This window comes from Lactuca serriola, chromosome 4, assembly GCF_051521515.1.
Source record: "Lactuca serriola cultivar US96UC23 chromosome 4, Lser_US96UC23_V15, whole genome shotgun sequence".
In the NCBI taxonomy this organism is placed as follows: domain Eukaryota; kingdom Viridiplantae; phylum Streptophyta; class Magnoliopsida; order Asterales; family Asteraceae; genus Lactuca; species Lactuca serriola.
This window is the reverse complement of record NC_136411.1, coordinates 278,696,425-278,768,513: the sequence shown is the minus strand read 5'-3', so window position 1 is coordinate 278,768,513 and position 72,089 is coordinate 278,696,425. Positions and strand designations below refer to the sequence as shown.

At 40.6% G+C, this 72,089-nt stretch overlaps 1 protein-coding gene across 2 annotated transcripts; it reads left to right on the top strand.

Annotated features, from left to right (window-relative positions):
• The first annotated feature begins 49,333 nt into the window (after positions 1 to 49,333).
• Positions 49,334 to 60,349, top strand: LOC145097064 (CELLULOSE SYNTHASE INTERACTIVE 3). Of its 2 annotated transcripts, XM_079034556.1 has the most exons (8): positions 49,334 to 49,441; positions 49,635 to 49,712; positions 50,053 to 50,144; positions 50,467 to 53,476; positions 54,675 to 57,219; positions 58,205 to 58,659; positions 58,935 to 59,051; positions 59,900 to 60,349. In XM_079034556.1, exons 3-8 carry the CDS (start codon positions 50,092 to 50,094, stop codon positions 60,095 to 60,097), a joined length of 6,378 nt encoding a protein of 2,125 aa, XP_078890682.1. In that variant the 5' UTR covers positions 49,334 to 49,441; positions 49,635 to 49,712; positions 50,053 to 50,091; the 3' UTR covers positions 60,098 to 60,349. The 2 variants fall into 2 exon arrangements, with proteins under 2 accessions (XP_078890682.1, XP_078890681.1); XM_079034555.1 differs by lacking the exon at positions 49,334 to 49,441 and having other exon boundaries at positions 49,455 to 49,712.
• Positions 60,350 to 72,089: the final 11,740 nt, after the last annotated feature.

The following is a 72,089-nucleotide window of genomic DNA, read 5'->3' as shown; positions in this document are numbered from 1 at the left end:
CAAGTTGTGTGCTAGTGATAAACCATAGGGTTTTCCTTCTTGCTTAGATCTGGAAGTATTTCCAAGATCCTTAAGACTCCCGATGCCCTCTTGACATATAAGACTCACTTGCCAAATATTCAAGAGATAGCGCAGATTCTCTATCAAGACAAACACTTCACATAATTGGCCTTAAGTTGGTCTCTGTTTTATCCAAAACATCACAACTTACCAATTTCAAATGTACAAGAGTGGCACACAATTTACTCTTACATTTGACCAGTGTTATAAACCTTTCTTTAAGATATGTCACTCAAGTTACAATCTTGGAGTGTGACTCTAAGAATCGTTTTTTTTGGAACGAAGTTTGACTCATCTTCTTGATTTTAACCATTTCAACAATTCTTGATTCCTCTTCTTAGCCATATGAATGAACTAATATGTCTTTAGAGGACCAATTGTGACATGGTTTCTTAATCATTAAGATAAAAACATAACATGATATTTAAGTACTCTCCCATCTTTTTAGATTTAAGAAACGTTTATCCTTCTGCCCAATTTGATTCTTCTCATCCATCATGCCATACACTAAATTTGTTTTCCAATGCTTTAGAATTATACTTAACCTTGTAAGTATAACCATATTTACTAAACCTTAGTAAATCATGACGAATAGTCTTATCAACCTTTTATGGTGGACCTTGCTCAGTGCATATGAATGTGTACTCGATCCCTTAGTCCTTCACTTGACTCACATATACATGTGAACAAGTAACTAGTCTTAATTGTTTCAAAGCTAAAAGTTCTCATTCATCATACTATACAACTTGTATGATTCCAAGTTTCTATCCAACTGAAAACTTGGGTGATGAGAAGCTTTCCTTATTTGGTAAATTTAGACCCTACCACAAACGAAAAGAATCAAATTCACATTTCCATTATTGCTAGAAACATATAAAGATCAATTAAAGTCATTGCAAGGAGATATAAACTAAAATAAAAGCAAATTTTTTTATTTATTTATAAAGATGCGGAAAAACTTTTCCTTACAATGCAACTTGAAATGGAAAAAAAACTATGCTATTACATGTTTTCTAGAAATCTATCATAACCCCTAAGTAGTAGCTCAAAAATCTGATCTTCAACCACGCGATAGAAATTCATCTTCGCGATCAGATTCAGCATACTCTTCCTTTAAGTTTCCTTTCCTTTGCTTGATTCTTCCAAACATCAATATGTAACTTAGTCACATCATGTATTGATAATCAACCATTAGGAACTTAACAGAGTTAGATAGTGGACTTACCTGAAGCAGAGTCAAACTTTTGATTTTTTTTCTTCCAGATCCTTCAAGTAGCTAGGGCAGTTTCGCTTCTAATGCCCTTTTCCTTCACAATGAAAACATATAGACTCTTCAGGAATGGTACAACAGGCTATTCAAGACTTAAACTTTCTCTTTACCTTCCGGTCAACCGGGTTGACCAAGGCCGATCCCTTTCCATTGGGAAGAGAAAGTTTTTTTGGACTTCCAATGTTACCATTGTCCATGTCCATGGAAGTTTAAGAAGTAGATCTTCCACCCATATTTGCTTGACTATTGCACCAAATCATTTCTGATTCAGCAGCAATAAGCAAATAAGAAAGATCTATTAGGGTCATGTCGAGATCTGTCACATAGTAGTCTTTAATAAACTTACTATATGACTCAGGAAGTGACTGAAGGACCCAGTCAATAGCCAACTTCCTTGGGACAATGACACCCAACATTCTCAGCCTGTCAATTTGTGACTTCATTCCTAAGACATGAGTGCACACCGGTCTTCCATCTTCATGTTTAATTGCTAGTAGGGCTTGAGTGACCTTGAAATTTTCAAGTCTTTGAGCTTGTGGGTCAAGGAGAAAAATTGGAGGAGGAGGAGGAAGAGAAGTATGATTTCCATGAGCCAAACTCAGGAAGTCATCTTCATTAGGAAAGCTTGTTTCATAATATTTGGAAAGATCATTGTTGTCTGAACCAGACATCTACAAAGGGAGAAATTCAAGTTAGTGGATTAAATCCTTAATATAACACCCAATATGAAATATTAAGGCTAGGACCCAACACAATATTTTATAACTTTGAAGAGGGATGCCGTAATCCAAGCTATAGAATATTTGAAGGTAGGCGGATGACGATTTACCAATTTCCACCATAATAACAAAATATAAACTATTAGGTTTTAAATGGTCTTTAGAAATTCCTAGATTCATTTGATATTCAATGAACTTTTCAAAGGCATGTTTCAATATCGAGTGTGCCCTCCAAGTTTTGTGACTGGGATACCGAGAATCACAAAACGAGGTGTGAAGTAACCATGCAAATTACTTGGTACCCTTAATGTTTATCACTCAATCGTTGTGCTGGTTAAACACACACGCTCCACCGACCTATGATAAACCTTAAGTCACCCTTTACTTACCTTGTTAAGTCCAGTTTAGTATGCCGGTTAACCACACATGCTCCACTAACGACTTTGACAAAGTGCAAAGTGTAATTTCATGGGATAGCACCTTATTCACATTTTCCTAAAGTAACTAAGATTGGGAATTTAATAAAACATTTAGTTACTTTATAATAATCATTATACTTTTAATGAGAATTTTATAAGTCCTTGTCCTACCTGTTCGGCTAACGACCCTCCACCAGTCAAGGAAATGGTGGGTGAGAGTGGACACCCATTAAGCTGCCATTTTATAGGCAACAACCGTATACCCCCCTTATAGACCGGCTTCGTGAATGAGGCCTATTAATGGTAAGACGACTTGATCTTATACATATCTATATTATTAACTTATAATATTATAAAGTATAAGGGTTGAATTTTAACTTTTAAAATTCGAAGGGTTGGAACTAAAGTTTTTATGATGACTTTACATGTTCCAAAACTTGAGGGCAAGTTTTGTAACTTTACAAAACTCTTCAATTCATAACTTATGAGATTAATGGGTTTATTAAAATGAGTATCTCTTCATTTTATGTAACCTATGTGATTTTAATAAACTTTAAAATATAAAGACTTTTGGTAATCCATAACTTGAGGAAAAATTATAGATTCCATTAAAACACATAATGATCAAGAATTAAAACTAACAAGAAGTTACCAATAATTCCTATGATCATCTAATCTCATAAGAACATGAATATGAATATCAAAACTTCAAGAACACATAAAATCATGGAATTTAGATATTAGCCAATGTAAATGGATTAGAAAAACCATTACACCAACTAAAACAAGTTTTAAAACACCAAAACAGTTTAGGGTAATGTTTCTAGTCCATTTCCAGCAGCAACAGTCGAAAATCTGCTGTCAGAGCCTCCTACTCATCGAGTGCATGAACCTACTCGATGAGTAGGATGAATTTTTCCTTGGACTCGTCCAGTCCCCCCATGGACTCGGCGAGTCCACTGTCCAGACAGCAACCAATTTCAATTTTGAACACAATTTTGCACAAATAACAAACAAACAAGCCTAGGCTCTGATACCACTATTGGATTTTGAGCATTCTAACACTCCTAAGTGTACATGCAACCCTAATAAACCTTGGATCTATGTTTGTCTAAAATTCATGCAAAATATGATTTCCAAGGTTCATAATCCTATCTAGCATACATGGGGAACTTTTAACTTAAAAGATGGCTAGAATGACATACCTTGTTGATGATTTGATTCCTTGAAAACCTTGAGAACCTAGCACCCCAAGTGTGATGCCTCAAATGCTTCACACAACACCAAATGATTTTGGAGTAAACTTGAGAGAAATAAGAACACTTCTATTTTCGGCCTTGCCCTCTTGTATTGCTAGTCTAGCTGAAAATGGGGAGTATGATGCTCTTTATATAGTGTGTTACAATTAGGGTTACACCATGTAAACCCTAATGTAACATGGCTCTTCATTTCCATGAACCATGGGTTTAAACTCCATGGAGCATCCTATGGGTGTTAGCCCAACTTGATAATCCATGGAGCCTTTAGCCAACTATACAAGTTATGGATGATTTACAAAATCAACCCATATATTTAATTAGTTATCTTTTGATCACTTAATTAATCCTAGATTAATTCTTGATCAATACTAATTAAATAATATTATTAATATATTAGAACTTATAATATATTAATAGACCATAAGTGTTATTTATCTCATTTTAGTCTATATAAATGCATGATGCCATGCAACCCAAATGGACCATGCCAACCGGGTCAAGTACATACCAGAAATAGTTATGGACTTAGACACCTTATCCTACACAAACCTCTTTCACCATCTCCTTCAACCGATTTTGAACCTATTCTCGGTGGTGATAACTTTGATTTCGACTCAACCTACTATAGTCCTTATCGGCTTCCGAGTGAAGATGAAGATGATGCCCTTGTGACTCGGAAACATTTAAAGAGTCTTAATGACAAGCTTGACAGATTAATTGCTTCCTCAGCAACTTATTCTGATGTGGTTATGAAGGCTTTTCTAAATACAGCTCTTCAGCAGCATACCGCTTCGATTGACAAAGCTACAAAGGATGTGGATGCCTCCACATCATCCTATCAGAAAGCAACCGCTGATGTGGTGAATCTTATTCATGATTCAAAGATTTTCTTGGAATCATTCAAAGGCCAAGAAGATTCCAATGCTGCCAAAGTCAATGCTACTATCGATTCGCTCTCCAATTCACTTCAAGAGGAGAAAGTGAAGTTTGACTCTGTTCGATCTAAATTCAAAGTTGATCACACCTCTCTTCTCACTTCGGTCAATTCTCGCCTCGATAAGCTCCAGGCTGACCTGGATTTGGAAAACAAGATAATGGACAAACTATTCACAACACGACCACAATTAGAGTCCAGTCTGTTCAACTTGCTCAATCCCAGAAGGAAGTTGACTCACTCAGGACCAAGCAGGTAGTACTAAAAAGTTGTGTCGGTGATGTTCTCTCTATTCTGGGTAATCTTGTTAATGCCCATGACCCTGTTCTCACTCTTACCATTCGGAATCATTTGACTGCAAAACTCCTTCCTGCTATTCAAGTTCTAAGTCAGATTCAAGGTGTTACAGAGCCTATTGTTACTCCGCAACAAGGGGGAGATGGTGTTCATAATCCTTTAGTTCCACCCAAAGTCACTATCAAATCTCAATCCAATGAACCGAAGGTTCATGTAGCTTCGGGTTCTGGTGGACAGGATAAGCCAAAGGGTGTTTCAGATGAAAGTGATGATGAAGAAGAAACGCTTGCAGAAGCCTTGAAGAGAAAGAAAAAGGATAAAGAAATCGATGAAAATCTTCGAATAGCCAGAGAAGAAGAAGAGAGAGAACGTAAGCAAAAAGAAGAACATGATGCGCTGATATGCAAGCAAGCTCTCTTTCCTCCTTAGACTCGGGAAAGATTGATTAAAGAAGCGATTGAGTCCCGAAGCACTCACTGTTTGGAACCGGTTGGTTCATTTGATAGTATCAACACGAAGGACTCTTATTTTGACATGTCTATTACCTGTAGGGCATTCGTGTTCCATTGTTTTGATTCAACAGTTGAAGTTCCTTCTCCTCACCCACAGGTTGATCAAGATCTTGTTGATTACTATCTTGAATTCGCTCAACCTCACTACTTGACATGGAATGCACAGAAAATAACCTCTGTCAAACTATTGAAACCTTGGGCTGCTAGAAAGTTTATCAATGTTAAATTCAGGGTGACCCGGGGTTCTGACAACTCGGTTCATATGATTTCACTGGCTGATCTTCCGTACCTGAACCCACATGATTGGATTTTGCTATTCAACGTTTTTCTTACCAATCAACAGCACTATGTGCCAATTCTCGACCATATCAAAAGAATTTTGGATTCTTACATCCATGAAGTTGCTAAAATGGATCAATAGATTGCAAACGTTTTGAGGAAAAAGCCGACTGTGAAGCCCATTGGGAAGCCGAGTGATCTCAACAAAATGAAGATGGGCAAGATTGATCCAATACATCACACTGTTATGTTCACTAGAGGCGAAGGTGAAAAATACCTTTTCGTTCTTCTTGACAAACACATGTACTCCACAGCCTGCTTGGAGCACGTTCTTAACATAACCCACAGGTGTAAACAGAATAGTGAATCGGATAAGAAGAACTTCTCTAACATGCTTCGGTGGTATATCGCTTTTTGTCAAACTCTATTGGCTATTATACCGAAGGTATTCAATACGGTGAATAAGTCTACTCTTACTCAACCGAACTGATCTCTCGCCTCATTGACGCAAAGGGGGAGATTGTTGGGTTTAAGAATGTTGTGTCATTGGGCCTTATACTATTTTTTATTTTGAATACCTAATTTGGGCCTGTCCAACCGTGGTTTCTTATTAGGGTGAGCATTTATATATAGTGCATGCATGTATAGCTTTCTAAGTTACGCTTCTCATTAATAGCTTTTGCTGCATTGTAACCCTAACACACCTCTACAGTCGAAGTTCTTCATCGAGCTCTTTTGAGGTGTTGAATATTAATCATTCGAAATTGTTTGATCCATTCTCGTGTTCTTTACTTGATCAATATTGTTAATATGTTTGGAATCTATCGATCTATTAGCATGATATACTCAACAAGGGTCATCATAACTAGGACATAAAACACAGGAAACCACTCTCGAGGCACGCAAGGTGGTAGAGTACCCTATACGTCACGCTAATAATTAACTAACTAAAGTAATCTAGTGAGTTGGTGGTTACACTGCTCACACTATATATTAGGCTTATCGCCTTTATCATATCAACTAGTATCAGTAAACCAGGTCACATAACTTCACAAAGAGGGTAGGCATTATCAAAACTCCGTAAGTCTAATTTTGCATAGACCTCTGTTATGAATTGCTTCAAGAGTCAGAACATGATACACTCCTAACTAAGATAGCTTCGATTCAAATAACACTCGATTTGTAATCACTAGGGACGTACCCTCTTTTCCTCTTTTAAACCTTATGGCAGAGAGATGCCACCGAAGAAGTCGAACGAAAACAAAAACAACGCACCACCGCCACCACCTCATCAGTATGACCTGGTTGTCTTTCAGGCAGTAGTAACAGCTATAGTGATAGTTGTCATGACTCAAATCCGCGCAAGTGATATCGGTGGATTGGGTAATGGTACCAATAGCTCTAACCACGGACACACAAGGGAGTGCTCGTACAAAGACTTCATGACTTGTGGACCCAAATCCTTCGATGGAAGTGGGGGAGTCATTGCCCTAATGTGATGGTTTGAGAAGACAGAGTCGATTTTTGAATTATGTATGTGCCCAGAAGGGAGCAAAGTGAAGTTTGCTGCCTACACCTTCTCTGACAGAGCCCTTACATGGTGGAATAGCCATGTCAAGTCACTGACTCTGCCAGTGGAAAACACAGTGGGCTGGGAAAATCTAAAAGAGATGATGCTGGAAGAATATTGCCCGAGGGGAGAAATTCAAAAACTAGAGCAAGAGCTGTGGAATCTTACCATGGCAGGCTCGGACATAGTAGCCTACACCGATATATTCAACGATTTAGCTACACTATGCCCTGGGATGGTTATCCCAGAGAGCAAGAACGTAGAGAGATACATTTGGGGACTACCTTCTCTAATCCAAGGAAACGTGTTAGCAGCGAAAGCCCTTACATTTGATAGTGCCAAATGTCTGGCTCGAACATTGGTGGACTATGGAATCCACAAAGACATAATGGACCCCGTTCCCGAGTCAACCAAAGGAGGTGATGATAAACAAAAGTCCAAGAGTGGGAAGAAAAGACAATCAACTTAAGAGCCCTCTTATAGACAATAGAGGGGTGCGGCCTATGCCGCTACGACCCCAACCACACCAGCACCCGACAGTCGTTATGCTAGAACCCTCCCTAAATGTAATAAGTGCAACTTTCATCATACCGAAAGGTGTCAGAAGATGTATTGCAAGAACTGTCTCGGAAAGGGACACACCATCCGTTTCTATAGGGCACCGGCATGACCAATCTCTCGGGTTCCATTTGAGGAAGTGAGTCAGACCTGCTACGAATGTGGTTAAACGGGGCACTACAAGAAAGATTGTCCATTGGCTAGAAGCCCCGGTGACGAGGGAAGAGTGCTGATGATCACTACAGGAGAGTCTATGCCGAACCACCTGAGAACAGTGGTATGTTTCCCCGCTAGATCCTAACTATAGAAATTTCTTCCTCGTCCAAACAAAGCACATAGTATATATAAAAACTAAATACCCTTTTTGGTAAGCTATAATGACTTGGTGTAAACATTAGGGTCGTATATAATTAAGAACCTATAGACTTAGAGTGCGTGATTCCACCCTAATTCTTGTTCCTTGTTTGGTAAGCTATAATTTGGGGCGTTTTCACGTTTTTCTAACGGGTTTAGATACTCACGAGGTCATAATAAAAGTCTTGAATAAAATGACCTAATCCAAAATGTTAACGGAAAAATTGCAAGACAAATGATGTTACTAACGAGAACAGGATACCGTGACGGAAAAATTTTCGGATTGTCACATTATCCCCCCGTTAGAGGGAATTTCGTCCCGAAATTCAAACTTTAGACACAAATCATGGATTTGGAAAGAAATACGGATACTTCTGTTTCATCGAATCTTCACGCTCCCAAGTGAACTCGGGTCCTCGCATGACGTTACAGCGAACCTTCACTTATCGGGATACGGCTTTGTTTCGTACGTTTAATCTCTCGATCTATGATCGCGATTGGTTCTTCCTTGAGGTTCAGACTTTCGTTGATTTCGATCTCACCAAGAGTGATTACTAGGGTTTCATCGGATAGGCACTTCTTAAGAATAGAGACGTGGAAGACAGGATGGATGTTGTTAAGTTCTGAAGGTAGTCGGAGTTTGTTGGCTACGGGATCGATCCCAACGAGGATTTCGAAAGGTCCTATGTACCTCGAGTTAAGTTTTACGCGCTTTCCAAAGCGTATCATGCCTTCCTTGCTTACCACGTGACCAAGGAAAGTGGTTAGACCGAAGGGCATCACTACGAACTCGTAGTGACCATATTGAGTCCTGAATGCTGTCTTGGAAACATCATTCTCGTGAACTCGAAGCTGAATGGGTAACTCCTGCATTTCTGCCGGAGCCTATCGATACGGAGATTTGGCTACAGGGTTTGCTCCGGGAATTGGGTCGATGTAGAACTCTACTTGGCGTTCGGGAGGAATTCCCGGGAGCACTTCGGAAAAGACATCAGGAAAATTGCAGACTTCGGGGATGCTCTCAAAGTCTTCAACTTCCTGTTTCTTGTTGGTCACATAGGCTAGGAATTTATGGCACTCCTTTCGGGGAAGCCTTTTGAGCTTTGATGCACAAAGTGATGCGAAGGCTGAAACTAAGTTTATCGTCGTAGATTATGAGGTTTTGACCAGGAGAAGGGTTGAGATGGATAGATTTCTCGTAACAAAGGATATCAGCACAATCGATGTTCAACCAATCCATGCCAATGGTAACATCAAAGCTCTTTATTGAAAAACCGACATAAGATCGATGGGAAAAGAATGATCGCCGAGGGTAAAGGTACATCCTATGAATATATCGCTAATGTTCTCTTTCTCACCGTTAGTTATATCGACATTAAATGCTTCGGTTACTAATTGAGGACTACGATTAAAAGTTGTTTGAATGAATGGCTAACAGATTTTCTTTCAGCACTATAATTGAAAAGGATTGCAAGTATAAGGGCTGTCGAGGAGGAATATACCTGTAGCAATAGTGGGATCGGCGGCTGCCTCATCTTGTCCCATAGCTAGGACTCTTCCAGTATTGCCAGTTGTTGCTGTCTTGGGGCAGTTTCGCTTGAAATGCCCGACTTCGTCGCAACCGTAGCAAGCCTGACTGATACCCGCTCCTAAAGCTTGATTGGTTGATTGGGTTGGTGTTCTGCAGCTTCGCGCAAGGTGACCCTCCTGGCCACAGTTTTTGCAAAACTTCTCACGACATGGTCCAGGGATACGATGGTGGTAACTGCACCTGTTTCACCACAAGAGAATACCAGCATATCCAGTGGTAGGTGCTTGAACTGAGGAACCGACGATAGAAACATCAGTAGGGGTAGTAGCAGCGTGGACTGCCACTATTTGCTATTTCTTCGAGGACTCCTGCGAAGGCTGACTCTTCTTCTTCTTCCAAAATTTTCTTTTCTCGCCACTTCTCTCTGTCGGCTCAGGAGTGGTGGCTGCTTCCTCTAGGTCATCACTATGGTCAATCAGTGTTTGCGCTAGGCATTTGGTGTTGTCGTAGGTGTCTGGCTTCACAGCCAAGACATTTCCCTTGGTTGGCTGGGTCAACTCCCAGATGAACCTCTCAATGTTTTTACTCTCCGAGGTAACCATTCCCGGACAGAGTAGCGCCAAGTCATCGAATTTGGAAGTGTAAGCGGTGATATCGGAACCCTTCATCTATAGGTTCCAAAGTTCATGCTCCAGCTTCTACATTTTGCCCCGAGGGCAGTACTCCGCAAGCAGGAGTTCCTTCATGATCTCCCAACCCATAGCATTTGCTACAGGTAGGGTTAAGGATTTGACTCGGCCGTTCCACCAAGTCAGAGCTTTATCGGTGAACGTGCAGGCGGCGAATTTCACCTTGTCGGATTCTGAACAGGCATAGATTTCGAAAATAGATTCGATTTTCTCTAACATCGAGTTAGGGTTATGACACCTCCAGTGTCGTCAAAAGATGTGGGTTTCACGTTCATAAAGTCCTTATAGGAACACTCCTTCTGGTGTCCCTGGCTACCTTCCTGGTTTTGGGGCTGAGTACCACCTCCTTTCCCGCCTGAACCACTGGGGTTCATTTGCGACATGATAGCTGCCATAGCTACAGCAACAGCTGCTTGGAACATGGCGGGATCAAATTGAGGAGGAGGTGGTGGCGGAGGAGGATTGTTTTTCTTTGAGTTGGGTCTTTTCCTTGGAGGCATCTTGATCTAAAATAGTCGGGAAAGAGAGGATCATAAGTCCTCTGAATTGAACCAAGAGATATGGAATAAGAGATATCTCATTATGACAGATATAGGGTTCAATAAGTGATAAGCAGGAAAGAGTTATCAAAGCAGATACACTATCGCTAAAGAAAGAATGAGTAGCAATACTCAGAATGAATTTCTACAACGTATTCAGTTTTTGGCTAAAATACTCCCATAGTATTTTTATGTTTTCGTTGTGTCGATGACTCATTGTTTGGGTATTGGGTAAGTTTTAGGCATGTTGCACACCACAGTCACTCCCAAGCACATGTTGGCCGTGTCTCGAATGAATATAGTTGATCAGGCTATATTGACCCTAGACACGACTACATAATTGCCCAGGTTTAACCGCAGCGTACAACACCCATTTACTTATGTTTTGTTCTACTCGTAATTACGGAATCCGGCGGTTGGGTATCCTTGTATACTTTTGAAAAATACTTATATTTTAAAGTATACTTTTAGTTCAGAGCACTTCGGCCCCTTAGTGTTTATAGTCTTTTACCATGTAAGGTTTGGTATACTAGTTCACTATAAACAAGGGCTCTGATACCAATCTATCACACCCCGAAACCGATGGCGGAAACGTTTCGGGGCGGAGGACGTCATGTAGTATCGCAACCAATGTACATAGTAAGCGTAGTAAACACAACCATTATATTACATAGAAATATTTACATTGTCTGAACACAAAGTGTTACAAGTGTTATACATATATATCATATGAACAAAAGTTAAGACGAGTCTTCTATACGCTCCGTCTTCTCAAAAAGATCGCGGGGTACCTGTCTAATGTGGACCTGAGAATACAAGCAGTTTGAAAATCAGCATAAAGCTGGTGAGTTCATAAGCAGTTTATTTTTGTAAAAGAGCAAGTTTCTTTTGGTTTTTCTGAAAAAGTCGTTATCCAAGAAAATCCCATATTTTCTTATAAGCAAAGTTTAGGTAACCGTTTGTTACACAGTGTGGTTAAGATCAGTTATGTTATCCCATGAAAAACCCTTATTTTCCTAAAAGTCGTGGTTAGTTCATGGTTCGGAATGAAATGTACTAGTATCTATCATACTTGTAGTATTAGATAAGTATTCTGAAAGCCTAGTTATACTATACACTAATGTCGAATATCTACTATACTTATCCGAAATTTCGAATCTTTGGAGACACTCAGAGACGTACACTAGTTGTATATTCGAAGTTCTGGTGACATCCAAAGGCATGTTTTAGACGTATTTCCGAAGCTTTGTCGATATCCAGAGGCGTATATTTTCGAAGCTGTTTCGATATCCAAAGGCGTACTTTCGAATTATTTCCCAAACTTTGGTGACACTCAAGGCGTACACTAGCTGTATTTTCGAAGTTTTGGTGCCATCCAAAGGCGTGCACTAACTGTACTTTCAAAGTTATGGTACTATCCGGAGGCGTATTTTATTAGTAATAATCCTAATTTATGATTAGCATGAATCCTTCGTAAATTATAAAATGTAACATAGATTATAACATTTTATAAAGAAATCTACAATTAGTCTGAAAGCTAACTCTGCAAGTCAAACTGTTGGTTAATATGGTTTTCGATATTAAAAGCATACAGAATATGAACATTTGAACTGAAATAATAAGTTTGAGTACAAGATTTCCTTGTACTTTTGCTTGTATTCCCCCCTGAAAACATTTGAAAAACACGGAAAAAGGAGTAGGGGTATGAACTCACCAATCGAGGAATGTGTCGGTTTGGATGCTAAACTTCAGTTCGGCCCTTGAGTACACGCGAGGTTCCTATGTAATATGAAGAGATACATAAATGCATCTAATTAGACTTTGAACTACTAATTAAGTAAGAATATACACTCTGGGGCGCGTAAACACTTCATATCAAGTGTTTAGAATGATCTGGGTTGCATCTAAGGGTGTGTATGGCCTAGATAAGGAGTTTACTCTTCAAGAGTAAGCCCTTAGGGGAGTTTACGGTCCAATGACCATATCCCCATGAGTTTACGGCTTTAAACTCATGGGTGGTGTGTTCTTGGATACTAAATGGTCTTACAATGCACAAGGGAAGGTTCTAGGGTTGATTCCATGGCTTAGGAAGTGATCGGGACTTGAATTGACCTTGGAAAGGAGTTTACGGTTTATGAAGATGTTCTTGGTGAGTTTACTACCTTAAACACATGATTTTACGGCAGTAAACTCATTTTTGTCCATGAATCATGTGTTTTGGTGGTTGTAGGTTAAGCATACAAAGTTCTAGGTCTAATTCTAAGCTATACAAGGTGTTAAGGGCACTTTAACACCCTTTGGAGGTGTTTATGGTCTAAGAAGGGGTGTTTACGGTCCAAGAATTTTCTTGGGCCATAAACTCAAGTGTGACTCATTTGTGTATGTTTTAGTGCATCTCATGAAGGAATATAAGGTTCTATGCACTCATGGAAGCTTATGGAAACTTTTGGAGGTGTTTAAGGGGCAATCTAACACCTTAAAAGGTGTTTATGGTCTATGAATGAGGGTTTACGGTCCAAGCATGTTCTTGGGCCGTAAAATCATGTTTACTCCTCAAATGGTAAGATTTTGGTGTTCAAATCTCATACATGCAAGTCCTTAAGCCTTATCTAAGCACTAGAAGTGATTTGGAAGGGTTTTGGGGCTCCAAAACCCCATTTATAGGTGTTCACGGTTTGGGGAGGTTCCTAGACCGTAAATACAAGTTCTTGGTCCTATTTCATGATTCAAACACGAATTTGAAAGCCAAACATGTTATACTATGAGCTAGGATGGATTTCTTACCAATTTGGAGCTTGAAATGGATGATTTTGGATCAAAACTTGGATTTGATGAGAGAGAGTAGAGAGAGAAAGTTTTGAGGTGATGGTAAAAAGCTAAATTGAAGTTCACTCATCCTTTATATAAGGTTTGAGTTTGTGGCCCGGTGGAAATCTACCCGATACTGACGTTAAACGAGGCTTTTGGTCGTACCCGATTTAATTGTTTGTAACCCGACGGAATAAAACTAAAATTTTTTCCAAATAATAATTTGGGGCGTTTTCACGTTTTTCTAACGGGTTTGGATACTCACGAGGTCATAATAAAAGTCTTAAATAAAATGACCTAATCCAAAATGTTAACGGAAAAATTGCAAGACAAACGGTTTTACTGATGAGAACGGGATACCGTGACGGGAAAATTTTCGGATTGTCACGTGTACACAAGGCGATGATAGATGAAACAGGTATGAGTCCTACCATGAACTTCAGGGCAAAAGCTGCTCAGGACTACGAATGGACATCCTACCAGTTAGATGAGCATAGACAAGCAAGTCAAACCCACACTCTCCACATATTAGAACAACAGATCCAACAGTAATGATCTGCTGAAGCACCCACCAAGGATCTGAATTCACTGAAGAATGCAAGGATTAATTAGAAACAAAGTACCCACCTCTTTTCCTTATCCTTAACCAACCACTCGGAATCCGAATTTCGGGACGAAATTCCCTTTATCGGGGGGGGGGGGGGGGGGGTTGATGTGACAACCCGAACCTTTTTTTGTTAACGTTAGCCCGATTCCGTTGAATAAAATTTTGAATTTATATTTAGTTTCGTCAAATTCTCATGGTTTGGAAAATCATTTAAGTTATATAATTTACTTTCATATAAGAGTCGGAAGCAAAATCACGCGAAAAAACGAGTTTCCTTCGAAAATTAACGAAAAATCGGTCTGACCGGTGTTCACGACCGTGAACCCAATCACAGACGTAAACCCATTCACGGCTGGTGGCCCCCACCACCGACCATGAACCCCCTATATATAAGTGACCCCTGCCCTCATTTATACTTTTCTGGCCGCGAACACCCTTTCTCTCTCTAAAAATCATCACCCGAAAACACAAGATTTCTCTTCATCTATCACTCTATCTGCCTTGGAACTCGTTTTAGATCATCAAAACATCTGTTTTTCATCAAATCAAGTGTTGCTATTCTTGAGTTCACGCCCGTGAACCCTTCAAATCTTCATATTTCACCAAGAACAGGCCGTGAACCCTTCAAACCTTCACAGACCGTGAACCCTTCAAGGGCAGTAAACCATTCACGGCAAAACATATCACAACCGAGAACAGTTCACGGCTATAATCCCCTTCACTGCCATAAACCCTCCCAAGTCGGAATCTTGGCTGCAAACCTACTTTTTCCACTTCGATCGAGTCTCGGTAACATTCCTAACCCAAAAACAAGTGTTTTCTAACACTTTAATTAATGGTCTTGCTAATTTAAAGGCAAATATGTGTTTAATTATTATTAGGATTCCGTTAGCTTTGCATACAACAAACTCGAGGGTCATCATATCCAGTCTCGTGGTCCGGCACACACACGCAACCAACAGTGAGTTCATACCCCTACGCTTTTACTGTTTTAAATGTTTTCAGGGGAAAATACAAGTAAAACACAAGAAATCGAAGTTTAAAAATATAATTTAGTTTATTATATTTTCCTTATATACACACATTTGAATGCAGTACTTATTAAATTTGAACTATGAACAAAGGTATTGTTTTTACAAGAATATGTGATAATAGTAAAAAAAAAAGGGTTATCATAGCATTATTCGTGAGCTCGTTGGGAGAACTACATTGTGGGACACAAGTTCTGAGAAGTCTACTCCTTAGGAACCAAAGTCTCCTAGAGGGAGAGCGTGAGTTTATGTATAGATCCATATGGGATTGACAATCCCACACCCTGACTATTAGCTACAGTCAACCGAGGGTGACAAACGTCATTTCAGTTTACGACGTCCGAAGTACATCGTAGTGTCTTATCGTCTATTAGCATGGTTATAAGAACTCACAGGGTAAAAAACGACTCATTCACGTAATACTATACTTAACAAACAGTCATCAGGGTTAATAACTAGGGGATTGCTTAGTATATACATCAGGGTGATATGAAATTAACATCCGACATGTAGTGGGATGTGTAACTTCCGCCTCATTCCCTATTACTTGTTTGGTTGTGGGCTTACAGCAGAATCACCCAATCGATTGTCTGTTCGATCTAGATTTCTATAACTCGTATGTACTAAGTGAGCACATGAGGGTATTATCAACGTTTTCAGTATACAGAACAATACATTCCAACTAGTTTTATTTTATGTAATAAAACTACTATATTTTACTTGTTTTTCATCCAAAACAATGCTTTAACAACATAAGTATGATAGATATTTGTACTTTTAAATTTTGGAACATTTAAGACAACAACTCACACTTAGGGAAAATATAGGATTTTCCAAGATAAACATCAGTTTTTACAAACAATTAGTTATCATTTAACTAACGAATATTCATTAATAAATCTATAATCCCTTAGTTTATGCATCTGAGTTACATATGGAGAATATCCGATAGACCGTGGAATGTGTGGTTTCTGCCTCATTCCATGTTCCCTGTTTGTTCGTGCGTTTAGGGCAGATCCACTTACAACAAAATTGGTATTATCGTACTTTTACTAAGAAAATATTGGATTTTCTTGAGGAACACTTACAACAAATTTCAAGGGACCAATACTGTCAATTCTGTAAGTATCTAGTGAATACTTCAGGGTTATGTACATGAGGATCCAACAACCAGTGGAAGGTGTGGCCTCCGCCTCATTTCCTGTTCCTTGTTTGGTTGTGGGCTTGAGGCAGAACCACACAATCGATTGTTTGTTCGATTTGGATTGTATATAATTTGTATGCACTAGGAACTCGCAGAAGGAAACTGGTACAAATCTTTTACTTAACATTTATTACATCAAAAATTATAAGGTTTTCTGGAGAAAAACAACGTAGTTTTCAAGAGCAAAGAACCTGTTTTCTAAAACAAAACGTTTATGAACTCACCAGCTTAAATGCTGATACTCTTTCAAAACCTACTTGTATTCTCAGGACACTAGTAGACAGGTACATGCACAGGGTTCAAGAAGATGGAGCATAGTAGCTTCGAGTCTTTATTTGTTATTTACTTTTAGAGTCAGTTATATGTGTTTCAAAAAAAAATGTAAACTTTATTCTATTAATACAATGGTTGTTGTTGCTTTGATTACTATTATTCAATTGTTGTGATACTATACATGACGTCCTTCGCCCCCGAACGTTTCCGTCGTTCCGGTTTGGGGGTGTGACAATAGCCGAGTAAACCACGCCCATGGGGCTTGTTTGAGCCCATAAAGAGACTTATGCAGAAGACAAACATGGTCTGGTTTGGTTGGATCAACAAAGCCAGGAGGTTGTTTCATGTAAACTGTTTCTTGTAAGTCACCATGTAGAAACACATTTTTCACGTCTAATTGGCGTAGATCCCGTTTTCTGGTCACGGCAAGAGACATAATGACCCGAATGGTAGTTGATTTTATGGCAGGGATGAATGTCTCATGATACTCAACTTCCGGTTGTTGATGAAAACCCTTGGTAACAAGGCGTGCTTTGTAACGAGTGACATTTCCCTGAGGATCCATCTTTAGCCTGATACCCACTTACAATCAACGAGGTTAGTATTTTTAATAAGGAACTAAAGACCATGTTCCATTATTTTGAAGTGCCTAAAACTCCTCATTCATGACAAGATGCCACTCTGGAGAATTGTTAGCAACGGTAAATGAGGTGGGTTCGCTTAATGAAGGAGAAACACAGGTAGAGGTATAAGCAGATGGATCAAATGGAAGTTTATGTTTGGGATGTTCATGAAAATTAGGGAGCCGAAACCTAGGAGGAGGAGGACGAGGATAAGGAGGTGCAGGTGGTGATTGTGATGTATGGGCAGTAGGTAAAAAAGTGGGAGAAAGTGGTGGATCAGTGGGGATGAGATCAGGAACCACTATTAGAGATGGTGTAGGAAAGACAAAAGTATAAGGATTATGTGAGGGGGTGGTCGTTGGTGATGGAGGAGAGTAAAATGGGAAACCATTTTCGTTGAAATGAACATGTCGAGCAATGTATATGCGTTCGGTTTGGGGGTCAAAAAACGATAGCCATGATGTATAGGGCTATGACCAAGGAACACACACGGAGTAGAACGAAAATCAAGCTTGTGGCGGTTATATGGACAAAGATAGGGAAAACATTGACAACCGAAAACAAGAAGAAATGAATAATCAAGTTTTCAATTGTAAACTTATTTAAAAGGGATTGATTTGATGAAATCTTGGATGGTAATGGATTTATAAAGTAAATAGTAGTTTTAAAGGCAAACTACCAAAAACGTTGTGGGAGATGGGATTGGGCAAGAAGGGGAAGACTAGTTTCAACAACATGGTGATGATGACGCTCCACGATCCCATTTTGTTCACTAGTATGAGGACAGAAGCATTGATGAATGATGCCAAGATTTGTGAAGAAAGAAGTGAGAGAACGAAATTCACCTCCCCAATCAGTTTGTACATTTTTCAGTTTGGTGTTTAATTGGCGTTCAACCATTTTAGTGAAATTTGTAAATGTAACGCCCCGATTCTCAGGTATTGATTTAATATGTGAATTCTTAGTTTCAAGGGTTACTCGACGAGTTGATTGCCCTACTCGCTGAGTAGCAGCGGGTTGGTCCACGCATTTTAATGACCTACTCGCCGAGTCCAAGAAGGGACTCAACGAGTAGGAGCTGGCAGATGAAACCCTAAATCTCGGGGTTTTGCACCCTATTTAAAGAATCATTGTCCTCCCCCAGCCTCCCCTCTACTGCCCTTTGTCACTCTCAACCCTAAATCGTGTGTGTATGTGTTCTTTTGGTGTGTTCAAGCTTGGAGGAGGAACTTTGAAGAAGGAAACACTTGGGGAAGCAAGGAAATCAAGGCTAGGAACTTGTGGGGAGCTAAGAGGTTCATCAGTTGTCACTCCCTGGAAGGTATTAAGTTGTTCCTTTAGCTCATCTCTCTTTTGACCTCTTTTGGATGGGTTTTATTAAAGGCTCCCCATGTTTAAGCTAAGATCTGAAGCTGTAACTTCAGATCTGGACTCCCTTTGACCTCTAGATCCATAAAGTCATCAGCCTTGCCTGGTAGGAGCCTTCCCCCAAGTGTGAGACTTCATTGCAAGCTTAGTTTTTCCATTTAAGGGTCTTAAAGCCTAGCATGCACGTAAAGTTTGCGGATTTACGTGATAAACATGCCCTAGAAGCTTGGATCTGAAATTTGGAACCTTGCCATGGCTTAAAAAGCATCTGCATGGATGAAGGTCTGCAAGGTCTCGGCGAGTTGGATGAACAACTCGGCGAGCCCGTTAAAGATAGCCATGAACTCGACGAGTTGGATGAACAACTCGGCGAGTCGTTCAAAGACTCGGCGAGTCGGCTAGGGTTTCTCCCAATTCTGGATGCATGAACTCGGTGAGTTAAAAGGAAACTCGACGAGCCAATCAACAAGCCAATCAAGGATTTCACGACTTCTCGAGTTCAGGAAGGACTCGACGAGTCGGTGAACTGCACTCGACGAGTCGGATCAACATGGACTGTTGACTTTGACTATGAGCGTTGACTTTAACCAAGAGTTGACCAGATGACTTCTTGTAACAGCCCGGATTCCCAGGTATTATTTATTCTTATAATTTTGGTGATTTGTGAGGAGACTCGGCGATTTGGAGCTCAAACTCGCCAAGTATGATCGCGGCTTGGGCACTGGTTCGCGTCCGGACTCGACGAGTCCAAAAGGTGGAGTCGGCGAGTCCACGCTGTTTAATGAAACCCTAATTTCCAGGGTATGAGACCTATTTAAAGGGGCTTATGGCCGTCATTTGCGGCCACCAACCCCAGAGAGAACCCTAAAGAGTCTTTGAGCATTTTGTGAGAGAGAAAAGGAAGATCCTTGACTATTTGTGGGTGTTTTTGCATATAGAAGATGATCAAGGCAAGAGGAGACCAAAGAAGGTGCTAGTCCAGTGATTCCTGAGCTCAGAGACTTCATTTGAGGTAACCATTCGTTCCTTTCTCAGTCCTTGGTGCAAATCTTAGAGTTAGGGTTTCTTTGTGGAATGATCCATGGAGTAATTGGCCTCTTCTTGTGTTGGTGCTTTAGATCTGGACCCAAAGAGGTCCAGAGACTCTTTTCCCTCAAGCTTCATGAGTGTTAATGGAGGCCATGAGCTTAGAATAGCATTCTAGAGACCATATCATCAAATAAGGCCTTTGAACCTTTGCATGAGCACCAAGATAGTAACTTTACGTGATGTATGTGCTTGGAAGGACTGGATCTATGAGTTATTGGAACGGATCTGACCTCAGGAGTGAGTTTGAGTTTATGCATGGCATAGACTCGCCGAGTCTGAAGAACAGACTCGGCGAGTAGCATGAAGATTGTCCATAACCACTCAGCGAGTGGTCTTGCCGAGTTAAGGGGTTGACTCAATCAGTCAGGGAGAGTCAGAGAGGGTTGACAGGTGGACTGAGTCAAGCTGGAACTCGCCGAGTTGTTCTTGAGACTCGGCGAGTTGAGTCGTGGTGGCCCCGCAACTCATGCCAGGTGGAACTCGTCGAGTTAGGAAAATACTCGACGTGTCGAGAGAGGATCCCAGGGAATCAGTGGATGCGTATAGACTTGCCGAGTCGCTATAGTGCACTCGCCGAGTCCGGTTAAATTTGATCGTTGACCATTGACCAGTGTTGACTTGATAGGGGTAGTCAACCTTAGTTGTGAAAGTGTTAATTAGAGATGTATTGTGTTATAGGAGGATTATAGCTCGGGGGATCGAGCGCGAGTGATTTCCGAGATTTGCGAGTTATCGAGATACGCGAGATGAGTCTTCTCACTATACTTTACCTTGAGTAGGTAATCAGAGTTATGTGACAGAGTATTTGTATGCTATATGTATGTTATGTGTTGTACTGCATTATTTCTATGTGATTTATGTCGTGCATGTTTATAGAGTTGGAACCGGAAGGTTCACATAAATTAGAACCAGAGGGTTCACAGAGTAGGGTCTACGGACCCACAGAGTTATAGCCTCGAGTGGCTAATATGTGTTATGTGTGGTATTTTGGGGAACTCACTAAGCTTTGCGTTTACAGTGTTGGTGTTATTTGTTTCAGGTACTAATGATGACCGTGGGAAGGCGCCGGCTTGATCAGTACACACACACGGGATTTTTATGTTATCAGATCTTGGGATTTTTATATAACATGGATTGAGTTTCAAACATTAAAGTTTTTATGAATGTTAAATGATTTGTGTTTTTATGAAATGCGAAAAATTGTTTTGAAATTTACGGTGTTACAAGTTGGTATCAGAGCCTTGGTTTGAGGGATTCGAGTACACCTTCGGGCGTATTTGAACTCAAACTGAGGATTTGAGAAGTATTTTCAAAAAGAGTAAAAGATTTTTGGAAAAACGCAGAGCAGAGTTGTGTGTACGATCAGTCCGCGCCCGAACGGTGATTTCCCAAAATACCCTCTTGTTATGTGATATTGATATTGATATGATGTATTCTCATGCTAGAGTAGGCTAGGTACTCCTATTAGGACTAGAGTGGCCTGATTTGTGATGCCTTAGCCTAGGGAGAGGTGAGCTGCTATGAGATGCTTGAGAGTGAGTAGGTAGCAGCGATGGGCTTATGAGAGATCTGTTAGAGAGTGGATTATGCATGATAGAGTACTTGGAATTTGGGATCCGAAGAGGAGGATTTGGGGTGTATTCTGATACGGTGCGGACAGTAGTATTGGGCCCGTACTACTGGAAGCACCGGAGCGGTGTACAGCCCAAGTAAGAATCTTTGGAATGCCAAGGATCAAGGAGGAATGAGTTGTCGAGTGTGAGTATGCTCGAATGGATTCTAATTTATTGTATGTTGTATTTCAGAGGTAGATCATGGTGAGGACACGTCTTATGCCTGAGAGCAGTGGGGCCAGTGATGAGGAGATCCGCCACATCATCCATGAGGAGGTGGCTACGGCCATCAGGGCAGAGATACCAGAGATGTTCGGGTCTATTAAGACCACGTTGATTGAGACTTTCGACGAGCGTTATGTTGCTCTTTCTGAGGCTGCTGTTGCAGCGGCCACCGCAGCTATGCTGCCGCGAGACCGCAGGGTGGTGGTGCGTTGCTGTTCCGAGAGTTCAGCAACATAAAACCGCCGGAGTTTGATGGAACCAAGGACCCGGTGGCGGCTATGAGATGGATTTCTGACATAGAGGGTTGTTTCTTCACTTGCTCATCTCCTAAGCATTTGAGAGTTCGGTTCGCGCTGAACCAGCTTCGCTTGGGAGCGAAGGACTGGTGGAAATTTGTGACGACGCACTTTACGCCTGCTGAGCTTGCGGCAGTGACCTGGGAGAGGTTTACTGCCATGTTCCGAGATGAGTACGTTCCCCAGGTGGAGAGGGAGCGTTTGGCCCAGGAGTTTCTGACCCTCAAGCAGGGTACTAAGTCTGTTACGGTGATTACCAGGATGTTCCACGAGAGGGTGATGTTCTGCCCTAAGCACGTGTCCACTGAACAAGCACGTATGAGCCGATATTTGAGTATTTTGAGGCGAGACATTCGGGAGTTCGTGGCGAACTCCTCGTACCGGAAATTTGCCGAGCTTCAGGTAAATGCCCGGAAGAGGGAGATTGAGCTAGAGACTCAGGCCAGGGAGGAGGCGGAGTCTCAGGGGAGGGATCGACGACCGGCACAGTTCCAGCCGGTAGCCAAGCCCGCTGATCCCAAATCGGGGAGCCAGAAGGGTCGCACTTGTGGAAAGTGCGGCAAGGGTCATGATGGAGTATGTAGAGTTGGATCTTGCTACAAATGTGGCAAGGAGGGGCATATGGCCAAGGACTGCCCCAAGGGGTTTGCAGTGTGTTTCCACTGCAACCAAACTGGACACCGGAAGGCGGAGTGTCCGCAGTTGTGGGGATCAGCTCAAGGAGCACCTCAGGGATCTGCCCCTGCCGCCATCAGAGCTACCGAGAGTCGACCAGTGAAGGCCGAGGCGCCAAGGGCACGAGGGAGAGCCTTTCAGTTGACCGCGGAGGATTTTCGCGCAGCGCCCGATGTCGTGGCTGGTATGTATTCTTTCGTGTATTTATTTTGATGTTGAGATATTATGCTTATATTATGTTATGCGTAGGTACTTTCCTTGTGAATTCTGTACCTGCCTTGGTGTTATTTGACTCAGGTGCGAGTCGGTCTTTTGTATCTTTGGCTTTTAGTCAGCATATCAGTGTTAGTCGTGAGGCATTGAGTCGGCCTCTGAGAGTTTCCATAGCTGACGAGATGGTGATATATGCCACGGAGGTTCTCCGGGGGTGCGTGTTCGAGATTTTTGATGTTGAGTTCCCGATTGATTTGGTTCCTATTGCGATGGGTGATGTCTGTGTTATTCTGGGCATGGACTGGTTGAGCAGATTCGGTGCTGTTATTAACTGCGAGCGACAGCTGGTGATCATACGAGACCCTAGTGGGGGAGTTCTTACGGTGTACGGCGAGGGTACCCGTTCTGGGTCAGCGTTTTGTTCGGCCTCTAGGGCGAGGCAATGTCTACAGCAGGGTTGTAAGGGCTTTGTGGCATATGTGATGGATTCGAGGGTTGATTCAGAGAGGCTGAGGTCAGTTTAGGAGGTTCCGATAGTGCATGAGTTTCTAGATGTATTCCCAGAGGAGTTGTCAGGTGTGCCTCCCGTGAGGCAAGTGGAGTTCAGTATCGATTTGGTTCCAGGAGCCGCGCCTATCGCCAAGGTGCCTTATCGCCTTGCACCTCCAGAGATGCAAGAGTTATCCTCGTAGCTTCAGGAGCTGTTGGGAAAGGGGTTTATTCGGCCGAGCAGCTCGCCATAGGGAGCGCCTATCCTTTTTGTCAAGAAGAAGGATGGTTCACACCGGATGTGCATTGATTACCGGGAGTTGAACAAGCTGACGGTCAAGAATCGGTACCCGTTGCCAAGGATCGATGATTTGTTCGATCAGTTATAGGGAGCATCTTGGTTCTCCAAGATTGATTTGAGGTCTGGATATCATCAGGTGAGGGTGCGAGATGTGGACGTCCAGAAGACAGCATTCAGGACGCGTTATGGGCATTACGAGTTTGTGGTGATGCCTTTCGGGCTCACCAATGCCCCCGCAGTGTTGATGGATCCATGAACCGAGTGTGCAGGCCGATGTTGGATCGGTCAGTGATTGTATTCATCGACGACATTTTGGTATATTCGAGATCTAGAGAGCAGCATGAGGAGCATTTGAGGGAGATCCTCGGAGTTCTGAGATCGGAGAGGCTTTATGCCAAATTCTTCAAGTGTGATTTCTGGTTGCGAGAGGTCCAGTTCCTGGCTTATCTCGTTAACCAGAAAGGGATATTGGTCGACCCGGCCAAAGTTGAGGCGGTGATGAGTTGGGAGGTGCCGAGGTCACCCTCCGAGATCAGGAGTTTCCTAGGGTTGGCAGGTTATTATCGGAGATTTATCAAGGATTTCTCTAAAATCGCAGTGCCACTCACCAGGTTGACCCGGAAGGGTGTCGCTTTTCATGGGGCCCCGAGCAGCAGGCCTCCTTTGAGACGCTTCGCCAAAGGTTATGCGAAGCCCCGGTGTTAGCCCTCCCAGAGGGGATGGAGGACTTTGTGGTATACTGTGATGCATCGATCTTGGGGTTGGGAGCAGTGCTGATGCAGAGAGGGCATGTGATAGCATACGCATCGAGGCAGCTGAAACCTCATGAGATGAGGTATCCCACCCATGATCTAGAGTTGGGGGCAGTGGTGTTCGCCCTCAAGATTTGGTGTCACTACCTGTATGGGGTTCGGTGTACGATATACACGGACCATAAGAGTTTGAAGTATTTGATGGATCAGCCCAACCTAAATATGCGACAGAGAAGGTGGTTGGATGTGGTCAAGGATTATGATTGTGAGATCCTGTACCACCCAGGCAAGGCTAATGTTGTAGCCGATGCACTGAGCCGCAGGGCGGAGAGCACCACGCTGCGGGATGTATGTTTGAGATTGACCGTTATAGCTCCAGTGTTGGACGCCATTCGTGGGGCATAGGTCGAGGTTGTGCAACCTGAGATGCAGAAGAAAGAGCGAGTTGTTGGTTTGATTTCAGAGTTTTTTACCGATGGTCGGGAGCTTATGACATTCCCGGGGCGTATCTGGGTGCCGTTTGTGGGAGGAACGCGTACCATTTTGATGGAAGAGGCTCATCGGTCAAAATTTTTGATCCATCCTGGGGCCACTAAGATGTATTTGGACCTGAGGAAAGAGTATTGGTGGCCATGTATGAAGAGGGATGTTGTGTGGTTTGTTGAGAGGTGCTTGACCTGCCGTAGGGTTAAGGCCGAGCACCAGAGACCGCATGGTAAGTTGCAGCCGTTGGAGGTTCCCGAATGGAAGTGGGAACAGATCACCATGGATTTTATCACTAAATTGCCAAGGACTGCCAGGGGAGTTGATGCAATTTGGGTGATTGTGGACAGGTTGAAGAAGAGCACTCACTTCCTTGCTATTAGTGAGAGCTCCTCCGCAGAGAAGCTAGCAGAGATGTACGTAAGGGAAGTGGTATCTCGGCATTGGGTGCCAATCTCGATTGTCTCAGAACGGGATGTACGTTTCACTTCCAAATTCTGGAAGAAGTTTCATGAGCAGTTGGGTACTAGGCTGCATTTTAGTACCGCATATCACCCCCAGACAGACGGACAGAGTGAGCGGACGATTCAGACGCTCGAGGACATGCTCCGGGCATGTGTGCTGGATTTCGGGGGGAGTTGGGATACGTACTTGCCCTTGGCGGAGTTTTCCTACAACAACGGCCATCATTCGAGCATTGGTATGCCGCCCTTTGAGTTTTTGTATGGGAGGAGGTGTCGGACCCCCATTTGCTGGGGAGAGGTCGGACAGCGTGTGATGGGCAGTACAAAGATCGTGCTTCAGACGACAGAGCAGATCCAGCAGGTCAGGCAGAGGTTGTTGACCGCTCAGAGTCGTCAAAAGAGTTATGTGGACTGACGCCGGTCCGAGCTTGAGTTTCAGGTCGGCGACTTTATGCTCCTGAAGGTCTCTCCTTGGAAAGGAGTGATTCGATTCAGGAAGAGGGGCAAGTTGGGGCCCCGATATATTGGTCCATTCTGGGTGGTCGCGAGGGTAGGCAGGGTAGCCTATCGTTTGGATTTGCCAGCAGAGTTGGGGCAGATTCACGACACTTTCCATGTGTCGCAACTACGGAAGTGTATACCCGATGAGTCGGCAGTGGTTCCATTAGAGGACATTCAGGTGGATGCGAGCCTGAATTATGCTGAGAGACCAGTGGCGATCAGAGATCGAAAAATCAAGGTTCTGAGGAACAAGGAAGTACCCTTGGTTTTGGTTCAGTGGCAGCATCGGAAGGGGTCCGAGATGACTTGGGAGCCGGAGCGTGAGATGCGTGAGCAGCATCCGAAGTTATTTTGCAGAGCGAGACTTCGAGGGCGAAGTCTAGTTTTAGTGGGGGAGAATTGTAACAGCCCGGATTCCCAGGTATTATTTATTCTTATAATTTTGGTGATTTGTGAGGAGACTCGGCGAGTTGGAGCTCAAACTCGCCGAGTATGATCGCGGCTTGGGCACGGGTTCGCGTCCGGACTCGACGAGTCCACGCTGTTTAATGAAACCCTAATTTCTAGGGTATGAGACCTATTTAAAGGGGCTTATGGCCGTCATTTGCGGCCACCAACCCCAGAGAGAACCCTAAAGAGTCTTTGAGCGTTTTGTGAGAGAGAAGAGGAAGATCCTTGACTATTTGTGGGTGTTTTTGCATATAGAAGATGATCAAGGCAAGAGGAGACCAAAGAAGGTGCTAGTCCAGTGATTCCTGAGCTCAGAGACTTCATTTGAGGTAACCATTCGTTCCTTTCTCAGTCCTTGGTGCAAATCTTAGAGTTAGGGTTTCTTTGTGGAATGATCCATGGAGTAATTGGCCTCTTCTTGTGTTGGTGCTTTAGATCTGGACCCAAAGAGGTCCAGAGACTCTTTTCCCTCAAGCTTTATGAGTGTTAATGGAGGCCATGAGCTTAGAATAGCATTCTAGAGACCATATCATCAAATAAGGCCTTTGAACCTTTGCATGAGCACCAAGATAGTAACTTTACGTGATGTATGTGCTTGGAAGGACTGGATCTATGAGTTATTGGAACGGATCTGACCTCAGGAGTGAGTTTGAGTTTATGCATGGCATAGACTCGCCGAGTCTGAAGAACAGACTCGGCGAGTAGCATGAAGATTGTCCATAACCACTCAGCGAGTGGTCTTGCCGAGTTAAGGGGTTGACTCAATGAGTCAGGGAGAGTCAGAGAGGGTTGACAGGTGGACTGAGTCAAGCTGGAACTCGCCGAGTTGTTCTTGAGACTCGGCGAGTTGAGTCGTGGTGGCCCCGCAACTCATGCCAGGTGGAACTCGTCGAGTTAGGAAAATACTCGACGTGTCGAGAGAGGATCCCAGGGAATCAGTGGATGCGTACAGACTCACCGAGTCGCTATAGTGCACTCGCCGAGTCCGGTCAAAGTTGACTGTTGACCATTGACCAGTGTTGACTTGATAGGGGTAGTCAACCTTAGTTGTGAAAGTGTTAATTAGAGATGTATTGTGTTATAGGAGGATTATAGCTCGGGGGATCGAGCGCGAGTGATTTCCGGGATTTGCGAGTTATCGAGATACGCGAGGTGATTCTTCTCACTATACTTTACCTTGAGTAGGTAATCAGAGTTATGTGACAGAGTATTTGTATGCTATATGTATGTTATGTGTTGTACTACATTATTTCTATGTGATTTATAACGTGCATGTTTATAGAGTTGGAACCGGAAGGTTCACAGAGATTAGAACCAGAGGGTTCACAAAGTAGGGTCTACGGACCCACAGAGTTATAGCCTCGAGTGGCTAATATGTGTTATGTGTGGTATTTTGGGGAACTCACTAAGCTTTTTGCTTACAGTGTTGGTGTTATTTGTTTCAGGTACTAATGATGACCGTGGGAAGGCGCCGGCTTGATCAGTACACACACACGGGATTTTTACGTTATCAGATCTTGGGATTTTTATATAGCATGGATTGAGTTTCAAACATTAAAGTTTTTATGAATGTCAAATGATTTGTGTTTTTATGAAATGCGAAAAATTGTTTTGAAATTTACGGTGTTACACTTCTGAGGGTGTTCTGATAATTTGGAAACTTATGAAAAAGGATTGTATGGTAATCATAGGTAGTGAAGTTCGTGTTGGTGATCCAGGAGCTGAAGATTTCTAGTTTTCTGACGTCTGTTGCGAGGTGAGTTATCCTCACTATACTAAGGTGTCTAAGGCACCACGGCCGGCCCATTGGATTTGATATCTTAGTAGTTACTGATATGTTGAGTTGAGTTAGTAATGTATGCCAGTTGATATGCTAATCGGGTAGGTCGGTAGGACTGCCTGTGATACTGATTGATTTCCTGTATGTGCATTTATTTGTTACATGTCGACATTTTATGTGGGGTGGGTTGAGGTTGTATTACTCTGTGCGGTAGCTAACAAACCCGAGAGTATTCCAGATATGAGCTGAGGGCCCGAAAGGCATTCCAGACTCATACTGAGGACTCGGGAGCATTCCAGATATGAGTTGAGGGCCCAGTAGGCATTCCAGACTCGCACTAAGGGCTCAATGGCATTCCATATACGAGCTGAGGACCCGGTAGGCATTCCAGACTCGTACTGAGGGCCCAGGGGTAGCCCGGCTTGTAAAGTTGTGGGCCCAGTGCATGTTGTTCTGTTTTGATTGATATGATGTGTTAATGTTGATATTGCCATGGGGACTGTATGCGTATTGGTATTTTTGGGGTAACTCACTAAGCTTTCGGGCTTATAGTTTCAGTTACATCAGGGGATCGAGGCAAGGCCAAGGCGTGATCGTACAACTCCTCCTATTGTGTTTATGTTTCTGGGAAAAACTCTGATAATCAATATTTTGAAAACAAAGTTGTAATGTTTGATGAACTTGATATGTTTTAAAAAGTTTAAATTGGTTTGAAATTTTGGGAGTTACAGTAAATGTAGAATAAACATCAAATTTATGCACAAGAGGATAAAATCACATATATCGAGAATGATGATCAACACACAAGATAAAGAATCTTTAACCATCAAAAGAAATTGTGGGGGAAGGGCCTCAAACATCACAATATATCAAATCCAAAACTTTATTGCTACAAAAAAGAAGAGTTATGTAATGAAAGTGTGGAGGGCTTGCCTAATTGACAATAAGTACATAGATAAATAATTGAGTTTTGTAGAAACTGGTAAAGAACAACTATAAATAACATAATTAAAAACATGTTGATGTTGATGACCGAGACGTTGATGCCAAATATCAAATGAAGCTTTGGTTGTTGTGAAGGCAATCTTAGGAATTAACTTGAGTAAAGGGAGACGAAGTGAGTATAGACCATTATCACTTGGACCCGAAAGAAGGGTAGTGTGTGCAGACTCGTCCTTCGCAACAAAGAAATAAGAGTGAAAGTCAAAGTAAACATTATTATCATGAAAAAACTATTTCATAGATAATAAATTCTTTTGAATCCGAGGAACATGAAGAATGTTTGTAAGATTAAAAGTTTTATTAGGTGAGAAGAGTTTTGATGAGCCAATATGAAAGATAGGAAGAGGATTAGCATCACCAACATGGAGTGAATCATTACCATGGTATGCGTTGGAGTTGTCAAGATTTGATAAATCAGGGGTGACATGACTATTAGCACCAGTGTCAGGAAACCATGTAGTTGCTGATGTGGATCCAACATCGGAACAGGCTGTAAAATTTGCTTGAGGGTTGGACCTATGAAAATTAGTAGACTGATTTTGACACTGAGATGGTAGATGGCCTATACCACATCGGTTACAATGGCTATGCACGGTAATCTGAGTTGAAGCCCACTGAAATTGTCGAATGGGAGAGTTATTGTCACGACCATGATTAGAATATTGGCCTCGTGAGTTGCCACAAAAGTTTCCACGATGGTTGTTTCGGTTACTTGATGGTTGGGATGCATAATTAGCCTGTGATTGTGTGTTGTTAGAGCCAATAGGATTTAGTTGATATCCTAACCTATGCAATTATCGCGGTCAAAATTTCACTAGCGGTCACATGCCGCTATTTGAGATCGCGGTTATCGCGGTGTTATAGTGGTGTTTTACTATTACTTATAATTTATAATTTATAATTTTATATTATATTTACATAGGATTTATATATTTTAGTATTAATACTATAAGTCTATATATAATTAGTATCATCAAATCTAAAAAGTCATATAAAAACATTTCATAATATTCTATTATAGTAATATGGAAACTAGGTAGTGTCAAAATGTCAAATAGAGTTTAATTGCATTGCACGGATTCAATATCGTATTAGTAGGTTGTGGTTGATTTAACGAGTTAATTCCCAAGTCGTAGCGTCATAGGTGTGGGTCGATTTACAAAAAGCATTAATGGAGTCCGACCATAGCAGCTCAAGTCTTCGTGAGTATAGAAAGAGATGAGAAAGAGAGTTATCGGTAGATGTAGTTGCTATGCATGCTTTTATTTATGTTAGTTGTTCGAGCTTTTTAAAATGAAAGTATAGTGAGATCATTAAAAGTAGTTTGTCATTGACAAAGTAACCAAATGGCCCAAAATATGAACGAAAACAGAATAGCATCCGTAGCACCGCAATAGCGGTTATTGAAATAGCGGTGAATAGCGTCGCTAATAGCGGTACCGCGAAACGAAAACGCTAAATTGAAAATAGCGGTTCTTGACCTCCGCAAAAAGCTATAGCACCGCTATAGCGCGCAATTGATAACTTAGATCCTAACTGAGAGGCTAACAAACTTAAGTTGTTAAGTTGAGACTAAATGGTTGTGATATCATGCAAGGAATTAGATGAAGTTCCTCCAGTAGCAGCAACAAACACTTGTAGTGAGGCAATAATAGGTACTGTGGCTGATTTGTTGATTATGTAATTGTGGTCATATAAAAGACCATGCAAGTCGTTGAAGGTGATCGGTGGATGGCAGGCCAGAAGATTTGATTTTAAATCGTTCTATTCATCTCGTAAACCTGAGATTGTAAGCATAACTAGATCCTTGTCCTTCATGGGTTCACCAATATTATCGAGGGCAAATGCATATTCCATTGCTCGGCTAAGATACTCCAGTAGAGTTTCATCGCTTATCATCTCTATATGAAGTAACTGTGTTTTTAAGGTGTATTCACGGGAAGCAGAGTTTTGTGCATATGTACGTTCTAATGAAAGCCACAAATCTCTAGAGGTTGTACCTTGAACATATTGGAAAGATGCTTCAAATATGGTAGATAGAATTACCATTCTTACATGTGCATCATTGGAAACCCAACGAGGATAACTAGGGTTATCAGTTATTGCATCTGTTGTGGTAATTTTCTGTTTTGGACATTTAATGGTCCCATCCACATAACCGATCAAGTGATTAGTGATTGGGAATAGTTCGAGCATTGCCTTCCAGAAACCATAGTGTTGTGACATGTTCGCAGATGGTTTGGGTGCTGAACGATTGATCCAACTTGAGTACTTGCCTGAGAACACAATCACAAAATAATCGTTAAAGGACGATCGGGTCTTCTCCTGGGACGTCACCCCGACAATCAAGTTAGTTTTTTTTTCTGTGTGAGAGACAGAGAGAGAGAGAGAGAGAGAGAGAGAGAGAATCTGGGGGTAATTTTCATAAGAGAGAAGATGGATCCCTTCCTTGAGGCAGAAGAGATCCTTTTGTACCTGTTACTAACAGATTTTGGGGACCGTGCCTCGTGAGCATGAAACGTGGCCTCCTCTTACTGGGAAAGCTATTCACGCTAACTAACTATCAAGTGACATCTGTTTTGGGCGTCACCCAGGCTATTTGTTGCCTTCTCATTGGCTGTGAATGAATGAGAAGATCGCATGGAATGTTCATACCATGTGATGAGAAATGAGTTCCTACCCTGGCCTTGGCTCGCTTAGACCAAGATCGGGTCTTAGCTAAGGTAGTAACGTTACTATTACATTTAACGTGTTCGTTAGGTAACGTTAACAAGTCCCTTAAACCGGTAGGCCTCTGCATTCGTGACGTGGTAGAGTTTTTCTGGTCTACTCCTAGATACGTGACGGGCGGCTATTGATCACTTATGCTGTTGGCAGGGCGAAATTGCCGCTGATCGGCAGTTTCATCATGAAGACGGTTCGTTGCCCCTTTCTTTGTATTTAAATCTCTGCCTTCCCTGGCACACCTTCCCCACCTGTTACCTTACTTTCTTTATGCTCCTTTTCGAAAGAAACCTTTTTGTTTTTTCCTCCAAATCCTTCCATGGCTACTTATCGCACTTTGGGAAGGAATCTCACTGCCAAAAAGCGGGAATCTTTTCAATTCCGATTTGGGTTTGTTGCTGAACATGGGGTGCATATCCTTTTTCCTGATGCTACTTTGTATAATCCTCCTGAGGGTAAAGTCGGGATCCCAATCGCCCTGTTCGAGGCAGTTTTGCGCTTGCCTACCACTGATTTCTTCAACTTGATCATCTGGGAGTACGAGTTTTTAGTAAGAGAGTTAACTCCTATCGCTATCAACAAGATAGTGGGATTTGAACTCCTTTGTCGTGCCCTAGGCCACATGTTGACCTTCCTGCTTTCAAGCACTTCTTTAATGCCTCCGCCCAGTCGGGGACTCGAACCCTTTCCCGCCGACGGGGGGTCTTTATTCTTATCCAAGATAAGAAATCAAAGAAGAACTGGCAAGAGAAATTCTTATGCGTAAACAATGATCTCGTGGTACTCAGTTATCCAAGGACTAAAGTGTATGTCGATCGTGCCCCCGTGTTGTTTGGTGCTGACAAGGAACTGGTTGATGCCCTGGAGAAGATCAGCATCACGGGTGAAGATTGGCTTGACTGTTTCTTGGCCGCTGGCGGGATGAGTGCTGCTTGGAGGGCTTGTGGGAAGATGGATGAATTCTTTGTTGAGAAAGAGGGCATTTCTTTTGCTTTTCCTCTCTTCCCCCCTCTTTTCTTTTATATGAAAAGATGGGCAAGTTATGTTCGAAGCGGTGCTTTGGCTAAACCGACATTATTTCTTGTTTTTATCAGGTGTGGAGGAGACTGTTTCTTTAGAGAAAGCTCTTTGGGGTCTATTTGACGGCGAGCTTCAGGTTCACGATGTTGACCTGGTGGAGGCTCTTCCACCTCCTTTTTCTGGCCAAGGACTTACGGGGACTGTCGGTTCTGATAGTGTTACCGGTGCTAGAGAGGATCCGGACCTACAGGACGTTGTCGTCACTGGTGCTTCTCAGAAGGATCCTACACCGTCCGGGTCCCTGAGAAGTCTTCGTCGGGTTAAGAGGCATTTTGTTATCTTGGAAGCCTCTTCCGACGGTCGAACTGAGGCAACTAGCATTGGGCCCCCTCTATGTAAGAAGCGTAATTTGAGTCTTTTACTGGGGGGTTCTAAAGATTCCAACCGTGCCCCGATGAAGGTCCTCCGAAACTGGTGGAGGGGGCACAAATCGAAGCGACATAAACGCCCATCATACGGGAGAGGAAAACACCGAGAAAACCATCCATGTTCCCATAATTGAAGGAGCTGGGACAAAGACTGGGTCTTAGCCTCTTTATGGTCTTGCCTCCACCTCTTCTGGTAAGACCGTATCCACCCCCTGCTGATAGGCTCTCATACGGATGCTTATAAGCCAGGTTGGGGACTAACTGCCCAGGATCTTGTCTCCGATCATGGCATCGCTCTTGATTGGTGTTAGCACACATTTCCTCCAGCTACAACTGAGGCCCTAAGTGTCATGTCTGACGAGCATATGGCTGATGGCTTGCATTACGTTGCTGCCCAAGTGTCGTCTTATTTAGTCGCTGCCACCGAATGCATCTCCGAGATGGAGGCCCTCCAATCCGATTTGGACAGGAGGGGCATTGAATGTGAAGAGTTGAAGGACCAAGTGGAGAAGTTGGAGGCCGATAAGAGCGATTTGGGGGCTAGGCAGGAGGCGGTGTTTCTTGAGAGGATTAGCTTAGCAGATCAAGTGGCAAAACTGGGGGAAGAGCTGGAGGGCCTGAAGGATCGTGTGGGGGTCCTATCATTGGAGAATACCAGTCTGAGCAAGCGGGTGGCAGAGCTGGATGTTGATCTGGTGACCGAGAACACCGCAAAGGGAGCTCTACATAAGGATATTTCTTGGATCCTTAGTGACGGGCTCAGTTGGGTTGGGGATAGGTTAATTGAAAGTCAACAATTCCTCCAAGGCTTGGTTCTTGTGAAAGAATCTTGTGTCGCCGCAGGTGTGAAGTAGGGTAAGAAGATAGTCTGGGAGCAGGTGTCCGCCAGGGAGGTCGACCTGAAGTCGGGGGAGAATGTGGCGGCCAGGACTCAAGAGATGGAAGACGCCTTAGTGACTTTCACGGAGAAGGACTTTGCTGGCCATCTTCGCTTGGGCGCCCTGGACGTGGCTGGGCTTCGAAATCTCTGTCAGGAGTCTCAGAACGAGGAATCTTCCCCCGATGATGATAACACTTATGTTGGTAAGTAGCTTTTGTGTTTGGCTTGTTTTGATGTAACTTTATTGAACAATTTTCTCTATTTTTTGCTTTATTTTTGTACTTGCTGCCCCCAGGGGCAGCCTGAAAGTCAAGGAGTCTGACAACGTTGACAATATTTTTTTGGTATTTGTGGGTATGAATGCTTGCTATTACCGCACATTTTCGTTTATTTGTTTCATGTATGGCTTGTGTTGGCCATCACATGGTATTTATGCAGGGTCTTCTTACACCCCTGGTGAGAGTTCTCTTGCTAGTGAACTCTTTTTGCTTCATTAAAGCTGGTCTTTGAGATATTTGTTCTAATCTGCTGCTTAAAGACCATGAGTGTAGCCAAGATTATCATATTGAGGCTCACCCAGTTTTGTTTACTTTTGTTTGCTTCATGTATGGTTTATGTTGGCTATCACATGGTATTTACTCAGGGCTTGCTTACACCCCTGGTCAGAGTTCTCTTGCTAGTGAACTCTTTTTGCTTTACTGAAGTTGGTCTTTGAGAGATATGTTCTAATATGTTGCTTAAAGACCCTGGGTGTAGCCAAGATCGTCATCTTGAGGCTCACCCAATTTTGTTTTTTATATTCGTGGAAGGTTATGACCCTTCTACACTCATGTCACATGTTTTTTAATTGATGAACATGTTTTTGGAGGAAGGTTATGAGCCTTTCTAATATAAACTCCATGGTTGCCTCCTTGTAAAGATTTCTCTAGTGTGACATTGGATGATCAGTCCTTGTTGTCACATGGTAAACGTACACAGCCTCTTTAGATTTGGATATAAGGAGCATCTGAATTGCCCTTTCTTATTTACTCTAGTTCTGCTTAGAGCAAAATATGACTGAGAATAGTAAAGTAATTTATGTTGATTACATTGACATACTAAAATGAGCACACAATATGTTAGCTAGCACTAGTGTTGCCTTTAACACCTGTTTTAAGAGTAGAAGTGGTGCAGGCTCTGCGCATTCCACGTTCTTGGAATGGCACGCCCGTCTTGAGCTTTAGGACATAGGCACCATTCTTATGTGACACTGAGTTTCCTCAATGGTTCAGTGTGGCTAGACTCATTTTTTCTTAGTACCCGTTCTCCGACTTTGATGTTCTTGGTCCAGACTTGGTGGTTATAATAGCTCTCAGTCCATGACTTATATAGTGCTTGGCGCATCTGTGCTGCCTCGCGTTTCTCTTCGAGCATATCCAAGTCTTGGTGTTGCCCTTCCTCGTTGGCTAACTCCTCGAAACTCTCTGTTCAGAATGAGCCAACAATTATTTATAATAGGAGGACCGTTTCCATCCCATAGGTTAGACTGAAGGGTGTTTCTCCCATGCTTGACCTTGTTGTGGTGTGATAGGACCATAACACTGTCGAGAGCTCATTTACCCAGGAGGACTTTGATCTGAGTAGCCATTTCTTTAAACCATTGACTATGGTTTTGTTGGATATCTCCATCTGTCCGTTGTCCTGAGGATGCGCTACTAAAGTGAATCGACGGTGGATTTTCTTGTCCTCACAACATTCCTTGAAGGGGCTTCCTTCAAACTGAGTTTCGTTGTCACTTATGAGGATCCTAGGAGTTCTGAAGCTAGCCAAGATGTTCCTTGTCATGAACTTTATCATCTGCTTGCCAGTGACAGTGGCCAGTGATTCCGCCTCTATCCACTTGGTGAAATAGTCCACGGCTACTAGTAAAAACTTTACGCCTCCTGGTGCCAGTGAGAATGGTCCCACTATATCAATCCCCCATTGGTGGAAGGGCAAGGGGTTGGTGATGCTTGTCAATGACATGGCTGGTTGATTTTGGAAAGGTGTGAATGCTTGGAATTCCTTTCATTCCTTGGTTAAGGCTATGACATCATTGTACACGTCCAACCAGTATACTCCTAGGCGGGGTATCTTGCCTGTGAGTGCGCGAGTGCCTTCATGTGTTGTTGTATCCCCGGAATGGCTTTCTTCGAGAAACGTCTGCCCCTTTGTCTTAAAGATGCACCCGAGCAACAGGCTTAAATATCCTCCTCGGTACAACTAATTGTCCCTTATGGCAAAATGCGGTGCTTTGATTTTGACTTTTTCTCGCCTCTCGTGGATCGTCCGGAATCATGCCATGGTGCAGGTAATCGACGAATGGTTTTGTCCATTCTGGAGGGGTTGATATGGTATTGACCTTCTGGTTATCAATACTCCTTTCTAGGAGTACTCTGACCAGCACTTTCTTTGTGAGATGATCATATGAGGTAGAGGACAACTTGCTAAGGGCGTCTGCCCTTGCATTTTTTCCCCGAGATATTTGCTTTATTAAAAAACTTTTGAACATGCTGGCTAAACTATGGACCGTGTCTAGGTATTTCTGCATCCTAGGGTCCTTTTCCTCGTATACTCCGTTGATTTGGTTTGTGACAAACAACGAGTTATTGATAGCTGCTAGTTGTTTTGCGCCAACCTCCTTGGCCAGCCTTAGTCCTGCCAGGAGTGTCTCGTACTCTGCTTCATTGTTAGATACTTGGAAGTTGAACCGCAGTGCGTAGGTGATCTCTTCGCCTTTTGGGCTTTGGAGGATCAGGCCTACACCTAAGCCTTCTTTGTTTATTGCGCCATCCGTGTACAACTTCCAAAGTTCTTTACCGGCCTCAGGATCTAGTGGGTCGACAGAGATTGTCATCAGCACTCCCTTGATGGTATATGGGATTTCAACCAGGAAGTCAGCAAGGGCTTGGGATTTAATGCTGGTTCTGGGGTGGTATTGGATGTCGTGCTCGTCCAACTCTATGGCCCACTTGGCTAGGCGTCCAGACTTTTCTGGCCTTAGCAGCACTTGTTTTATTGGGTAACTGGTCAGAACCTCCACTTTGTGGGCTTGAAAATATCTCCGTAAACGTCTAACTGCATAGACCAGGGCGAGGACCAATTTTTCCAAGGCCGAGTAATTTCCTTCTGGTCCTTGCAGGGCCCTACTGACAAAGTGAATGGGGATTTGCTTGCCTTCTGTAACTCCCAAAATCCAGAAGGCCAATTAAGGAAAGATAAACCACAAGTCAAGAGGCTACTCGTCGAGTCCAAGGGGAATGACTCGACGAGTAGAAGCGAGTTTTGGGACGCGGGTTAAGTGACCTACTCGACGAGTTGGTCTGGGTTTGGGAAACCCTAAATTCGAGCTTTTATTCCCTATTTAAGCATCTTATTCTCCTCCCATCAGCCTCATTTCCATCCAACCCTGCCTAAACCCTAATCCATAAAACCCTAGTGCCTTCCATGAGCTTGTGAGTCGTTTATGAGTGTTCTTGAGTGCTTAGAAGCTTGAAGAAGAAGGAGAAGCCTTGGGAATACAAGAAGAGACTAGTAGATCTAAAAACCTCTTGCATTCCTCATCATTTCCTGGTAAGAAAGTTCCAACCTTGATCATTATGCACTTAGATCTTCTTTAGGGCTTGCATATTATCATTTGGGGCCATTTCTAAGTCACTTTTGGATTTGAGTGTATATTAGAGTGATGACTTCATATTTGGGAACATTTGAGCTCAGGAAGCTCAAAGTTGCCACTTTATTGAGCTATGGCCCTATCCCATGCATTAGGACTCCTTTATGGCTTGGTTTTGGTGTTCTAGCTTCATAACACCCATGCATGCACGTAAAGTTTGTAACTTTACGTGTTGTATCGACCCTAGGAGGTCAGATCTATATTTTGGATGCATTAAGACCAACTGAAATCGACTGAATAGTTTTGGACGTGAAGGGACTCAGTGAGTTGCTCATACGACTCGGTGAGTCGGGTTGCAGTTTCCCCCAAACCTCTTCTGTTAATGGAGAATGTGTTGAGTTAGAAGAACACTCAACCAACTAGCTCATTGTGGACCTGAAGATCATAGAATTCGGCGAGTTCAAGAACAAAAGTCGGCAAGTTCAAGACTAAGCCCAAACTGCATGAAGAAGAACTCGACGAGTTTATGGAGAACTAGGCGAGTCCAGGATTAGATGTGCTATCTTGCATGATGCAGGATTCGACGAGTTGAAGGATAAACTTAGCGAGTCGGTTATAGAAGCTCCCGACTTTGTTTGAAGGAGAACTCGACAAGCTCTTGAAAGACTAGGTGGGTAGGGTCGAAGTTATTAGAATTATAAGGATTACAGAACTCGGCAAGTTGTTGGGTCAACTCGACGAGTTGAGTCCACCAGATGTTGACTTTGACCCATAGTTGACTTTGACCAAGATTTACTTAGTTTGACTTTTGAGGGCATTGTAGTCTAAGTGTTATTTCGGTGCTGATAGCTCGGGGAGCCGAAGGAGCAGCAGTCGTGGAATTGCCGGTTAGCAATCAGAGGAGTATCAGCAGGACTTCAACAGTCCGAGGTGAGTCTCCTCACTATTTGTATGGGTCTAAGGCACCAATTTCGGCCCATTTAGTTTATGTATGATAGGAAGACCCGGGGGTTAGCCCTAGGCATTATGCATGAAAGACCAGGAGCGCGACTCCTGGCACACAATATGTTATTATGTATGGTAGGAAGACTCGGGGGGTTAGCCCTATATAATATGCATGAAAGACTAGGAGGTGGTTCCTGGCACACAGTATGTTATTATGTATGGAAGGAAACCCCGGGCTTTAGCCCTAGGCAATATGTATGAAAGACCAGGAGGTGGCTCCTGGCACACTATATGCTGATTAGCTAAGTAGAGTAGTATGTATGCTAATTGTCTTTATGATGCTTGCATGGAAGACCAGGAGGTGGCTCTTGACACTTGTTTGTGAGACCTCCCCCGGCTTGGCAAGAAAGACCATGTGGCGGCTCGTGGCATAATGGCAAGACTATGTTTGGCACATAGCATCTTTACTGATTATGATATATGTATGGCTCATGATTACGTATGACAATATGTACGGTATGTGGTATTTGGGGAACTCACTAAGCTTCTTGCTTATTGTTTTTAGTTTTGGTTTCAAGTACTTCGTTTTCAAAGGAAAGGAGTCGGCTCGATTGCAGCGCATCACACTATGTTTTCCGCATACGAGATCTTTGGGATTGCACTCTAATATTGTTTTATGATAACCTGTTTTGATTATTGACACTTTAGTTTTGACATGAGATGTTTTTATGGTTTTTATACTTATGGTTTTATAATAACTTATCTAAAAATGAAATTTTTGGCCTTGAATTCTGGGATGTTACACCTTCCCTTTCTACTGCTAACACATAGGAGATAGCCTCCTCAGATGCTGCTAAGTACATCTGTAGTGTCCCCCCCGGGGAGCGGGGAGGCGAGAGTCGGGAGTTGTTGCAGTGCGTCTTTTAATTTTTGCAAGGCCACGTCCACTTCCGCTGTCCATTTAAATTGCTTTTTGTCTAAGCATCCTTTTAGTGTTTGGTATAGAGGAAGCGCCTTTTCTGCGGATTTGGCAATGAATCTTCCAAGCGTTGTAAACCTACCATTGATCTCCTGTACTCCTTTAAGGTTTTGGGGAGTTTTCAACTCGAGGAACTCTTGTATTTTGGTGGGATCGGGTAGAATCCCTTCCTTGGACACCTCTGATAACCAAGGAATTGTTTCTCCTTGATTCCTAAAGTACACTTAGCCGGATTTAACTTCATCCGCACTTTGACTAGCATTTTGAAGGTTTCTTCCACATCTTGGAGTAACATCTCTTCATTATGGGTTTTGATTACCATATCATCAACGTAGACTTCGATATTCCGACTAATTTGGTCGACGAATACCATGTCCATCAGTCTCTAGTAAGTAACACCATCGTTTTTGAGCCCAAATGGCATTTTCTGATAGCAGAAGGTGCCCTTTTCGGTATGGAAGGTTGCTTGTGCTTCCTATTCTCGCTTCATTTGCACCTGGTGATAGCCTTTATATGCGTCGAGAAAGCATTTGAATCGGAAACCTTCAAACGATTGGACTTTCTGATCGATCTTTGGGAGAGGATAACAATCCTTTGGGCAGGCGTTGTTGAGATCTGAATAATCTATGCACATTCTCCATGCCCCCATTGGCTTTCCTAACCATGATCGAGTTTGCTATCCATGTTGGGAACATTACTTCCCTGAGTATGCTAGCACTCACCAGGTCGGCCACTTCTGCGTTAATAGCCTTATTACGGTATGCTTCATGTCCTCGCTTCTTTTGTTTCATAGGGTTACTCCCAGGTGCGATATTGAGGTTGTGTTCTATGACCTGTCGATCGACGCCTGTCAGATCCGTTGGCTTCCAGGCGAAGACGGTGGAGTATTGCCTCAGGAGTGCCACCAGTCGTGCCTTAGTTTCATCTATTAAGTGAGCACCAATTCGCATGAGCTGCTCTGGATACTCCATGTTTATCTGGTGTTGCTCGGTGGAACATCCCTAGACTTCTTTGGTGTGCGTACGAGTTGTGGGACGGCTATGATTTGGTGGCAGTGTTGTGCTCTGCTACTTGTGGCGAGGATCGTCGCCGATCCCTGGCGTGTGCTGAATTTAATGATGCCATGTATCTTCAATGGCACGAGATGCAGTAATGCGATTGTTGATCGCCCAAGCAAAATGTTGTGTTCTACTAGGTATCGGATCATAGAGAATTCGACTATCCTTGTGTGAAAACTCGAAATTTCTATCATGTACAACTATTCACTTCAATAGAAGTTAGAATTGTTTCTGCTAACTTTTAAGTTGTTTAAAGTCGGTTTGGGTGTTCTAAAGCCTAGTATTTCAAGAGGTAAACATAGGAAGTATGCTTTAGAGTTAGTTGTGCAACATTTAAGTCCCAAAACTCCAAGAGTTTGGAGTTACGGCCTAAACATGGAGTTTACGGTCGTAAACTCTCAGGAGTATAAATATGACACTTAGTCATTTTATTCACTTTTTACCATTTTCAAACCAAGAAGCCATTCTCTCTCAAGTATCATCCGATTTTCCTTCTTGATATTCAACTTAGTAAGTGTTTTCTTCCTTGATTAGCTGATATACTTCATCATCTAGTGATCTTACATGATTTCATGCATGAAATCATCCTCTTTTCTTAGATCTTCAAGCATTCTTCATTTCACCAAGAACACCAAGAACACACACTAGTGTTCTTGAGCCTTAAGCACCCTTACAAGCTTCTATACTGTAAGTACTCTTGTCTTAGCTTGTTCTATGCTTAAATCAACTAGATTACACTTAGAAATCATCAAGAAAACAAGATCAAAAGGGAGTTTACGGCCAAGGAACCTCCTTGGGCCGTAAACTCTATTTAAGGGTCCAAATGAGCCCTAATCCCTTCCAAATCCTTGGAATCAAGTCTAGAATCCTTCTAACATGAACTAAGGACCTTAAACATTGAAATGGTACATAATACCATGAGTTTAGAGCCGTAAACTCATGAAGATATGGTCCTTGGGCCGTAAACACTAGTTAGTGGTGCAATGGTGCCACCATTCCTTCCTAAGGCTTAGACTTGAACTTATAACACTTCATATTGACTTGTAAGACCTTGAAAAACAAAATGGTATTAGTTACCATGAGTTTACAGCTGTAAACTCATGGGTAAATGACCCCTTGGCCGTAAACTCATGTGGTTCTTACCATATGAGCCATAAATTCCCAAGTGAGGCTCTACACCCCTTATATGCAACCCTATGTGGCATAACACTTCAGTACAAGTGTTTCCTAGTCCCTAAGGTTGTTTCATTACTTAATTAGTTGTTATAAACACTAATTATAAGCATATATGTGTCATTATATGTTAAATAGGATCCGTGTGTGCTCAAGTCCTCACTTGACACTTAGCATCCTTTACCGATCTTACGTTCGCATCACTCACTTCAGGCCAGTTCATACCCCTTAATCTATCCTTTTAAATGATTTTAAATGCTTTTATGGGGGGGGGAATACAAGTAGAAAACATGAAGTTATAGAATCAATCACATGTGATTTATAACTATGTTTTCAAACAACGGATTTCATATACTTCAAACTGTGTTTCAAACAATGGATTTCAGTTACTTTAAACTTGGTTATCAAACAAAATACTTTTGAATCATTTTATAAACTGACATAAATTCATTATTATTTATTGTTCAAAACCTTTAAATGTATTACAAAACCTCTTTCGAACTTATATATTGTTAAAAACCATATCTATACACTTATGTATCAAGTATATATGTATTGATATGAGAGCTTTATTTCTTCTTCAGTTCCAACACCCTTGAGTAACAAAGGTGTATAAACATACTTGGACATTCAAACTACATTCTAGTAAACTATAATAGGTATAGTTTAGGAGATACCAATTATTATTCCTAGTACAAGGGAACATACATGAGTCAGTTCATTCATGAGTCTATACAAACATACTATACAAAGAGAATTACTACATACTATACGGAGAGAAATACTATATACTATACAAGGAGAATTACTACATACTATATGTGATTGACCATCCTACACCTGGTTGCTAGCTACAGCGGGACCTGTTCATCGACGGATGTTCTCGGTGTACTGTTCGGCGATTTACCGCGTCGTGTTTATCCTAGACAAATGGATACGATTTCAATAACTATATAATTTTCCCCATTATCTTTATTTTGTGACACATTCACATAAATGATGAGGTAGACTATATTTTGATAATAATAGTTGTACATGGGAAAAATCTTCATTCATACAGAGAAGCAAACCTTCAAAATAGTCGGGTCTTGGTACAAGACTACATTTTATACTAGTAGGAAATATGAGATTTCCTAGGGTTTTCAAACGTATACAAAACATTTACATTGAGCATTTACTAGTCTTTACGTCAAACTTATGCAAATAAATGACACTAAAGTACTTATGAATTCACCAGCTTAAATGTTGATCTACGCTTTCAAAATAACTTGTATTCTTAGGTCATCAGTAGACAGGTACCGGTGACAGGTTTTGAGAAGACGGAGCACAGACAAGACTCGTCTTTTATTTTGATCATTCATTTTTGGTGTCTATTACATTACAAAGAACACACATGTATTAAAACTCTACTATTAATGCAATGGACGATGTTGTTGCTTGTTTACTACTTTGCATTGTTATGATGCTTTACATGACGTCCTCCGCCGCAGAACGTTTCCGCCGTTCTTGGTTTTGGGGTGTGACAGATTGGTATCAGAGCATTGTTTATAGTGAATTGAGTATATCAACCCATAAAAGATATACAGACTATAAATACAATGGGATTAAAATACTCTGACCAAGAGTTTATACTTTTAAATAATAAAATATTTAACTAAGTATACATGTTTGCATTCATACTAAAATCAGTGTCACCAGGACAGAAAAAAAGTATTACGATTGTTGAATATCACAAATAGGCTTGGGGATGTATGGTTAGTTTTGGGAATGGCATAGCCTGATCAATTATGATGGTCCGAGAATTGATTAGCATATGCCCATGAATGGTTGTGGTATGATAACAAGTCTAAAAACTTACCAACACTACTACAATGATAACATTTGAATAGAACATAAACCTAAAAGACTATAGGAGTATTTTGTGTTACAATAATTACTTATTTAAGAACTAAACAGGTCTTTATTAACATGTCAATAGTTGCTGAGTGGATACACTACGACTATATGTGGCTATGGTGGCATAGACTTAGAATCTGTGATCCTTGCCTTACTTCATGTTCCTTGTTTGGTTGTGGACTTAGGGTTAGGATCACTTATTCGAAGGTTTATCCTGTTTTGGTTACATATGACTGGTATGCACTACGCAAATGTTGGAGTAACTAATAAGGATCATCTTATAATTATCTTAGTTAGTACGTCTATTAATTATTTCTTATACCCCCTTTTCTTGCGTAGATATCATGGCTGGATTCCATATCCTCGGAGACCCGTACTTCCCAAACCAAGGCAATGCTGGAGGGCTTGACTATGAGCCGGAAGATGACCATTCAATCCCTTTGGATGGTCACCTCGCAGAAGGATTTTTTGATGGTTCTGAATCAGAGCCTAAAGTCAACAACCTACCCCAAGAGGATCAAGCCCCAAATCTCAACCCCCGACTCGCGTTTCAAGGTCCCACACCCTTGTGGGCAGCAAACTTGAATCGTTGGAGTGATGAACAGGGTCAACCCTTACCTTACAATGGGGACCGAAGCTTTTACAACATAAGCGAAGGTGGCTCGGCTGACCGAGTCTTGCCCATTATTGTCCGCAGGATTGCTCGGAATGTCGAGCAAGGTCGGGCAACCATCAACCGAATCATGGAAATTGACGCTAATTTTGGTGTTAACACAGTCCGCATTCGCCAACTCGAAGAAGCCATGGAAAGGACTAGGAGAACCAATGAGGCTCTGCAGCAACAGCTAGCTGCATTCCGCGCTGAGGTTATAGAACTTCGAGTGCGTCAAAGAGCTCATGAGCGACACCTTCAAGACTTAGGACGTCAAATGGCAGATCTGAGGGTTCGCCAGAGGAATACCCGTCGCCAGTAGAAGATGTCTAGCTCATCTTTCCTTTTGATTTAAGGAATAGCCTTTCTTACCTATGCTCTAAGTAGCACTTGTCTGTAAATTATTCCTGTCTTTCAAGTACTTTATTAGACTTCTAAATTGTCAACATTTTCCCCTATGGTATGATGTAAGACCTATAGTTAGGTCATTTTCCCGAACTCATTTACATCTTATATACCAGTAATTTCGGCAGTTATCTAATCTATTCAAAAATTCATACTCTCATTTGTTATCGAACTATGGTGACTTAGTTCAAAAGACACTTTCATTTTCTATACTGTTGGATTCTTATCATTTTTCTTATCTTTTAAACTTGAAGCTAAAATATGCCTCCTCACAGAAATCCAAGACGTAACAATAATAACGAAACACTGATACCACCATCGCCGCCACCACCTCCTCAGTTCGACGTTGCTATATTCTAAGCAGCTTTCACGGCGGCCGTAGCGGCTGCCATGTCACACATCAATACTCCTGTCCCTAGTGGATCGAGAATTGGTGCACCTCTTTCCAACCATGGCGAGAGTCATGGGCACTCTCGAGAGTGCACCTACAAAGATTTTACAAATGCCAAACCCAGGAATTTCAATGGAACTGGAGGGGTTATGATTTTAAGGCAGTGGATAGAAAAGACAGAAGCAGTCTTTGAAATCTGCGCCTGCCCAGAGAACAACAAGGTCAAGTTTGCTACTTGTACCTTTTCTGACAGGGCTTTAACTTGGTGGAATGGCCACGTTAAGTCACTGACTCTAATAGTGGCAAATTCGATAAGCTGGGAGAACTTAAAAGCCATGCTGATGAGAGAGTATTGTCCATGAGGGGAAATTCAAAAACTCGAGCAGGAACTCTGGGGTCTTAAGATGAGAGAGTACTGTCCACGATGGGAAATTCAAAAACTCGAGCAGGAACTCCTCGCAAAAATCCAAGACGTAACAATAATAACAAAACACCGAGTTAGCTAAAGGACGAGTTCCTGACAGCACTCTCACAGGTCTGGAGATCATTCGGGAAACAACAGAGAAGATCGTTCAGATTCGTGAACGATTGAAAGCCTTTAGAGACCGAAAAAAAAAGCTACACTGACAAGAGAAGGAAACCTTTGGAATTTCAGGTGGGAGACCGCATTCTTTTGAAAGTCTCACCAAAGTCTCACCCTGGAAGGGCTTGATACGCTTCGAAAAGCATGGGAAGCTCAATCCAAGATATGTAGGGCCTTTCGGGATTCTCGCTAGAATCGACCCTGTAGCTTACAAACTCAACCTACCTCGTGAACTTAGTAACGTACATTCTACTTTCCATGTCTCGAACTTGAAAAAGTGTATGTCCGACGAGACTCTTGTTATCCCACTCGACGAGATCGAGATCAACGAGAGCCTCAACTTCGTAGAAGACTACATTTTATACTAGTGGGAAATATGGGATTTCCTAGGGTTTTCAAACGTATACAAAACATTTACATTGAACATTTACTAGTATTTACATCAAACTTATGCAAATAAATGACACTAAAGTACTTATGAATTCACCAGCTTAAATGCTGATCTACGCTTTCAAAATAAGTTGTATTCTCAGGTCATCAGTAGACAGGTACCGGTGACAGGTTTTGAGAAGACAATACAAGACTCGCTTTTATTTTGATCATTCATTTTTGGTGTCTATTACATTACAAAGAACACACATGTATTAAAACTCTACTATTAATGCAATGGATGATGTTGTTGCTTGTTTACTACTTTGCATTGTTATGATACTTTACATGACGTCCTCCGCCCCAGAACGTTTCCGCCGTTCTTGGTTTTGGGGTGTGACACCTTGTGATTCGGTTCCTTTCGTCGTGGCTGACCAATGTTAAGGGCAGCCGAACGGTACCTAGTGGCCACAAGCTATGCCCGGTGAATCCTACTAATGGTCTACCGGTTGGGGGTTGGAGCCCTTCCTTCCACATATCAGGTAGCTGCCGGAAACAATGTTCATAGAGTATATCAGAGCAACTACCATTGTCAATGTATATTCGGTGGACCTTTGTGTTACAAATGAACCCTGATATAAGGAGTGGGTATCGTGGATCCCAATTTGATGGTCTGGGATTGTTGCTCGAGAAACTGATGTTGAGTAGGTTTCTCGAAAGTACCTCAATCTCGCTTTCTACGTGGTGAGGCGTGTTCCTCTTACGGGAGTTAGAGATAGTGAAGACCTCAGTGACGTCAAATGGATTCATCTGCAACATATTGGGGTTTGATATCGCCATCTGATTTTGTGAGATATCCGATGACAATTGTCGAAAAATGCTTTGGAGGCCTGGTTCTGTTGTTCTTATCATGATTGATGGGATCTGTGTTATCAGCACCTGGGATGGTTCGTGTGTTTCGAACAGATCTTCTACTGTCATTCCAGATAATGTTGGGCTTAGATCCCCCTTATATAGAGAACCGGCGTCATCTATTGGTTGTATCACTCTGAGGATACGTCCGGATGGCGCCAAATGTTGTGACATGTTCGTAGATGGTTTGGGTGTTGAACGATTGATCCAACTTGAGTACTTGCATGAGAACACAATCACAAAAGAATCGTTAAAGGACGACCGGGTGTTCTCCTGGGACGTCACTCTGACGATTAAGTTAGTTTTTTCAGAGAGAGATAGATAGATAGAGAGAGAAAGAGAGACAGAGAAAATCTAGGGGTAATTTTCATAAGAGAGAAGATGGATCCCTTCCTTGAGGTAGAAGAGATCCTTTTGTACCTGTTACTAACGGATCGTGGGGACCGTGCCTCGTGAGCGTGAAATGTGGCCTCCTCTTACTGGGAGAGCTATTCACGCTAACTATCAGGTGACGTCTGTTATGGGTGTCACCTGGGCTATTTGTTGCCTTCTCATTGGCTGTGAATGAATAAGAAGATCACATGGAATGTTCTTACCATGTGATGAGAAATGAGTTGCTACCCTGGCCTTGGCTCGCTTAGACCAAGACCGGGTCTTAGCTAAGGTAGTAAGGTTTCTGTTACATTTAACGTGTTCGTTAGGTAACGCTAACACATAGTTAGTAGGAGAAAGAGTGAATGAAAATTTGTGGGTATTGTGGGTGGTTTTCTCTGCAACAGTAAAGGCAACGATAGTAGCCATGTTTAGGTCGGAAAAGAAATTGAGGTGGTGGAGAAGTTGTCGCCGATTTAGGGTTAGAGGCGGCAGAGGGAACTTGGCTCTGATACCAAGTCAAACCTCGTATCTTATTCAATTAAACTAATATTACATCAGATCATTTATATATAATAGAATATTACATTTAGGTACCCTATATTATTATAAATATAAACACAGTCTAACAGACAATGCATTGAATAGGTCAGGAAACAACAACTCATTCTACCTAAAGAAACTCAATGCAATAATTATTTGAAGGATACATCTAATTTTCATATAAATTTGAAAACAATATTAATAATGTTATGTTATTTCTAAAAGTTTATTCGTTAGGAAAAAATATTTTATTCATTATGAGAACTTAAAATGATTTTTGATAATGTTTTTTGGTTAGAGGATTATAATATGATTATTATAAATATAAATATGTGAGGAGATGTTCTGTAGCTACATCTCCTAATGCATAGTGTACAAGTACTTTAGTGCGTTAATTATAACTTTAACCCTCTAACTTTGTATGATTCATTATTTGTAATCCATTTATATTGTAAAATTATATTTTTGGTCCCTTTACTTTTTAAAATATCATTTTCATCCCTCCACCTTCAACTTTATAAATTGTCACTTTTTTCCACAACCCATCAATTTGGTAAAATGATATTTCTCATCCCTTTACTTTTTAAAATATCATTTTCACCCCTCTACCTTCAACTTTGTAAATTTTCTCTTTTACCCCTTCGTTTACTAAATTTTCGTGTTCATATACTCTCCACTTTCAACTTTATAAAATATCACTTTTATGCCTTTGTTTTCTAAGCTTTTGTTTTTATTTCACTTTCACCCTCCTTCACCTTTTAACTTTATAAAATATCACTTTTACCATTTTGTTTTCTAAACTTTGTAAAATGTATTTTCCACCCCTCTATATTTTAAATGTTACTTTGACCCCTCAATTTTGAACTTTATAAAATGTCATTGTTTAATCAATTATCACTCATAATACGCAACAAAAACACGTAAAAATCCGCGACAAAGCAGATGCTCAATTACTAGTTTACAACTAAAAATTAAACCTTTTTTTATATATTTTTTCTATTTATTCCTTTATCCATATTAAAGATTAGCATAACATAGATAGAAGAATATATTAAAAGAAAATAAGTAGGATATTTAATTTCTCTTCACAACTAAAGTGGTAAATAAAGGAAATGATGGTTTTGAACTGCGTAGTAAAGAGTTGCAAACCCAGTGGAAAAGGAAACTCCTTTCTCCCTCAATCGACAGACGACGGGGACCCGCCTTCACTGTTGATAGTTGCACCTACGATTAAATCTTGCAGGTAATTTGCAATGCCATCGTTTCGATTAATGTTGTGCCGACGTTCTTCCTGTTAAAACCCCCACATTTCCTACAGTGAATTTCTGATCTCATCTTTAAACACTCATTATTGGGCATTGAAGTCGTTCATAATGTACTCAGCTCTTCCCATTCATGCTCAATTTTACCTAATACGTTACTCAAAATCTGATCAGGATACACCGTTTGATGTTCCTAGTTCCAGACCACTCTTTGCGAGACAGCATTTTCGTTATATACATGTATTAACTGAGGTAAATGTTGTTATGATCTCCAATTATACCTGTAACTATGTTTTTTTTTTTTTTTTTTTTTTTTTTTTTTTTTTTTTTTCATTTACTACTCCATCATTTTCATATTTAGGGTCTATTTTTCTTTGTTAAATACCTAAATCTTATGTTTCTGCAATTGCGAGCCATAAACTTTAGGGCCATTGTGTCTGTTTTACAGTAAATGAGATCCTTGTTTTGATTATTTGGATCATTTCTCTTTGTTTCAAGACTTCGTGTTTTGATGCCTTGGATTTTAAGTACTTGATTCAAAATTTCGGCTGGTGGATGAGATGTAAGAAAAATTGATATTTGTAACATGCAGGAGGCTGTAAGGGGTACTTTCAAGTGAAGATTGGTTAAAATGTCAAAATATCCCTTCCTTGATCCACCAGAGAATGCTGCACCTGGAAATAGGTTAGTGGTGATTAACAATCTTACTGGCTTGGAAAAATTGACTGCTCTGTAAACATTATTCTGAAAAGGCAATCTGTAAACATTATTCTTAACATTATTCTGAAAAGGCAATCTATATCACATAGTTTGACAAAAAGAAAACATTGAATGGACCTTCATATTCACAAAGCACCTTGAAAACTGTTCTGCAATGAACAACTATAATCTCTTCACTTTGTTTAATAACTTGAGTTTCTTGTTCAATTGATTGGTAGTAACATGTTCATTTTGGTGTGTTTATGTTAAATGCTGACCAATGGATACACTATGATGACAATGACAGGACATCAAATGGAAGCACCAAAACGGATGAGGCTGAAAGTACAATGTCCATGGTTGCTCAATTTCTTGAGCAGCTTCATGGAAACATGTCATCATCGCATGAAAAAGAAGTTATTACAACACGATTGCTTGCCATTGCTAAAGCAAGAAAGGAAGCACGAGGTATCATTGGTTCACATTCTCAAGCAATGCCATTGTTCATATCCATCCTTAGAAACGGTAACCCATTGGCAAAACTAAATGTTGCTGCAACATTGACTGCTCTGTGTAAAGATGAAGACTTAAGATTAAAGGTTCTTCTAGGTGGATGCATTCCACCACTTCTGTCACTACTGAAATCAGAGTCAACCGAAGCCAAAAAGGCAGCAGCTGAAGCCATCTATGAAGTTTCTTCAGGTGGGCTTTCAGAGGACCATGTGGGTATGAAGATATTTGTTACAGAAGGTGTAGTTCCAACTCTGTGGGAACAGCTAACTTCCAAGAACAGACAGGACAAAGTGGTTGTAGGGTTTGTCACTGGGGCTCTCAGAAACCTTTGTGGTGACAAAGATGGATACTGGAGAGTTACTCTTGAGGCTGGTGGAGTAGATATTATTGTTGGGCTGCTTTCTTCCAACAATGCTGCTATTCAGTCCAATGCTGCTTCTCTTTTGGCTCGTTTGATGCTCGCTTTCAACAATAGCATGCAAAAAATCATGGATTCTGGAGCAATTGAGGCTTTACTTGGACTCTTGAATCAGAAAAATGATGTCCCTGTTAGGTGTAGTGCTGCGGATGCTCTGGAGGCTCTTTCATCAAGGTCAGCCAAAGCAAAGGAAGCTATTGTTGATGCCAATGGTGTTGCCATTCTCATTGGTGCTGTGGTTGCTCCATCCAAGGAGTGTATGCAGGGAGAAGGAGGCCAAATACTTCAGGGACATGCAACACGTGCATTGGCAAACATATGTGGTGGAATGTCTGCTCTTATCCTACATCTAGGAGAGCTTGCTCAGTCTACATCTGTTGCTGATATAATCGGAGCACTTGCTTACACACTAATGATCTTTCAACCAAATCTTGAAGACGAACCACTTGATGCAACGAAAATAGAAAACATTTTAGTTGCACTTTTGAAACCCCGGGTAAATAATTTTATACTTGAGGCAATGGCCAGCTTGTATGGCAATGATTGCCTCTCAACAAGTCTTAACCAATCAGAAGCCAAGAAGGTGTTGATCGGGCTTATAACAATGGCATCATCAGATGTGCAACAGTATCTGATAACCTCTCTGATAAGTTTATGCTGTGATGAGGTGGACATCTGGGAAGCCATCAGAAAGAGAGAGGGAATCCAGTTACTTATATCTTTTCTAGGCTTATCAAGTGAAGAACATCAAGAGTATGCTGTTTGGCTGCTTGCACTCTTGACAGATCAAATAGACGACAGCAAGTGGGCAATTACTGCTGCTGGTGGTATTCCGCCACTTGTACATTTACTAGAAACTGGATCTGATAAAGCGAGGGAGGATGCAGCTTATGTTCTGTGGAACTTATGCTGTCACAGTGAGGATATCTGTGCATGTGTTGAAAGTGCTGAAGCTATTCCTGCTTTCCTATGGTTCTTGAAAACTGGTGGAACAAAGGGACAAGAAGCCTCAGGGAAGGCACTAAGAAAGCTTATACGCAAGGCAGATCCTGCGACTATTAATCAGCTACTAGCTCTGCTTTGGGGGGACACCCCAAAATCAAAAGCCCACATAATTGAAGTACTAGGTCATGTGCTTACCATGGCATCACATTATGACCTTGTTCAAAAAGGATCAGATGCTTATAAAGGGTTGAGATCGCTTGTTCAGATTCTTAATTCTTCAAATGAGGAAACACAGGAACATGCAGCTTCTGTCTTGGCTGACCTTTTCAGCATTCGTCAAGATATATGTGATAGTCTTGCAACTGATGAGGTTGTGCATCCTTGCATGAAGCTTTTAACAAGCAACACTCAAATCATTGCCACTCAATCAGCTCGGGCCTTGGGTGCTTTGTCCAAGAACAAAATGTCTTATATTGCAGAAGGGGATGTGAAGCCTCTGATCAAATTAGCCAAAACATCATCTTCCATTGATGCTGCAGAGACTGCTGTATCTGCATTAGCAAATCTTTTGTCTGATTCACAGATTGCTTCAGAGGCATTGGGAGAAGATGTTGTATCTGCTTTGACAAGAGTGTTGGGAGAAGGAAGTTTGAAAGGTAAGAAAGATGCATCGCGTGCACTTCTTCAATTACTTAAACATTTCCCATTAAGCGATGTTCTCACAAACAGTGGTGAATTCCAATTTGCGGTTCTTGCTGTTGTTGATTCCATGAATGATGGGACTGATGCAGCCGAAGCTTTAGAAGTAGTTTCTTTATTGGCTAAAACAAAGCAAAATGTTAACACAACTTACTCCCCATGGTCTGCCCTTGCTGAAGTTATCTCAAGGTTACAACCTCTTGTGTGTTTTCTAGCTGAGGGGCCCGCTTCTGTGCAAGACAAGGCAATTGAAGTTCTATCCAGGCTTTGTGGAGAGAAACCTGTTGTTGTAGGTGACTTGTTGGTGTCAAATTTGAGAGCAATAGGTGCATTGGGTAACAGGATACTGAAATCTACCAGTCTAGAAGTGAGAGTTGGGGGAATTTCACTGCTCATTTGTGGTTTGAAGGAGCACAGAATGGAAACCATGGAAGCACTTGATGCTTCAGGGTACTTAAAATCTGTTGTGTATGCATTGGTAGATATCATAAAACAAAGTTCGGGTTGTTACCCTCTTGAAGTTGATGTTAGAACTCCAAGGGGTTTGGCTAACAGAACTGGCTTCCATGATGGAGGTGAGTTTGATGTGCTTGATCCTGGTGCTCTATTGGGAGGTACAGCTGGCCTGTGGTTGTTATCAATTCTTTCTTCATGTGGTGAGGAAAACAGGCGTATTGTAGTGGAAGCTGGGGTGCTTGAAGTTCTCTCAGACAAGCTAGAGAAATATACTTTAAATTCACAGGTGGGTCCCATATATTCTCATTTTTCTAAAAGCATAACCGGATTATTAGCACTTAACCACCCACCGAGATTATGTGGCTGCAACAAAAACACTTCATTCAAATACATAAAAGTTTTAATTCCTAGAAAGGCCTTACATTTTGACATGTTTATGAAAAAGGCACAACTTTTTTCTTCATCCTAGTTTTTTCTTCATCCTAGTCTGCAACTCTGAAGAAATTTGTTCTTTTAAGGATTTTTTTACCCATTCAACTGCTTGAGATCTTGACATGGATTATAAAAGGGTTAATTCCAAGAAAGCTCTTACACTTTGACATGTTTTATAAGAAATACACAAAGTTATAGGTTGTTATAACTTTGTCTTTGTTAAGGTCTTTCTTGGAATTAATCATTTAATGAAATTCCAGGTCAGCATCTCGGCCGGTTCAATGAGTAAAAAATCCTTAAAATAACAAGTTTCCTCATAGCTACAGGTTTAAATGAAGAAAAAAATTGTCTTTTTAAAACAAAAAAAAATGATAAAATGTAAGGGCTTTCTTGGAAGTAACCCTATACAATAAAAATATAAAATCATCTTTATATTGGGTAATGAGAATTATTATTTTGTGAAAATTTTAATGAGTATATGTATTTATACATGTCAAAGACAAGCCTCCGAAAAAGCGCTAATGCATATTTTCAGAAACTGAATAAGGTGCTGTTTCTTTTTGACTTAATGTAGAATGGACTTAGTCTGATATGTTATATATGGGTGTTAATGTGTAAAGAACGACTTAATGGAGAATGTCAGGATTTTTTCCATGAAGACCTATCCTAACCTTTTACAAGTTTGCCTTATTTATTTTTTCCTTCTTCTTCCCTAAGTGTGCTGTCATTTTTTTTAATATTTTTGAACATCTTTATCCAGACAGCACTTAATGCGAAAAAAAAAAAACAGGGCTTAAGTGAATGAACTAATATTAGCTAACAGAAGTCCATGCATTAATTAGGGTTTAATAAGCCACCGAATGATTTTTGTATTATTCTTAAGATTTGAAGATTACAATAAAGGTCCTATATATAAGACTAGATATTACACATTAGTACCATCTATAATAAGATAAATAAAATACTGCTAATTATCTTAAATATATATTGTCTATTAGGGTTAAACAGCATCTGTTTGCTACTTCTAATAAGTAAGCTTCTCTTTTTTCCAGGCAGAGTTTGAGGACAATGAGGGCATATGGATAAGTGCTTTGCTATTGTCAATATTGTTTCAAGATGAAAATGTGGTGTCATCATCATTAACCATACGCATCATTCCATTTTTAGCAAATCTTGTCAAGTCAGATGAAATTCTTGACAAGTTCTTCTCTGCTCAAGCCATGGCTAGTCTTGTATGTAATCGAAATATCAAAGTAAATCTTGCAATTGCAAATTCAGGTGCAGTTGCTGGCTTAACAACACTGATTGGTTACATAGAAGCAAACATGTCAGACCTTTTTGCTATATCTGACGAATTCTCATTGTCCCGTAACCCTGATCAAATTGTTTTGAATAATCTTTTTGGAATTGAAGAAGTCAGAAACGGGTTAACAGGTTCCAAAACTATTCCTCTATTGGTGGATCTTTTGAGACCAATGCCAGATAGACCATGTGCCCCTCCTTTTGCTGTTTCCCTTTTGACCTCCATTGCAGATGGAAATGATGCAAACAAACTTCTCATTGCTGAAGCTGGAGCACTTGATGCTTTAACAAAGTATTTATCTTTGAGCCCTCAAGATTCAACTGAGTCTGCCATTTGTGAACTTCTGAGAGTACTTTACAGCAATCCTGATCTTCTTCGTTACAAATCAGCCGTTTATTTGTTAAATCAACTGATAGCTGTTCTTCGTTTGGGATCAAGATGTACTAGATTAAATGCTGTTAGAGCTCTCAATCAGTTATTTAATGCTAATGATTTAAGAGAATCTGAATCAGCTCTTCATGTGATTCAGCCATTGATTGATATGCTGAATGCAGCATCTGAAAGTGAGCAAGAAGCTGCTCTTCTCGCTTTGATGAAGTTGATTTCAAACGACACTACAAAAGCAGCTACAGTTGTTGATTTTAAAGGAAACCCCCTCGAGAGTTTATGTAGAATTTTATCTTCCAGTTGTACAATAGGATTAAAAACCCATGCTGCAGCTTTCTGTTCTGTGCTTTTCGGTAATTCCGTAATTCGGGCATTACCAGTTGCGTGTACATTCATCGAGCCTCTCATACTCTTATTGCAATCTGATGATGATTCAGCAGTGGAGTCTGGTGTTTGTGCTTTTGAGAAACTGTTAGATGATGAACAAGCAGTGAGTGTTGCAGCAGATTATGATGTCATCGATCTTCTTGTCGGTTTGATTTCTGGATCAAATGATGTTCTCATTGAGGCCAGTATTTCAGCACTTATTAAGCTTGGAAAAGACCAGACTTTAAGAAAGTTAGATATGGTAAACTCCGGGGTCATTGATAATTGTCTTGCTTTACTCCCAACTGCCTCAAGTGGTTTATGTTCCTCAATCTCTGAACTTTTCAGAATCCTGACAAACAGCAGTGCGATTTCAAAAAGCGCAACTGCTGCTAAAATTGTGGAACCCCTTTTCATTGTTTTAAATCGACCCGATTTTAGTCTGTGGGGACAACACAGTGCTCTTCAAGCACTTGTTAATGTATTGGAGAAACCACAAAGCCTTGTGAATCATAAAATCACTCCTAGTCAAGTCATCCAGCCCTTAATTTCATACATTCAATCACCATCTCAAGCCATCCAACAACTCGGCACCGAGTTGCTGTCTCATTTGCTTGCACAAGAGCACTTTCAACAAGACATCACAACACAAAATGCAGTTGTCCCACTCGTTCAGCTTGCAGGAATTGGAATCTTGAGTTTACAGCAAACCGCGATAAAAGCATTGGAAAGCATCTCAGTGACATGGCCAAATGCGGTTGCTGATGCTGGCGGGATTTTTGAGCTTGCAAAAGTTATTATACAAGATGATCCTCAACCATCTCATGAGTTATGGGAATCGGCTGCGATTGTTCTCTCAAATGTTTTGCACTTTGATTCTGACTACTACTTCAGAGTTCCTTTAATTGTTCTTGTGAAGATGTTGAACTCAAATGTGGAGTCCACCATTTCTGTTGCTCTTGATGCGTTGATTGTTCAAGAAAAGTCAGACGAATCAAGCGCGACATTGATGACTGAAGCTGGTGCCATTGATGCTTTACTTGACTTACTAAGATCTCACCAGTGTGAGGAAGCTTCCGGAAGATTACTTGAAGCTTTGTTTAACCATGTGAAGGTACGCGCAATGAAGCTTTGTAAACATGCGATAGGACCTTTAGCACAGTATCTGTTGGACCCGCAAACTAGATCGGTGCCAGGTAAGCTTCTTGCGGTTCTTGCTCTTGGTGACCTGGCACAGCATGAGGGACTAGCGCGTGTTGGTGATTCTGTTTCTGCGTGTCAGGCGTTGGTGGGGTTGCTTGAAGATCAATCCACTGATGAGATGAAGTTGGTGACGATTTGTGCGTTACAGAATTTTGTTATGTATAGTAGAACTAATAGACGAGCTGTTGCTGAAGCTGGTGGGATTTTAATTATTCAAGAATTATTGTTGTCTCCTAATTTAGAGGTTGCTGGACAGGCGTCATTGCTCATCAAGTTTTTATTTTCAAATCACACCCTTCAAGAATATGTATCAAACGAGCTTATTCGGTCTTTAACAGGTGATACCAGACTTGCTTTTTTTTTTTCTTTTGTTAGCAATGATTTTTACCATACGTTCATGTTCTTATGTTTTTCTAGGACTAGCAAACAAATCTCTCAGTATAATTGGCCAAGTCCATAGAAACATAACAAACATTTAATGTTTCAAATTTTGAAACAGCAGTTAGAAGTCATGTCAAAATTCCCAAAGAAACAATAATTTCAACCCGATAGCATGCCTAGTAGTTTCCAAATAACGAGTAATGGAAGTTCTTCAATGCCCTAGATCTGTTGTCCTCATTAGTCTCTGCTGTGGATAGAGATTACTTGGTCCTTAACCAAATCGGGACACCCAGGAGACCTGGCATTAGGAAATATTCCAGGTTTTACAAATGATTTATAAATGTTCTTGTTGAATCATGTGCAAGTTTTGTCCATGTTCTGTTTTTCAGGTAAAATTTATCATTTCTATAGAATTTCTTCACTACTTTTTTATTATGACTCAAATTCTAGCACTTCATTTAACTGAAGGATCTTTAAATTTTCCCATTTTATAGAGTGAATTACAGTCTTGGTCCTGTTTAATAGGTGTGGATATGGTCCAAAAACGAATCTTTTTGCACTATTTTACTGTTTTATAACAACCCATACCCATCTGTTAGTTTTATGAAAATGATCATTTCTATGCATATGGGAATGGGAGTGGGACAAAATGAGTGTTAACTTAGACAATCAATGGGTAAAAACGTTAAGAAACAGTAAACGAAAAAAAAAAAGATCTTTCTTGGGCCATATCCAAAAAAGTGATTTAAGACTAATTTACTCAGGAGATATTTTTGATGATGAGGGCATTCGCGTCTTTAGAACAGACAAGAGATTGAGAAAATTCTGTGTCACTGACATTTGTCCAATGCATGCATGTCAAAAGACATGAAGTATAAGGGTTGCATAAATTATTAGAGTTTTGGTCCGTGTGTTATTGACATCCGTGTTACTGTTTTGCAGGTGCTTTAGATAGAGAATTATGGGCAACAGCAACTATAAACGAAGAGGTTCTGAAGACAATCCACGTCATCTTCTCAAACTTCCGGAAACTTCATGTTTCAGAAGCTGCGACTCTGTGTATCCCTCATTTACTAACAGCTCTTAAATCGGGCAACGAGGCTGCTCAGGATGCTGTTTTAAATACATTATGTCTGTTGAAACGTTCATGGGCAGTTATGCCTATGGAGACATCAAAATCCCAATTAATGATTGCATCAGAAGCTATTCCCATCCTCCAAATGATGATTAAAAGCTGCCCCCCCGAATTCCATGAAAGAGCAGAGAGCTTGTTGAATTGTTTACCCGGTTGTTTGACCATTACGGTCAAACGTGCTACCAACTTAAAACGTGTCATCGGAGGCACAAATGCTTTCTGTAGACTCAAAATAGGTCAAGGCCCTTCCCACCAAACAAAGGTAATGAATGAAATCTGTCTTCATTATGATTTATGACAGCATGCAGGAACTGATGTCAATTGGACAAAAAAAAATTGCAACTTTTTTCCCATCTAATAAAAAATATATGGAACAAGGTGGGATATAGGATCCCTCATTTGTGCAAAAGACGTAAACGCCCTCCCTGTCCCAATCCTCAAAAATAGCCCTAGAAAGCTTGAAGATGGAATTCATATGCTTGTGTTGTGAGTGAGCCAGCCACAAGGGGAAATTTAATGGTATTTGATGATGTTCAGGTTGTGAGTCGCAACACATCTCCGGAATGGAAAGAAGGGTTTACATGGGCTTTTGATGTCCCCCCAAAAGGACAGAAGCTAAACATCCAATGCCTTAGCAAAAATACTTTTGGGAAGGTAAACTATAATATAATCCCTTTCAAACTGCTCTCTTATCATTCGGTCCCTACAAAAATACAATTATCTGTGCCTTTAAAAGTCTCAAACATTATACGTTTTTTTTTAATGGGTTGAATACAAGAAACAGCAACATGCTTTCTTTTATTTGTTTTCATTATAGCATCCTACATTCATTTCTTCCTATTATTTTGAAAAATCTACCCAGTTATAGCAATGCCATCAAGAAAGAAAGCAATTTTCACCTTTTTCAAGGGAAAAGGTTAAAAATGACCTACCAACTATTCCATATTTCCATTTTTAGTCACTAAACTTATACTGTCCACTTTTAGGTGAAACTTTCCAAAATTGTCTCATTTTAGTCCCTTTAACCTACTATAGCCCTTACATGATTAAAACAAGACAGTTTTGGAAAGTTCATTACCTAAAAGGTGGACAAATGGAATGCTTCATTGGTCACTTTTTACCTTTTCCCATTTTTCAAAGTAGAATGTCTACTTTTAGCTAGTTAAAAAAAATTAAGCACTTCAAAGAGCTGCAAGTATAAGGTAACGATCAAACTTATATTGAAGGATAAAATTCAAGAAAATCAAATTTCTTTATTTTATCTGTTGATTATAATATCCTACCTTCAGTTCTTCCTATTACAGTATTGTATTTTCAAAAATCTATCAAATAATAGCAGTGTCATTCAAAACAAAGCAAGTTTGAATGCTATAATCGGATAGATTTCACAAATTATAAAGTCCTAATAAAAATTATATATATATATATATATATATATATATATATATATATATATATATATATATTATAATCGTGTGTGTGTGTGTGTGTTTGTGCAACAGACAACCCTGGGGGAAGTGACAATCCAGATTGACAAAGTTGTGAGCGATGGAGTATACAGTGGGGTTTTTAGCCTTAGGCATGGGCACAGCAGCAGCAACAAAGAGGGGTCTTCAAGTTCAAGAACACTTGAAATCGAGATTACTTGGTCCAACAAGACATCAGATGATAATATCACAGATGAGGGACCGATTTTGTAAAACTTGCAAGATGAAGGTGTAAAATATAAAACAAGGGGTTTGTGTTTGTGGTGTACAGTATAGTGCAGTGTGTAGATGAGAAATGAGAAGTAGATATAAGATATGTGTGGATATAAACATGATGCCAAAAAGTAGATATGGCCTCCAAATTTCTAAGTGCCTTCACTTGTTATGTATACATATACATGGTACAAAATTTGGCACCTCATTAATTAATCACTCAAAACGACATTGGAAGCATGCACCAACCAACCAAGCCTACAATAACGACCAATATATATATGATTTATGACAATAAAAATAAATAAATTAACAATCAAATTAAAGTTGGTCTAGATTTTTTTAATACAAATTACAAATATAACTATATATCTGTTATATGTATCAAACTATCAATAAAATGAGATAATATAACAATTACCTACAATATTATAAAATTGTAATTCATAAAAAGGTTAATTACTAATCTAGCCAAATTAAGAAAGTAATTAATTATTTTTAGCAAAAAATTAGGAATTGTCCCAAAATAGCCCACGAAACCGTAGGCATTTAGAATTGTCTATTATTTTGCTAATTCGTCTACTGTTTCGTGTTAAATACATTTTTTTTTCTTTTCATTTTGAAGATATAAAACCGTAGGTTGTTTTTAAAACCTACGGTTTCTCTCTATAAAATACGGTTTCCCAAACAGTAGCCTACGGTTTTGGGTTAAATTTACGTTTTTTAATGAAAACTACAGTTTTGGGTTAAAAAGCTATGTTTTTTTTAGTAGAGTATTTTTTTGAGAATTATTTTGTTTAAAAATATTGTTTGTAAAATGTAGAATAGTTTTTTGACAATTATTTTATTAAAAAAATATTTTTTGTAAAATATAAATTAGTTTTTTAACAATTATTTTGATAAAATATTTTTTTGCTAAAATGTAGATTATTTTTTTGAATTTGTTGACTTTTTTTTTTTGGTAAATTGGACTATTTTTTGGGTAAATTTGATTACTTTTTTGCTAAAATTTACTATTTTTTGCTAAATTTGACTATTTTTTTTGTTAAACTTAGCTACTATTTCTACCATTGTCTACTATTTTCTCTTGATGGAGCATCCGAAGAACGAGGTACATCCATTTTTAATCAAAATTTTACCGTATTGTTGATTATGAGTAGTTTTTGTATATAGATGTAACTTTTTTTTTGAAAAAAAAAACCCAAAAAAAAATTAAAACCGTACGAAACCTACAGTGTACAAGTCCACAATGCATAATTTGTGCGTTGTGGACTTGTACACCGTTTTAATTTTTTTTTCGGTTTGTCAAAAAAAAAGTTATTCCCATATATAAAAACTACTCCTAATTAACAATACGGTAAAATTTTGATTAAAATGGAAGTCTCTCTCGTTGTTTTTCGGATGCTCAATTGAAAGAAAATAATAGACAATGGAAGAAAAAATAAGAAAAAAATAACTTAAATTGAAAAATAAGACATTATATACTATGGTTCAATGGGACACGAAAGAGTAGTCCATTGTGACGAAAGAGTAGTTTTCGAAGGTTGACCGTAGTCAACCCTAACATATCTACTATTTCGTGGGATAGTTTTGATTAATATTTATTTTTTACTAGAGTATATTAGTATTTTCCCTGCGTAAAACAAATCTGAAAAGATAGAAATGAAACGACCAATAGTTTACTTTTACTTTCTGTCGTTCTTTCTCTTTCTCTTTCTATGTGACCTTCTGCTGTCTCTTCCGTCTCCACTTCTTTATTATCTCTTATTTATCTCCAAAATATTTCAATTTTCAAGAACACTTTTAATATTCAAGAACAAGAACAAATAAATTACCTCAAGATTCAACAACAAAATAAGATCATCATCTTATTAGGAGACGAAGACGAGGGCAGAGGGTAGCGCTGCCGGAGATAGGAAGACGGCGGCGGTAACGGCAGTTTCCTAAGAACAAAAAAAACATGTAAATTCGTTTTTGGGGTTTTTTTTACCCTTCTTTTGACTTTCTTTCACATTCCATATTTTTTTTATCTATAAACTTAAAGACAAACTTTGAAATATATTTTGATAGCGATAACTTATATGTATTGTGAGTATTTTCTATAAAGAAGATTTATTTATTTCTGTTAAATATCATCTATTAATTTGGTTTCTTCTGTTATAATTTTAGAACAAAACGTTAAATCAAACGATCAAATCTACAAAAAATCATTAAGTTTTTTTTAAGCCTGCATTGATCTAGGTTATGACGGATGGCCATATATGGTGTCCACCCAAACTACAAAGTGTTAAAAGAAATTCAAATCAAAGCGTGTTCACTGTTCACTCACTATAAATTGAACGACGTTTACCTTTAAAACAATCGTTATATTCATTGACACTAGCAACTTCACAATACACACACAAAAAAAAAAAAAAAAAAAAAAAAAAAAAAAAAACTTCAAAAATGGTCCATGTGGTTTTCGAAAATATCAAGTTTAGTTTCTAAGTTCAAAAAACCTCACAGATGGTCCCTGTGGCTTCAAAACTTATAACAAATGGTCTTTTTTGCTAACACCGTTAGTTTTTGGCCGTTAAGTGAAGGATATTTCTGTATTTTCACTACCACAGGGACCATTTATGAAGTTTTGTCTTATCTTAAAAATAATAATAATAATTATTATTATTATTATTTAATATTAACTCTCTCTCTCTCTCTCTCTCTCTCTCTCTCTCTCTCTCTCTCTCTCTCTCAACAAAATTCAAACCCCCAACAAATTGTTCTTCAACCTAAGAAAGAACGATTGATCATGGTTTAATACATGCTTTCAAAGCCTCCGAGGAAGAACAATCACTCACGTGTAACTGAATCTCTAACCAAATTACAATCACCAAAATCATATTACAGTTACCATAAAGATCAAATTATAGTTTTTTCTAAGCATGAGATATTAAACCTAAAAGTAACAAAGTGGGTTCAATCGAAGAGCGTGAAAAAGAATCGAAGTGTCAATGCCCTACATATCCTAAAGAAGATTCCAAGTGTCGATTCCCTAGGCGGGATGACAATCACGTCCGGTGAAGCTCCGATTCAGGTGGACCGGCTCCAAAGGTTGATATCGAAGAACGGGATGGAGTATTCTCCTTGAAATAGGCTGGATTCCAAGAGGAGAGAGTGTCACGCGGAGCAATAATTGGGTAAGTTTACTTGATCCATTGGCACCGATTTCACACGACAACCGGTGGAAGCATTGAAGAAATTAAACACATATCAAATCCGGGTAGGCGCACTCTTCTGTTTCTCATAGCCCCTTTATCTCCTTTGGCCATGGATCTGCCTTCACCCCTCTTGCACCATCATTCTACTTTTCCTCTTCTTCACTTCACACCAGTGACACCACCTACCACCGAACCTTAGCAAAAATCAACAAAACAAATAGATGAATTGAAAATCTGAAATCCCTAAATTAAGGTTCCTTTACTCCAAATCAATTAAGTAATTCATGATTCGATCTGAAACACACAATTCATACTAGAGATTTCAGAAAAGGAAAAATGAGAATCAATATAAACCTGTGGATTTCTCTATGCATAGATGGGTTGTACCAAGTTGTCCTTCTCCTAATGTGCTTCCGATTGTATATACACTGTTGAAGGATGGAGATTTTTGTTTGAGTAATCGGTTGGGTTGTGGGTTTGATGATGGTGGTGGGATCGATTTCTTCACCAAAGAATAGACATAGCAAGAAAAGTATTTGGGACCAGTTCGCTCTTATTGAGAGAGAGAGAGAGAGAGAGAGAGAGTTAACATTAAATTATTATTATTATTATTATTATTATTATTATTATTTAAAATAAGACAAAACTTCATAAATGGTCCCTGTGGTAGTGAAAAGACAGAAATGCCCTTCACTTAACAACCAAAAGCTAACGGCGTTAGCGAAAATGACCATTTGTTAAAAGTTTTGAAACCACAGGGACCATCTGTGAGGTTTTTTGAACTTAGGGACTAAACTTGATATTTTTGAAAACCACGGGGACCATTTTTGAAGTTTTGTAAAAAAATCATTCCAAATTAACCTACAACTAAACTGGAATGTGGAAATTGAAGAGAATCCAATTAATAATTAACAACAATTACCATAGGAGATTGCAAGATTTAAAAATAAAAATAAAAACAGACTACAGATGGAGATCTGATAATTACTTGGATCGTTTGTGATGTTTTTCTCCTTACAAGAAGCAATTATGATATAGTGAAATGTAAATTAGGAAGAAAAAAAAGTGAAACACATATTTTCTTGCTTACAAGTTGCCAGCATTCACACACATGGATTTTTGGGTGCCAAGTGTAACATGGTGACATTTTTCCAGAATTGTTGTTCGAGCAGTTTCGGAGTGTGGTCAATGTGTATTTATTGTAAGCTGCAGTGCTATCGATCCCTTAATTACCTTCTTAATTAACTCCTTCCTCCTTTTTTGAGTTTGAGAGCTCCTCTTGTTTTCGTCATGGGAATCACCTTCTCAAGAAGGGAGTGGAGGACTGACGTTGTATTATGAAAGACAGGGAGGTGAACTTGAGAATAGTGAGTGTCCACACAGGGACTGGTTGTTTGCTGACAAACCTCGGAAAGGTGTGCAGAGTGGGTGATGTCATAAAAGGTGAGTAAAAACGACTACTTTCTTGCTCATCTTCTACTCATATCTTTAAGGCATACAGATCGTGTTTGCTACTTTGAGACATGAACCTAGATGAGGAAAGAAACAAACCTCAAGATCAAACCTAACACTATTGGTTTTTGACGAAGAACAGAGGCATTTAAATTTCGGTCTACTCAATTTGGAATTCAGATCTTTCATCTTCGCATCCAATCTTGGCCTTGAACTCAAACTTAAGTTCCTTATCAAAACACATAGGGCATTCCAAGCCATGTTTGGTTTTGAGATTCGTTTCTCCATGTAGATTTATAGTCTCAACATAGCAAATCAACACGATCTTCATAGCTAGAAGACAATAGCAGCAGATCACCAGGAAAATAGGGGTTCTTCGTCACCTTCGTACGAGTAGGCATAGGTAGATATGTAATCAGATCTAGGATAAATATAGCTTGATCAACTATATTTGTCCAAGATGTGACTAACATGTGCTTGGGAACAGTCGTGGTGAACAACAAGTCTAAAACTTACCAACACCCCATACAAAGGAACTCTAGCACCAAACATAAAGTTTAAAATATTATAAGAGTATTTTATGATACTATAGAACCATACACCTAGACTCCTTATGTGCCTCTATCTTTTTTTAGTCGACATGGCTGGATTTCACCTACCAGGTGACCCTTACTTTCCCAATAATGGGAATGGTGGATGGATTGAGGAGGAGCCCGAGGAGCAGGTCGTGGCTGACGCACCAACCGCTGAGGAGGACCCGGAGGAGGGTCAAGATGATGATGAGGACATGGATGAGGACCTGATGGAGGAGGAATCCGATGTTGATTCTGAGGTCAGCAACCCATGCTTTGTCGTCCGCAACCTGCACGATCCTATGCCTGAGCCGGGCTTTTAGGTATACCCTCATCCAGGTGGTCCATTATGGATGCGCACTCCTCGTAAGAGGATACCTCCCTTTCGTAGACCCGAGATTTTTCTGACAAGTGTACCACTCTAGGGACCGACACCCCGATGGGTAGAGGACCTACACAGATGGAGTCGCGAGCATGGCGAGCATTCCCCGCACGGTATGTGTCAAGAGTTCTACGACCTCCGTAATGGCGGTTCAGCCGACAGGGCTCCCCTTGTCATGATTCGTCGTATTTCGCGCCTTGACGAGCATGTTAGGGCGTCTACCAGCCAGATCCTAGATGTTGGTCACCGCTGCCCGGTTTTGTCGTCTAGATGAAGACCATGATCAGACACGTAGGATTATCGATTGTCTTCAGGAGGATGGTCACGACTATTGGATCCGAGGTTAGGGAGCTCATGTATAAGCATGCCGACACGGAGTAAAGGATGATCGATGCAGAGCGCCGAGCCGAGGAGGCCAGAGAGGAAACAAGGGAGATGCGAGCATTCATAGCTACACTTCGAGGATCGAAGGTTTTCACTCACCATGAGTAGTGTTTATGTTACTAACTTTTGTTATAGACTAGGTTTTGTGAGTAAGGGTTGGTGCTAATCCCTCGTGTATGTAGGTTCGACCCTACGAATAAGTGATTACACTATTCTACGGGTCGTTATGCTGCCAATTTTATTTTGGGATTAAGGTGTATTATAGACCTCCGTGGAGGTCAATTTTCCAAAACTATGTACTACTTTGAAACATTATCAATGAAATGGTTTGCATTTTATTTCATTGGGTATTACTATCAAGTTCATAAATTGTTATTGGGGATGAGCATTAGAATTGTCAGAACCGGAACCAAACCAGAATCGGACCGGAACCGGAACCGGAATTGGTAACAAGGTCCGGTTACCGGTTCTCCATTTTTTCGTTTTTTAAAATACGCATAATTCGCTCATATGAAGTCGGAATTATTTGATTTTTTTTCCAACATGTAATTTGGAGTTTGTAGTTCATTTTTTACTATACAAACATATGTTTTGGTTAGACATTGAATAAGACACATGCTAATGTGTGTTAGATGCACTTGTTTTATCCCTACTTTTTATTAATAATTTTAGCACACAAAGGCAGTGAACCTGTCTTTTAGTGATATAGTTTAGTAAGTAAGGTATCGAACTCAGGGAACGGAAAATTAAACTAATAACTAATTTTAACTAAAACAATTATTGAAAGTAAAAGGTTTTTCTTCTAGTTTTGCAAGACTAGAAACTTAAGCACACTTAATTAACTAATTAACTAAAGCAAACAACTAATTCACCAAATTTGACAAAGATGTTTCTATTTAGGTTCAACCAATTCACTCCTATGGTTATTTTGTATTTATGATAGATTAATTGTTATTGGCTACCAATTATAATGGTTAGGTTCATGTTCATTACTCCTAACCCTTAGACAATCAATTAATTCAAGCAGTGATCAAGTGTTTAAACTAATTAATTCCCTAGAATGTAAAAAGTCATAATTTGGTTAAATATTGAATCATTTACGAGCTCCGGAAGATAACATATCATATATAATATTTTGAATCGGTTCTATTTTGAAAAATAATCGAAAAATCAGGACCGGAACCGGAACCGGTGCTAGAGTCGGCGGTCCGGTTCCCGGTTCTTATAATATACGAAACCCGGTTCTAAAGCTCATCCCTAATTGTTATGAAATTGTTTACTTATTATGGTGATTATATTTTTATTGAAACGTTTACAAGTTTCAATAAGGGCTAGACATAACAAACATATAACTGAGACGTTCTATTTCGATAATACCTGATTTATAACAATTAGCGAGGAATTACCATCACTCCATCTGTAACCCCTATGGTAGAAGAATGCCACCACGCGATTGTAAGCGACGTGTCGGCATAACCCCAATAGTTCCACCAACACCAACTCCACAAGTGGACCCTGCTATGTTCCAAGCCGCCGTGGCAACCGTGGTGGCAACTGCCATGGCACAAATTAGAACTGATGGCACAAACGGAAACGGAAATGGAAACTGAAACAAGAATGGAAACATGAACGGTGTCAACAGTTCCAATCATGGCGAAAGCCAAGGACACCAACGAGTATGCTCCTACAAGGATTTTATGAACTGCAAGCCCAAGACTTTTCATGGAGATGGCAGTGTCATCACCTTAATGAGATGGTTTGAGAAAACCGAATCTGTTTTTGAAGTCTGTTCATGCCCGGATGAATGTAAAGTCAAGTACGCAACTTGTACTTTTGCTGACTCGTCCTTATCCTGGTGGAATGGCCATGTTAAAACTCTGACTCTCGTCGTGACCAACTCTATGAGTTGGGAAGATCTTAAGGTCATGATGTTGGAGGAGTACTGCCCGATAGGCGGAATTCAGAAACTAGAACAAGAGCTTTGGAACCATACAATGACGGGCTCTGATGTGACCGCCTATACTACCAGGTTTAACGACTTGGTAGTTATGTGCCCCGGGATGGTCACCCCGGAAGCCAAAAAGGTGGAACGCTACATATGGGGACTATCCCCCCATATTCAAGGAATGGTTGTATCTGCTAACCCAACCACCTACGACAGTGCCAAACATTTGGCACAAAGTCTTGTCAATCACGGATTCCACCAGGGCATTATGACACCCACACTTGATCAACCAAAAAGAGGAGATAACAAGCAGAAATTTTGGAACAAGAAAAAGGACCAACCGACTCAAGAGTCTGTCAAAAGACAACAAACTATGGCAGTCCATGCTACCATTGTTCCTACTGCCCCAACGCCAATTAAACAGTATGATGGGAACCTGCCTAAATGCAACAAGTGCAACTTCCATCACAATGGAGCTTGCCGAGAGATGCACTAAAACAACTGTAATAGGAAGGGGCATACCGCTCATTTCTATAAGGCGCCAACTCAACAGACCACCCAAGCCACTAATACTAGAGTAAGTCAGGCATGTTATGGATGTGGGGAGACGGGGAATTTCAAAAGGGAGTGCCCAAAGGCAAAGAACAAGAATGTCGGAGGCGTGGGAAGGGTCTTGACAATGGGGCACGAGGAAGCGATGAAGAACCCTGTTGTGGTTACTGGTACGTTTCTCCTCAATAACTCATATGCATGCATACTTTTCGATGGCGGTGCGAAAAGGAGTTTCGTGAGCCACAAGTTTAAACACATACTTAAACAAAAACCTCAATCACTCAATGAAATATTCACAGTATAGATGGTTAATGGAAAAACTGAAAGTACCAAAGACATATATATAGGATGCACCCTAACTCTAAACAATCACTCCTTCTAAATCGACCTAATGCCTATTACAATAGGAAGCGTTGATGTGATCATTGGCATGGATTGGTTAAGCCCTCACCATGCCGATATCATGTGTTACAAAAGCGTCGTCCAACTTAACTTACCGAATAATGAAACCCTTGTCATCTATGGTGACAAACCCGACGCAAACCTCTGTATCATCTCTTGCATCAAGGATCAAAAGTACATGCACAAGAAGTACCACACATTCCTAGCCCATGTTGATGATAAGAAGAGATAAGTGAAGGACATCAAGGAAACTACAGAAGTCTGCAATTTTTCCAGACGTATTCCCAGAGGACCTTCCAGGAGTACCACCCATGCGACAAGTCGAGTTCAAAATTGACTTGATTTCTGAAGCCATCCCCATAGCCAAATCACCATATCGATTAGCCCGATAGAAATACAGGAATTTTCCAATCAGCTGAACAAACTGTTCAGCAAAGGATTCATCAGACCAAGCTTCTCACCTTGGGGAGCACCAGTCTTGTTTGTAAAGAAGGACATATATTTCTGTATGTGCATTGACTATCAGGATTTGAACAAACTCACCATCAAGAACCGATATCCCCTACCCCGAATTGACGTTCTGTTCGACCAACTTCAGGGGTCGAGCTACTTCTCGAAAATTGATCTAAGGTCGGGGTACCATCAACCCCGAGTCCAGGAGGAAGATATTCCTAAGACGGCGTTTAGGACTCGTTACAGCCATTACAAGTTCGTTGTGATGCCTTTCGGATTGACTAATGCACCCACAGTATTCATGGATCTAATGAACCGTGTATGCCGACCTTACCTAGATAAATTCATGATAGTGCTTATTGATGACATACTAATCGATTCACGAAGTAAGGAAGAGCATAGTCAACATCTGTGACAAGTCTTGGAGACACTAAGGGTGGAAAAGCTGTATGCAAAGTTTTCAAATTAAATGTAAAATTTGGATTCGAAAGGTGGACTTTTTGAGACACATGGTCAGAAAGGAAGGGATACATGTGGATCCTTCCAAAATCAAAGCAATTAAAATATGGGAAGCGTCGAGGACACCGACAAAGATCCGCCACTTTTTGGGCCTTGATGGCTACTACCGAAGGTTCATACAAAACTTTTACAGCATCGCAAAGCCACTTACTGCCCTGACCCAGAAAGAAGTGACCTTCAACTGGGAGGATAAACTAGAAACTGCCTTCCAGACGCTAAAACAAGCTTTATGTAGTGCTCCAATCTTGTCTCTTCCAGAAGGAACGCAAGACTTTATGGTCTATTGTGATGCGCCCAATCAAGGTCTAGGTTGCGTACTCATGCAACGGGGAAAGGTCATTGCCTATGCCTCAAGACAACTTAAGACTCACGAGGTCAACTACACCACACACGACCTTGAATTAGTGGCAGTAGTGTTTTCCTTAAAGATCTGGAGACACTACATTTATGGTACAAAGTGTATGATCTTCACTGACCATAAGAGTCTTCAGTACATCCTCAATCAAAAAGAGCTTAATATGAGGCAACGACGATGGGCAGAGTTACTAAATGATTACGAATGCGAAATTAGTTATCATCCGGGCCAGACCAATGTGATAGCAGATCCCTAAGTCAAAAGGAGTACTCGGGCCGCCGAGTAAAATCATTGACAATGACTATCCATTCACATATGTCTACCCGGATCAAGGAGGTGCAACTTGAAGCCTTGAAACCTGATAATGTCGCAAGCGAAGCCTTGTGAGGAATGGATAACAACCTTGAGGTCAAGGATGATGGAGCTCATTGCCTCATGAATCGAATATGGACACCGAGATTCGGCAGGTACAGAGACATTATCATGAATGAAGCTCACAAGACCAATTACTCTGTTCATCTAGGGTTAGAAAAGATATATCTAGACCTCAAGAAACTATATTAGTGGCCTAACATGAAGGCGAAAATCACTACTTATGTGGGCAAGTGTTTGACTTGCGCCAACGTCAAAGTAGAGTACAAAAAGCCCTCAGTTTGCTACAACAACCGGATATACCCGAGTGGAAGTGGGAGCGAATAACCATGGACTTCATAACTAAATTACCCAAGACAACTGGTAGGAATGACACCATATGGGTAATTTTCGATAGGTTAACCAAATTTATGCACTTCCTACCAATAAAGAAGACAGACAAAATGGAGAAACTAACAAGGACATACATCAAGGAGATTGTACGATTACATGGTGGGCCAATATCCATTATCTCTAACAGAGATAGTAGGTTTACCTCATGGTTTTGGCAATCACTACAACTATCTTTGGGAACCAAGCTCGACATGAGTACAGCCTATCACCCACAAACCGACGGGCAAAGCGAGAGAACTATTCAAATGCTGGAAGACATGTTAAGAGCTTGTGTGATAGACTTCGGTAAAGCTTGGGATACCCACTTACCACTCATCGAATTCTCATACAACGATAGTTATCATTCTAGCATTAAGGTTGCTCCATTTGAAGCCCTCTATGGGCGTAAGTGTAGATCACCTCTATGTTGGGCTAAGGTGCATGACACTCAGCTAGCTAGGGGACAAGTGCCTAACAACACTCTTACCGACCCTGAAATCATATGGGAAATGACAGAGAAGATCATTTAGATATGCGAACAACTAAAAGCATCTCGAGATTAACAAAATAGTTATGTAGATACACAATGCAAACCCTTGGAATTCCAGGTTAGTGATCGTGTGTTACTAAAAGTCTCACCCTGGAAGGGAATGATACGTTTTGGAAAACGTAGGAAACTAAATCCAAGGTGTTAGGACATGATTTGTGGTTTATACTTTACTTTTGATGAATTTTAGAGTTCTCGGTCTAGGACCGAAAACACCATGTTTTTGGTGGTGTTTGGACCGAAATCACCATGTGATTTCAGTGGGCTTAATGATGCTTTTAGTTTGGGTTTTGGGTTGGGCCTTTGTAATTAGGTCTAGGTATATATAGTATTGTTTCAGCCGTGTAAAAGGTTGGTCATTCTAAGAAGCTGATTTCGAGTTTAGAGAGATAAAGAGAACCGAGAAACATAGAGATCTTATGTACTAGACTATTGATCAATATAGTGTGCACTGAAGATTTGGTAATTGTGTTCTTAATTCATTATAA

Excerpts from the sequence above, each read along its gene's own strand:
- LOC145097064 (XM_079034556.1), top strand. The coding sequence starts at position 50,092 with ATGTCAAAATATCCCTTCCTTGATCCACCAGAGAATGCTGCACCTGGA. Across the intron at positions 53,477-54,674 it reads AATATACTTTAAATTCACAG|GCAGAGTTTGAGGACAATGA; the intron begins GTGGGTCCCATA and ends TCTTTTTTCCAG. Across the intron at positions 58,660-58,934 it reads GCCCTTCCCACCAAACAAAG|GTTGTGAGTCGCAACACATC; the intron begins GTAATGAATGAA and ends GATGATGTTCAG.